We start from the raw sequence: 70,874 nt of genomic DNA, 5'->3' as shown, positions 1-70,874 counted from the left end.
GGAAGATTAAGACCACTTCACAGCAGGGGTGAAATGCTCCCGGTTCGGACCAGACCTCCCGATCTGGTAATGATGGCGGAGGGTGGTTCAGAGAACCGGTAACAAAAATCCTTGCCTCCCCCTCCATGCCCAGCTGAGCCGTGCGATCATCAGAGGTTGTTTTTTTTTTTTAAACTTTTAAAAACATTTTTTCTTCGGCTGAAAAAATGCTTTTAAAAGTAAAAAAAAAAGCCTCTGATGATCGCGAGGCTCAGCTGGGATCATCGGAGGCTTTTAAAAGCACTGTTTCTACAACCTCTCCGGCCGAAGAGGTTGTAGAAAATATGCTTTTAAAAGTTTTTTTTAAAAAAGTTGGCCACGCCCACCCAGTCATATTAACCCCCCACAAGCCACGCCCACAGAACCCGTAGTAACAAATTTTATATTTCACCCCTGCTTCACAGGTTCAATAGGGAGGCCACACTCTAGGGGTTCTAGGAATTGGAACATTTGCCATATTTTTTGGAGTATAAGACGCAGCGAAGTATAAGACGCAGCTTAGTTTTGGGGGAGGAAAATGGGGGGGGGGGAAATTGCCTACCAGATACTCATCTGGCTAGCGTCCTTAGTCTGGTCAGCTTCAGCACATTAGTTTGCTGGTTTTATCCCCTGCTTGGGGATAAAAAACAGCTTCTAAAGCCCAGCTGAGTGGGAGCAGCAATGAGAAAAGCAGGCAAAACACGGAGATCACTTCACTCACTAGCGCCTCCTTATGGCTGAAAAAAAACCTTCTACAAATTTAATAAATAAAAATAAAGCACAGCTGAGGGAGCAAGCAAAGGACGCGGAAGATCACTAGGGTCTCGTTAGGGCCAAAAAAAAGCTTCTAAAACACAGCTGACAGTTGGAGGGAGTAGGCAAAGCACACAGAAGATTGCTGGCATCTCATTATGGATGAAAAAAAGCTTCTAAAACACAGCTGAGAGTTGGAGGAAGCAGCAATGCATGCGGAAGATCACTTCCTAGTACCTCATTAGGGCTGAAAAAAAGCTTCAAAAAAGCTACATTCAGAGTATAAGATGCACCCAAATTTTCAGCCTCTTTTGGGGTGGGGAGTGTGTCTTATACTCCGAAAAACATGGTACATCCCAATAACTCTCTGCCTACTAGGAGTACTAGGCCTGGTGTTGTGTCTTCAGCCCCCAAGCCTAGCCTCCTGGCAGAGAGTGACTGTTGTGTCTCATCCAATCTCACCTCAGCCGGGGTCTTCTTATCTGCTTCCGAACACGGAGGAATGTTCTAGTATGCCTCCCGGCCCCAGCCCTGGCTCCATGCCCAGACAGGCTGAAGAGGAAGAAATACCTCCAGCCCCCAGCTCTGGCTCCATGCCCAGGCAAACGGAGCAACTAGACCCCTCCCCCTCCTCCACAGCATGTGAGCCTGAGGAGGACAATCACCAACAGCTGCCGACTGGAGTGACCCTCGCGTCAGAAGACTTGATAGGCGGAGGCAACAGAAGGAAGGGAGGGGCAGGCCTGGATAAGTGCTGAGTCATGGAGCCACACCCCATGGCCTATATAAAGGATCTGCTTTCTGGCATTCTCTGAGTCAAGCAAAGTCTAAACATATCTTGCTGAAGTCACTTTCTGGTCTCCTGCCTGCCCTGAGGACTTTGCTAGGACTTTGGCAGAGCTGCAGAGGCACACCTGATTCAGATTTCCCTGACCCGGCCGTCAGCGGAGGAGTGGGACACGACAGTGACTCAGAGAGTGAGGGGGAAGAGCCGACAGGGCTTCCCTCTGCAGGACCTTCCTCTCTGGCTCCGCTCCAGGTCCCAGAGGTAGGCCAGGTGGAGGAGATGATGTGGCCTCTTTCTCCCGTACCTTCCCCCTCCCAGGAAATGCCTCAAGACTCAGCTGCTGACAATCAGTCCTGGTTAGATCCTAGGCATCACAGAAAGGAGAGGCAATAGCCTTCCCCTGCCACGCCCACCAAGCCACGCCCACCAAGCCATGTCATGCCTACCAAGCCACACCCACAGAACCGGTAGTAAAAAAATTTGAAACCCACCACTGAGCTGGCAGATGTCATCTCAGAACCACTGTACCACATCTTTCATAAGTCCTGAAGCACCAGGGAACTATCACAGAACTGGAAAAGAGTTGATGTGGTTTCCATCTTTAAAAAAGGGGGGGAAAACAGAGCCACGAAATTACAGACCCATCAGTCTAACATCAATACCCGGGAAGATACTGGAAAAGATAATAAAATAAACAGACCTGCCAACATGGCAGGAAACGAGTAAAGTAATAACTAGAAGTCAGCATAGGTTTGTTGAAAACAGATCATGCCAAACCAATCTTATTTCATTCTTCAACATAGTGACTAAATTAGTAGACCAGCAAAATACTGTGGACATAATATACTTAGACTTCAGCAAGGCATTTGACAAAGTAGACCACAACCTACTTCTTGGTAAGCTAGAAAAAAGTGGGATAGATCTCAAGTAATTGTGTTCTCTTTGCTGATGATGTCAAACTATTTAACACCACAGACAACACTTCTATCATTCAAAACGACCTTGACCATCTAACCGCTTGGTCTAAAAATTGGCAGCTCCAAATTTCAACCAGCAAATGCTCAGTCTTACATATAGGAAAAAAGAACTCTAAAACTAAGTACATACTAGATGGACATTACCTTACAGACGATCCCCATCCCATCAAAGACCTTGGAGTTTTCATGTCAAATGATCTAAATGCCAAAGCCCACTGCAACTACATACCAAAAAAAGCTCTAAGAGTTGTAAACCTAATTTTGCGTAGCTTCTTTTCCAAAAACACCACACTACTAACCAGAGCATATAAAACATTTGCTAGACCAATTCTAGAATACAGCTCGCCAGTTTGGAACCCTCACCACATCTCTGACATCAGTACAATTGAACGTGTCCAGAAATATTTTACAAGAAGAGTTCTCCATTCCTCTGAAAACAATAAAATACCTTATCCCACCAGACTTGAAATCCTAGGCTTAGAAAACTTGGAACTCCGTCGCCTTCGACATGACCTAAGCTTAACTCACAGAATCATCTATTGTAATGTCCTTCCTGTTAAAGACTACTTCAGCTTTAATTGCAATAATACTAGAGCAACTAATAGATTTAAACTTAATCTTAAACTTTAATCTAGATTGCAGAAAATATGACTTCTGTAACAGAATCATCAGTGCTTGGAATACTTTACCTGAATCTGTGGTCTCTTCCCATAATCCTAAAAGCTTTAACCAAAAACTTTCTACTATTGACCTCACCCCATTCCTAAGAGGACTATAAGGGGCGTGCATAAGCGCACAAACGTGCCTACCGTTCCTGTCCTATTGTTTTTCTTTTCTTCTTCCTATATATATGCTTATACCTCCTTATATTTACCCATATATGTGTTTATTTACTATATAATCTTTTGTATGATACCTACATATATTGTTGTGACAAAATAAAATAAATAAATAAATAAATAAATAGCATCACCATCAGATGGATTTGTAACTGGCTGAAAAACCATATTCAACGAGTAGTCCTTAATGGTACTATGTTTACATGGAGGGAAGTAAGCAGTGGGGTACCAAAAGCTTCTGTCTCAGGCCCAGTACTAGTCAATATGTTCACCAACAACTTAGATGATGGTATAGAAGGGGAATTTACCAAATTTTCAGATGCTATTAAGCTGCCAGGAATAGCTAACACCCTAGAAGATAGGCTCAAAATCCAGATGGATCTTGACAGACTTGAACACTGGGCCCTGTCTAACAAAATGAAATTCAATGTAGAGAAAAGTAAAGTCTTACACCTAGGCAAGAAAACCCAAAAGTACAAAGATAGATTGGGTGAAACCAGGCTTAATAGCAGTAATTGTGAGAGGGATCTTGGAATTTTAGTGGACAATCAATTAAATATTGGTTTAATACTGACCAACCGCACTCAACGTGTAGTCCTCAACGGAACTACATCCACATGGAGGGAAGTATGCAGTGGAGTACCCCAAGGCTCTGTTTTAGGCCCAGTACTCTTCAACATCTTCATCAACGACTTGGACGAGGGGATAGATGGGGAACTCATCAAATTTGCAGATGACACCAAGCTGGCAGGAATAGCCAACACTCCAGAAGATAGGCTCAAGATACAGAAAGATCTTGACAGACTTAAACATTGGGCGCTATCTAACAAAATGAAATTCAACAGTGAAAAAAGTAAGGTTCTACATTTAGGCCAAAAAAACCAAAATGCACCAGTACTGTATATGTGGTACCTTGCTCAATAGTAGTACCTGTGAGAGGGATCTTGGAGTCCTAGTGGATAACCATTTAGATATGAGCCAGCAGTGTGCAGCAGCTGTTAAAAAAGCCCAGAACTGTGTTTTCCTTATCACTTCCTCCTCCGATTACCTTACAGACGACCCCCATCCCGTTAAAGACCTTAGAGTTTTCATGTCAAATGATCTAAGTGCCAAAGCCCACTGCAAATACATAGCAAAAAAAGCTCTAAGAGTTGTAAACCTAATTTTGCGTAGCTTCTTTTCCAAAAACACCACACTACTAACCAGAGCATATAAAACATTTGCTAGACCAATTCTAGAATACAGCTCTCCTGTTTGGAACCCTCACCACATCTCTTACATCAATACAATTCCTATGTAAAAAGTTTTATTTTCATTTTCCAACAACCTATTCAATATACAGTCTCTTATTCAACATTAATCATTAACTTTCATTTGTTACTTATTCGGACCTGCCCAGCTACCACTTCCTTCCTTAACAAACCTTCCTCCTCCCTTCTCTACTTTCTTCTACTTTCTTCATCCTTCCTCTCCTTCGCTTTTCTACGTCCTCTCCTCTTTCCCTACTCTTCTCTTCCACCCTTTCTAACCTCTCTCTTTCCCTTTCTTCTTCCTCTCCTTCCCTTTTCTACCTCTCTCTTTCCTACCTGCTTTCTTCCTTCACTCCCTCCTCTCCCTCTCCATTCCCTTCTGAAATGGCAGCTGAGCAGCCCCGCTTTCATTTCAAATTATTTCTATTTCTTAATTACATATCTTCAATCATTCCTTTACATTGATCCTTCATCTCCCCCCCCCCTCCCCCCCCCACCCCCCGAGACTTCCCAGAACAAAGTACAGGGTATAAAATTAACAATCATAAATTAAAATACAACATAAGTCAAGACCTTAACTCCCCTTCCAAAAACAAAAAAAAAACATTCTTCTTCCAGTCCATTATATATCAGTCCATTCCACTCCTAAAATCTTCAGAATCTTCCAATTAAGTTAGTATTTTCAGTTCATCAATAAAATATCTTCATCAATTAAGACCAAATATATATCCAATCTTCATCGATCAAGACCAAAACGATATTCCATCTTCCAGTATTCATCAAAAATTCTTCTATAATATACCTTTCTTCCTTAACAGTGTCCCAAACATAATTCATATTTCCAGCTTAAATTCTTAAATTTTTATCCAATCTCCAAAAGTAAACAATATTCTATCTTCTCATATCTTTAATATCACTTACCTAAATCAAATAACATTGCTAATAACAATTAAATTCTATTTAACCAAATACCAACATTACATCCATAAATTTTTCTATCTGTCCTCCAAAAGTTAAACAATATTCCATCCTCACATATATCAAATAGTGATATACCCAAAATAAGTCAGTTGTAAAAATTAAACCCTATGTATATATATTAAAAAAAGAAAATACCATCAAAATCACCTTAAGCATTCTCCTTCCCCTTGTCTTCTATCTTACACATTTCCTTACACATTTCCTTACACATTTTCCTCCATCTGCTCACCCAATCAGCTTAACATCTAACAATAAAGACTTTCCAATCCTTAATATATTGGTGTAAAAATCTCTTGTTTAAAAACTTATTAAGAAAAGATAAGCCTCCAAAAGTTCCTATTAAAAAAAAAAGAAAAAAGAAGAGAATAAAAAAAAAGATCCATATTTAAAATAAAGAAGTTTGCAAGATTTTAATAGTTAGTTCTGTTTGCTTAAGAGCCATTCATAAACTGTAAAATCTACCAAAAGAGAAAAAGAAAAATTTCAATAAACTTTTCTTCTTAAACATTGTGATAAAGAAAAAGGTAAAAAGAGAAAAAAATCATTAACAGTTCTTGTTCATTTCATTTTAAAAAGTAGCTTGTTATGCTCTTCTTCTTTATAGCTTCGCTTTCCTTTGTATATTGCAAACGCCATTTTAAATCCACTCAAGTTGAAAGTTAGTTCAAAGGAAAGCTATTTAAGAGCTGAAGTTAAGATTTATTACTTGCAAATTCTCTATTAAAAAAAAAATAAAAGTTTCCGTATTTAAAATGAAAAAGTTTGCAAGATTTTAATAGTTAGTTCTGTTTGCTTAAGAGCCATTCATAAACTATAAAATCTACCAAAAGAGAAAAAGAAAAATTTCAATAAACTTTTCTTCTTAAACATTGTGATAAAGAAAAAGGTAAAAGGAGAAAAAAATCATTAACAGTTCTTGTAAAAGTAGCTTGTTATATTCTTCTTCTTTATAGTTTCGTTTTCCTTTGTTTATTGCAAACACCATTTTAAATCCACTCAAGTTGAAAGTTAGTTCAAAGGAAAGCTATTTATGAGCTGAAGTTAAGATTTATTACTTGCAAATTCTTGCTAGTCCTCCTGCTTTGCTCTGTCTGTGTTGAATTCTCTTTAGGAATAAATCTTGACACAGAGATGGTCGCGGCTTCTCGTTCTGTATAAACAGAAGCACCCTGGGCACGGAGCTTCGTCAGGCTAAAGGGGAGCTCTCACCCTTCGATCCCCTGGTTAAATTCCAGGGGATCCCGGGGAGCTCTACCCAAATCCTGACCACTCTTCCCTCCCCCTTCATCCGGGGGAGGGAATCCCAAACCGTTTGACAGCCCATGTACGCTGTCAGGGACGGTTTGACGAAACCCAGGGCAGACGATCCCAAAGGAACGTCCGCGAAGCCTGCGTTGCCAGCGGAAGTCTCTGACATCAATACAATTGAACGTGTCCAGAAATATTTTACAAGAAGAGTTCTCCATTCCTCTGAAAACAATAAAATACCTTATCCCACCAGACTTGAAATCCTAGGCTTAGAAAACTTGGAACTCCGTCGCCTTCGACAAGACCTAAGCTTAACTCACAGAATCATCTATTGTAATGTCCTTCCTGTTAAAGACTACTTCAGTTTTAATTGCAATAATACTAGAGCAACTAATAGATTTAAACTTAATCTTAAACTTTAATCTAGATTGCAGAAAATATGACTTCTGTAACAGAATCATCAGTGCTTGGAATACTTTACCTGAATCTGTGGTCTCTTCCCATAATCCTAAAAGCTTCAACCAAAAACTTTCTACTATTGACCTCACCCCATTCCTAAGAGGACCATAAGGGGCGTGCATAAGCGCACAAACGTGCCTACCGTTCCTGTCCTATTGTTTTTCTTTTCTTCTTCCTATATATATGCTTATACCTCCTTATATTTACTCACATATGTGTTTATATACTATATAATCTTTTGTATGATACCTACATATATTGTTGTGACAAAATAAAATAAATAAAAATAAAAATAAGATATTCTTGAGGCTGTTATTATGTGTATTAGATACCTTATTTCTTGACTATATTTCCGACTGAGTATTCCCAGCAAAAAGGTCTCTGTGTCAAAGTTCCAGAAAAACCTCTTCTGCATGAAAAAAACTCAGAAGCCATTGTCTTTCAAAGTTCTTTACTAGCATGAGGAAACTGGCACACGATGAGTGAAATTCCAAAACTGAAACTTCCGGATTCTTTTCCCAGTTATACAAACCCCAAGAGTCCCACCCTCCCTAACCCCTTTGCCGGTCACATGGTTCAATGTTCTTCCACTTTATTCGAAACCTCTTCTTGCCACTCCTTCTGCAGATGCGAACACAATCCGACCTTGACCGCTTGAAGAATGTTACCATACCCATCAACCAGTGGTGGGTTTCAAATTTTTTTACTACCAGTTCTGTGGGTGTGGCTTTGTTGGTGTGGCATGGCTTGGTGGGTGTGGCTTGGTGGGCATGACAGGGGAAGTATACTGTAAAATCTCCATTCCCACCCCACTCCAGGGGAAAGTTATTGCAAAAATCCCCATTTCCTCCTGATCAGCTGGGAATTGGGAGGCAGAGAATAGATGGTGGCGGGACCAATCAGAATTTTTACTACCAGTTCTCTGAACTACTCACAATTTCGCTACCGGTTCTCCAGAACCGGTCAGAACCCGCTGAAACTCACCTCTAGTAGAGGTCGTTTGAGTATTTTATCAATTTTTCTTCTTCTTAGAAAAAATGTCACAAGTCTTGGAGAAGAAAATTTAGACATTTCTTCCCCAATTTGCAGTAAAAGAATGTTACCACTGCATTACTACAGAGACAGATTTGAATTCTGTTCTATGCTCATTTTACCTTTCTTACAACATCCACTACTTGTTATATCTTACAATCAGTGGTGGGATTCAAGTAATTTAACAACCGGTTCTCTGCCCTAATGATTTCTTCCAACAACCAGTTTGCCAAACTGCTTAGAAAGTTAACAACCGGTTCTCCCTAAGTGGTGCGAACTGGCTGAATCCCACCACTGCCATCAACCCCCCTTTTTCCCCTCAGGGGAGGAATGTGGCAGTGTCTGGAAACCTACGGCCTAGTATGGTTTCCAGGCCTGACACTCTGGTTTCCAGTCTATGTGTTGGTCAGTTATTTCTTTCAGCCATTTTCTGATTTTGGGCCAAAAAGTTTTTATTTATTTAATTTATTTATTTTATTCGATTTTTATACCGCCCTTCTCCCGAAGGACTCAGGGCGGTGTACAGCCAAATAAAAATCCACAATATACACATTAAAACAAGATTAAAACAAAACATATTACAGGGTGGCCGAAATTTAAAACAATTTAACAAACCTTAAAATATAAATAACCCCAATTAAAACTTAATAAAACTTTTAAGCCAGTCCCGCTTGAATAAATAGGTGCGTTTTCAGCTCACGGAGAAAAGTCCGAAGATCAGGCACTTGACGTAAACCAGGGGGAAGTTCGTTCCAGAGCGTAGGAGCTCCGACAGAGAAGGCCTTGCCCCTGGGGGCCGCCAGCCGACATTGTTTGGCGGACGGCACCCTGAGAAGGCCCTCTCTGTGTGAGCGTACGGGTCGGTGGGAGGCATAAGGTAACAGCAGGCGGTCCCGTAAGTACCCGGGCCCTAAGCCATGGAGCGCTTTAAAGGTGGTAACCAAAATCTTAAAGCGCACCCGAAATACCACAGGGAGCCAGTGCAAACTGCGCAGGAGTTACATGGGAGCAACGAGTTGCTCCCACTATTACCACGCGCAGCTGCATTCTGGACTAGCTGCAGCCTCCGGGTGCACTTCAAGGGCAGCCCCATGTAGAGAGCATTGCAATAATCCAAACGGGAAATGACAAGAGCGTGAGTGACCGTGCATAAGGCATCCTGGTCAAGGAAGGATTTTGCAGATGGACATGTCCACCATAGATGGTAATACGTTCCATATACTTTTTTGCACTTCCAGCGTATTGGGAAACTGTTCGGGTGCATCTTAGCAAGCCTTGCTGGTGGGAAGCATCTGAATTTTGATCTCGTGACCACGGGGATGCCACAATGGTCATAAGTGTGAAAAAGGGTCATAGGTTTTTTTCAGTGCTGTTGTAACTTTGAACAGTCACTAAATCAGTGGTGGGAAGTTGAAGACTAGCTCCATTTCCTTTTCGTGTCCCTCCAACTTATTTCTCTAAGGGATATCCTGACTTTTCTTCTTTGAAAAGTTTTAGCCAAGTTTGAAGAGTGAATTATCCCAGATGCAGGAGCCACAGCTGGACAACTTATTCCTGCATGCAGCCAAAGAGAGCATTCAGCTTTCCCACAGGGCTGGCGTTCTTTGCTTCACAATTATCATTATCACAGTCATTTTCTTTCTCTTAAGCAACCCTCCAGGGATCTTCTCAAAGATAGCATACGAGTTGAGCCTAAGCAAGCATCAGGTGATGTTTTCCACTCAAGATTGAAAGGGCTAACTCATAAATGTCCCCTCTAGACTAGAAGCTTTGCCCAAATTCCAGGTCAGGGGAAAGAGGCTGTGAGATTTCTTCATTCTGATCCACTTCAGGTGTAAAGACCTCTTTGGGATCCCTCCGTCTTAAGAGAGCCATCAAGGACACAAAGCGTTCGGGAAACTTGGAATGCTTCTCATTCAGCTCCTATGCAGTTCTGAAGAGCAGAATGTTGTCTTATCCCGCCCTCGAATGCTGCCTTTCTTCCTGCTTCTGTTGCCTCTACAGACAATCTGTGCAATGCTGAAGCCCAAATGTTCCTTGACTCTGGAGGAGGGTACAACAAAGCCGATACATCATTTTAAGCCAGGAGACCATATCCTTGGAGGGACCGTTTCTCAAAATATTCCTGGACGCCCATTTTACAATTTTAATGTGCCTCCCTATGAGGAAGAATTCTTTAGGTGAGTGAGTCCTTTGTGATGGAACACAATGGACACTAGTGTTCTTCCATAGCTATACATTTAAATGTCATGCCATTATACAGCCCCCTATCCTTCAACCATGATTAATGCTTCCCTACTGTTTTAGAATAGAATAGAATAGAATAGAATAGAATAGAATAGAATAGAATAGAATAGAATAGAATAGAATTTTTTATTGGCCAAGTGTGATTGGACTTTGTCCAAGCAATTTGTCTTGGTGCATATGCTCTCAGTGTACATAAAAGAAAAGATACCTTCATCAAGGTACAACATTTACAACACTTAATGATAGTCATAGGGTACAAATTTAACACTTAATGATACAACACTTAATATTAGTCATAGGCTACAAATAAGCAATCAGGAAATGACCAATATCAATATAAAGCAAAATATCAATATAAATCGTAAGGATACAAACAACAAAGTTACAGTCATACAGTCATAAGTGGAAGAAGATGGGTGATGGGAACGATGAGAAGATTAATAGTAGTGCAGATTTAGTCAATAGTTTGACAATGTTGCGGGAATTATTTGTTTAGTAGAGTGATGGCGTTCCGGAAAAAACTGTCCTTGTGTCTAGTTGTTCTGGTACGCAGTGCTCTGTAGCGTTATTTTGAGGGTAGGAGTTGAAACAGTTTATGTCCAGGATGTGAGGGGTCTGTAAATATTTTCAAAGCCTCTTTTTGATTCGTGCAGTATATAGGTCCTCAATGGAAGGTAGGTTGGTAGCAATTATTTTTTCTGCAGTTTTAGAAACTACATTTGAGATCTACTCTGTTGGTATGATTTCTGGAGTTGATTTTTTTTTGGGTGGGGTGGGAAACAATGAGTTCTTACTTTCCCCAATGTTTCAATGCACACAACAGTTTCATTGGCTGGACTTTGTCCAGCTCTGGGCTACAAGAGCCAGAGAGAGAAAGAAAGGGGGAAATGAATTTCAGAATCTGGTAGCTCTTATATTTCGTTTGTTCCTACTGACTAGAACTTGAAGGAAACTAGGAAAAGGAGTCCCACAGAATGTGTGTGCATTATTGAGTCTGTCATCTGCACTTCTAACACTGTCTGGTTTGGCACTGCAACCAATCAAGACAAACACAGACTTCAATGGATAATTATGGTGCCTCTGGTGGCGCAACAGGCTAATGCAGCCTGTTATTAACAGCAACTGCTTGCAATATTGCAGGTTCAAGTCCCACCAGGCCCAAGGTTGACTCAGCCTTCCATCCTTTATAAGGTAGGTAAAATGAGGACCCAGATTGTTGGGGGCAATAAAAGTTGACTTTGTATATAGTATACAAATGGATGAAGACTATTGCTTAACACAATGTAAGCTGCTCTGAGTCTTCGGAGAAGGGCGGGATATAAATTCAAATAAATAAATAAAAAATAGAATAGAATAACAGAGTTGGAAGGGGCCTGGGAGTTCTTCTAGTCCAGGGGTAGTCAACCTTTTTATACCTACCGCCCACTTTTGTATCTCTGTTAGTAATAAAATTTTCTAACCGCCCACCGGTTCGGGGGAGGGGGGAGATGCACGAGCTATTCTGGGACAAGGCTCTTTTGTTTGCAGTTGCACTATAGCGCCATTTAGTTTCACTTACGTAACGTGAACTAAATTTATGCGCGGGTGATACAAATAGTATATTTTCAGAAAGTTCAGGAATTTTATGAAAACCTAATGAAAATGTTTTTAAATAATGCTATGAATTTTTTTTTTAAAAGTCAATTAAATTTAAAAGAAGGAAAGTGCTTCAGTATCGGACAAAACCCCTACCGCCCACCATGAAAGCTGGAGTGCCCACTAGTGGGCGGTAGGGACCAGGTTGACTACCACTGGTGTAGTCCAACCTCTGCTTATGCAGGAAACCCTAAATCACTTCAGACTTCAGGTTATCCAACATTTTCTTAAAAATTTCCAGTGTTGCAGCATTCACAACTTCTGCAGGCAAGTTGTTCCACTTACTGATTGTTCTAACTGTCAGGAAATTTCTCCTTAGTTCCAAGTTGCTTCTCTCCTTGATCAGTTTCCACCCATTGCTTCTTGTTCTACCCTCAGGTGCTTTGGAGAATAGTTTGACTCCCTCTTCTTTGTGGCAACCCCTGAGATATTGGAACACTGCTATCATGTCTCCCCCAGTCCTTCTTTTCATTAAACTAGGCATACCGAGTTCCTGCAACCGTTCTTCATATGTTTTATTTATTTATTTATTTATTTATTCACATTTTTATACCGCCCTATCTCCCAAGGGACTCAGGGCGGTGTACAGCCTGGTAAAAAACATACATATAAATACAGAATAAAACATCAATTAAAAAACTTATTAAATAAGGCCGAATATTTAAAAATAGGAATAAAAATAATAAAACCCCGTTAAAACCAAATTCAAAATTTAAAATTCTAGTCCAGTCCTGCGCAAATAAATAGATTGGAATGCCAAAAGCAGGTCCTTTATATAGGCTGTGGGGTGTGGCTCCATGACTCAGCATTTATCCAGGCCTGCCCCACTCTTCCTTCTGCTGGCATCGCCTCTCAGATCTCTGGAAGCGAGGGTCCACCCATTTTGAATTGTCTTCAGCTGGATCTGCTGTCAGCGTCTGGGAAAGGGAGGGGTCAGAGGGAATAGGCCCAGTTAATTCCACCACCTGGTTGGCTTCCTGCTCTGAAGGCTGAGCCAAAGGAACACACGCTGTATGAGTGAGGTTTATCGGGCTTGTCCTTTCACTCCTTGAATCCTCTCCGGGCATGGGGCCAGGGCCGGGGGCTGGAGTCATGACAGGTCGTTCATCTTCATTATCAGACTCTGAGTCTGATAAAAGGCCTGGTTGGAGACGGGAGGGGCCCGGCTGAGGAGAGGAGGGAGGACGAGCACTAGTGTTGTACTAGTGCTGCCGTGTACATGGAGACGTCTTCGGACAGCGCTGGCTCTTCGGCTTTAAAACGGAGATGAGCACCGCCCCCTAGAGTCGGCAACGACTAGCACGTACGTGCAAGGGAAACCTTTACCTTTACGGTCCATGGGGTCACGAAAAATTGGACACAACTTAAGTGAGTGAACAACAGTATATGAGCTATTGGGAATCAATCCATATTTCTGGCAAAAAGGCACCCAAATGAATGAAACGATAGGTGAGTCAGTGAACATAAAATGAAGAATGATTTGGTGTTATTTATTTTGCAGATGCAGATCAGTGCATCAAATGTCCCAACGATCATCACCCAAACCAAGATCAAGATCAATGTGTCCCTAAGATTACAGCCTTCTTCCATTACAGAGAAACTTTGGGCATTGTCATGGTTTCCGTTGCTTTATTCTTATCCTTAATCACTGGGTTCATCTTAGGAATGTTTATTAAATATTTGGAGACCCCGATAGTCAAAGCCAATAACCGGGACGTTTCTTACATCATCCTCACTTCCCTCCTGCTTTCCTTCTTGTCCACTTTTCTCTTCATTGGACAGCCAAGCAAAGCCACTTGCCTCCTCCGACAAACAGCCTTCAGCGTCATCTTCTCAGTGGCTGTCTCTTCCATCCTGGCCAAAACGATCACGGTGGTGCTGGCTTTCCTGGACACAAAGCCAGGGAAGAGGGTGAACAGATGGCTTGGGAAGAGTTTTGCCAACTCCATTATCCTTTCTTGTTCTGCTGTCCAGATAATCATTTGCTCCATCTGGCTCAGTGTCTCTCCACCTTTTCCTGACTCCGACATGCAGTCCCAACCCAGAGAGATCACCCTGCAATGCAATGAAGGCTCTGTTGCCATGTTTTATGTTGCCCTTGGGTACATGGGCTTCCTGGCCGCCATCTGCTTCACGGTGGCTTTCCTGGCCAGGAATCTGCCTGGGGCCTTCAACGAAGCCAAGTTGATCACCTTCAGCATGCTGGTCTTCTGCAGCATTTGGATATCTTTTGTGCCCGCCTATCAGAGCACCAAGGGGAAGTCCATGGGGGTCGTGCAAGTCTTCTCCATCTTAGCCTCCAGTGCTGGTCTTCTGGTCTGCATTTTCTTCCCCAAATGCTACATTATCATCCTAAGGCCTGATCTGAATACAAAAGATCACCTGACCACAAAGAGGAAAGATGGCACCTGAATCTGAAATATTTATTCCGAAGAAGAAATACTCCTTCAAACTGATATACTAGAAGCTGCTAAAATAAACAATTCTCTTTTGTTTTCATTATAGAGCTCTAGAGAAGAAGGCATCACTTATGCTGAGCTGGCTAACAGCCATTTATTTCATCTCTAACATTTGAATCCATTGTCCTGCCCTTTGGCATAACAATGCAAATTAATACTGGACTTGAAATATTTAAAGACAGTTACGGCATTTGCTTTTAACTGCCTTTGTTGCAAGCTAAATAAACCCAGTGTCAGCCTGCCCCAGATCAGTGTTTGAGAAAATAAAGACCCAACTCCATCATTTTGAAGAAATTGGTAATTTATACCAAACAAGTCTGTATGCAGTACAAGCTAAGCTGGAACTGGAAGTAAATCAAAACCACAGAGTCATATTCTCTCCTGAACCCTCCCCCTACTAGAGGTCATACAGTAATAATCCAATGTCGTCTTCCTCCTCGGCCACGTGTAGTTGCACTTCCAATATTCTCTCTCTGTCAATCTTCTGGATGGAATGTGAAGAAAGCTGCTACCGTTACATTCACGCGCCAAAACAGTTCCAACGTCTGTTTAAAAAGGCTGTCTCCCTCCCCCACACATGCAATGTTCAGTCAGTCGATCTTTTTGTCCATCTTTTACTTAGTCTTAGACTTATAAAGGTAGAGGTAAAGGTTCCCCTCGCACATACGTGCTAGTCGTTCCCGACTCTAGCGGGCGGTGTTCATCTCCGTTTCAAAGCCGAAGAGCCAGCGCTGTCCGAAGACGTCTCCATGGTCATGTGGCTGGCATGGCTCAATGCCAAAGGCACACGGAATGCTGTTATCTTCCCATCAAAGGTGGTCCCTATTTTTTCTACTTGCATTTTTTACATGCTTTCGAACTGCTAGGTTGGCAGAAGCTGGGAGAAGTAGCGGGAGCTCACCCCGTTACACGGCAGCACTAGGGATTTGAACCGCTGAGCTGTCGACCTTTCCATCGACAAGCTCAGCATCTTAGCCCCTGAGCCACTGCATCCCTGCTAGATTTATAGGCTATTTTAAGTACAGATGATTCAAAGTGATACACACTTCAATTCTGTGGAAAAAAAGAAAGGATTAAAACAATGAATAACAATAGCACAACGCAATCCATCTAAATAATAACAAGAATCTAGGATTCTTATTCTAATACAGAAAATTCTTAAAGTGAATAGAAAGATAAAACCAGACACTTTTTTGGGGGAGGGGGAGGGGGGCTTAATGGAAAAAGGCTTGGAGGAAAAAAAATTGGAACTTTGATCTTGACAAAAATGGAAGGACATTTTGATTCCCCCCATGGATGAATGGCTATGTTCTGTCCCCCATCGCCTCCGTCCGAGCAATGGCTTAATTAGCCGGCACTATCAGCTCTGGCAGCAAACTAGCGAGCATCTGCCAAGTGACTCTGTTGATGCTGATGAGTCACCCAGGAACAAACAGTACTTCAGCTCTAGTTAAGCAGTTGATTTTGCCTGCTACGAAGAGGCATAGCAGCCCTCACTGGTTTTATATCCTGTGGGGTGTGGCTCCATGACTCAGCACTTCCTAGGCCTGCCCCACCCCTGCTTCTGTTGTTCCCGCCTCTCCTGCCTACGAAACCTAGGGTCCAGCCAGGCCTGATTGCAATCAGCCGGGTCTGGAGGCATGGCCTTGGGGGGGGGAGAGAAAGAGTCAGGGGACGGAGGCCTCGTTATCTCCTCCACCTGGCCTGCCTCTGGCTCCTGGAGCTGAGCCAGGGAAGCCGGTGCTCCCGAGGTAAGTCCTGATGGCCCTTCCCCCTCACTTTCCAAGTCACTTTCTGGCAGAGGCCCCGGCTCGGGGGGCGCAGACACAACAGGCTACAAAAGTCGATGGAGTTAGCAGAGATGGCTAAATTGACCGTTTTGATCAAAGAAAAGAATATAAGCATCACCCAAGGGTCGTTTTCAGTGCGATGGGCTGGTATATAAATTGATAATTAATTGAATAGATCTTTTTTATCGCAGAACTGGGGAATATTCCTTTTCTGCCCCCCGATGAAAGAGATGTGAACCTGCACTGACCTACATCCCCTACTTACCACTGGAGGACTTCCAAAATCCTGTATGCTGGCTGTAACAAAGAGATGAGAAAAAACGAGATTTGGAGGAAAACAGCTTGTCCCTTTTAGTCAAACAATAGATCACATACGCGAAACGCAAACTCCTGGGCGTCTCCCACATGAACACTTTTTTTAAAACATAAAAGAGTTTCCTCTTGCTATCTGTCATCTCACGTCAACCATCATACGGAACGGAGAAACTCCAAATTGGGCCACTTTTAAGACTTATGACCTTCACCTCTCATATTGCCGGGAGAATTCTGGGAGTTGAAGTCAGTGGTGAAATGTAAAATTTGTTACTACCGGTTCTGTGGGCGTGGCTTAGTGGTGGGGGTAATGTGACTGGGTGGGTGTGGCCAACTTTTTTTTTTTTTACTTTTAAAAACATTTTTTCTACAACCTCTTTGGCTGAAGAGGTTATAAAAAATGCTTTTAAAAGGCTCTGATGATCCCAGCTAAGTTGCCTAATCCTCAGAGGCTTTTGATTTCTTTTAAAAGCATTTTTTTTGCTTTTAAAAGAAAAAAAAGCCTCTGACAATAAGGCAACTGAGCTGGGATTGTCAGAGCCTTTTAAAAGCATTTTTTTGGCCGAAGAAAAAATGCTTTTAAAAGTTAAAAAAAACAAAAACCTCTGATGATCACGTGGCTCAGCTGGGCACAGAGCTGAGGGAGGCAGGGATTTTTGTGGCCATAAGTTTATTTATTTATTTATTTATTTATTATTTAAATTTTTATACCGCCCTTCTCCCGAAGGACTCAGGGCGGTTTACAGGCAGATAAAATAAACAGTACTATTACAAAATAAATACTATTAAAATACCACTAAAAAACTTATTCAATTTGGCCGCAATTAAAATTTAGCAAATAATAAAACCCATTAAAAACCCATTAAAAACCCATTTAAAACCCCTTAAAAACCCACGAATTTAAAAACTAATCCAGTCCTGCGCAGATGAATAAATGTGTTTTAAGCTCGCGACGGAAGGTTCGGAGGTCCGGAAGTTGACGAAGTCCTGGGGAGTTCGTTCCAGAGGTGGGAGCCCCACAGAGAAGGCCCTTCCCCTGGGTGTCGCCAGACGACACTGTCTCGCTGACGGCACCCTGAGGAGTCCCTCTCTGTGAGAGCGCACGGGTCGGTGAGAGGTATCCGGTAGCAGTAGGCGGTCCCGTAAGTAACCCGGCTCTATGCCATGGAGCGCTTTGAAGATGTTCACCAAAACCTTGAAGCGCACCCGGAAGGCCACAGGCAGCCAGTGCAGTCTGCGCAGGATAGGTGTCACACGGGAGCCACGAGGGGCTCCCTCTATCACCCGCGCAGCTGCATTCTGGACTAACTGAAGCCTCCGGATGCCCTTCAAGGGGAGCCCCATGTAGAGAGCATTGCAGTAATCCAGGCGAGACGTCACGAGGGCGTGAGTGACCGTGCACAGGGCATCCCGGTCTAGAAAGGGGCGCAACTGGCGCACCAGGCGAACCTGGTAAAAAGCTCTCCTGGAGACTACCTGTATTTCTCATTGCAGGGAATCAGTAAATCTGCCAGAGTTTCATTCGGGCTAATCGGGATTGTTCCTCCTTCCATCCCAAAAGGCAACCTGTACCAAAATTACATTGCAAGGTTGCTCACCTGAAGCTGTTCTGTATGCGTTTCTGCCACATTTTTCTGCAAAACAAAATCAAGAAGTCAGAAATTGTGTCCCCACTTAGAGATCCCTCAATTTCCCGTGAGCCTTTGGTAGAAGTTCAGCTTCAGACCTTCATTCCTGCAGCATCAGAAACTTCCCAGCGCTGGACTGGGAAGTCGGAAAACCCTCCTGGAAGAAGCGAATTGCCCCCAAATACAGGGCTGTGAGCATGTCATTAGCTAACCTTGGCAAGTTTAAAGAAGCTAAGCAGGATCAATGCTGATTAATTCTCGGACATCCCAAGTTCAGTTTATAGCCCCTGGATTTCTTAGTGGTCTCCCATCCCAGTATTAAACAAGCCAAGCTCTGGCTTGTTTCTTGAAGTCTGCCAAATTCAGCTCAGTGCTGCTACCAGTTAGGCCAGTGGTAGTCAACCTGGTCCCTACTGCCCACTAGTGGGCGTTCCAGCTTTCATGGTGGGCAGTAGGGGTTTTGTCCGATACTGAAGTACTTTCCTTTTTTAATTTAATTGACTTTTTAAAAAAATTTCATAAAAACATTTTTATTAGATTTTCATAAAATTCCCCGTGACAATTTAAATTTCTGAAAATATACTTTTTGTATTGCCCGCGCATAAGTTTACTTCGCGTTACATAAGTGAAACTAAATGGCGCTATAGTGCGACCGCAAACAAAAGAGCCTCGTCCCAGAATAGCTCACGCATCTCCCCCCCACACCACCCAGCTGTAACAGACAAGCAGAGCTGGTAGCTGGCATCCCCCCCAAACCCAATCCACGATGTGCGAGAGGCATGCGCAGATGACGATACACGGTGCATTAATAATAACAACAATGAGTTGGAAGGGACCTTAGAGGCCTTCTAGTCCAACCCCCTGCCCAGGCAGGAAACCCTACACCGTCTCAGACAGATGGTTATCCAACATTTTCTTAAAAATTTCCAGTGTTGGAGCATTCACAACTTCTGCAGGCAAGTCGTTCCACTGATTAATCGTTTTAACCGTCAGGAAATTTCTCCTTAGTTCTAAGTTGCTTCTTTCCTTGATCAGCTTCCACCCATTGCTTCTTGTTCCACATTACTGTGGAACCAGTGAGCGGTTAGAAAATTTTACTACTAACAGAGATACAAAAGTGGGCGGTAGGTATAAAAATGTTGACTACCCCTGAGTTAGGCAGAGGAGTTTCCAGATCCCAGATCTCAAAGTGACCACATTCTGTCAACATCCTCAAAAACAAATCACCCTAAATATTACCGCTTAAGAGGGTGTTTTAGAACCTTGCCAGCTTGAAGGCGCATGGACTTCAACTCCCAGAATTTCCCAGCCAGATGTCCATGCATCTTCAAATGCCAAGGTTTCAGATACAGAGTTGGAAGGGAGCTTGTACTGTACAAGCCACTCACCCAAGCAGGAAACCTTACACCATTTCTGACAAATGGCAGTCCAATCTCTTCTTGAAGGCCTCCAGTGATGAAGCTCCCACAACCTCCAAAGGCAAGCTGTTCCATTGTTTGATTGTTCTCACTCTCAGAAAATTTCTCCTTATTTCTAGGTTGAATCTCTCCTTGATCAGTTTCTATGCATTATTCCTTGTCTGGCCTTTGGGTCCCTTGGAAAATAGCTTGACCCCCTCCTCTCTGTGGCAGCCCCTCAAATATTGGAAGACTGCTATCATGTCTCCCCTGATCCTTCTCTTCGCTAGACTAGCCATGCCCAGTTCCTGTAAGTGTTCTTCATATGTTTTAGTCTCCAGTCCCCTAATCATCCCGGTTTCTCTTCTCTGCACTTTTTCTAGAATCTCAACATCTTTTTATAGTGTGTTGACCAACCCTGCATGCAGTATTCTAGGTGTGGTCTTACTAAGGCTTTATAGAGTGGTATTAACTTAAGGAAGGGACGTGGTGGCTCAGGGGCTAGGACGTTGAGCTTGTCGATCGAAAGGTCGGCAGCTCAGCGGTTCGAATCCCTAGTGCTGCCGTGTAACGGGGTGAGCTCCCGTTACTTCTCCCAGCTTCTGCCAACCTAGCAGATTCGAAAGCACATAAAAATGCAAGTAGAAAAAATAGGGACCACCTTTGGTGGGAAGGTAACAGCGTTCCATGCGCCTTTGGCGTTGAGTCATGCCGGCCACATGACCACGGAGACGTCTTCGGACAGCGCTGGCTCTTCGGCTTTGTAACGGAGATGAACACCGCCCCCTAGAGTCGGCAACGACTAGCATGTATGTGCGAGGGGAACCTTTACCTTATTAACTTCAGGTATCATATGGACCAGTTCTCCAAGACTTTCAGGAGGTTTGGAAGCTGTGTTCGGGAAACTTGTGGGAAACACCAGACACCACCATGCTGGCAGCATGTTGGATGGGAGATTCTAGAGTTAAAGTTCATCAATCTTCAAACTGCCACGGTTGAGAAACACCATCTTAGGATATTACATAGGATATTGGGTAGACCAGGTCTCCAAAGGCAAACCAACATCAACCTTATGGCTTAGAGCAGTGTTTCTCAACTTGCTCAGTTTGAAGATGTGTAGACTTCAACTCCCAGAATTCCCTGGCTGGGGAATTCTGGGAGTTGAAGTCCATATATCTTCAAATTGACCACGTTGAGAAACACTACCTTAGGGTATTATGTAGCCCACGTCTCCAGGATCTTCAGGACATTTGGAGGCCATGTTTAGACGGTGTCTGATCAGGAGGCTTGTGAGAAATACCAGGTTTGGGGGAGTGGAGGTTGGTACCCTGTGCCCACTCAAGATACTTACTGACGTAGACAGTCGCTCCAACAGCAATGAAGACTGTGACCACCACAACTCCAACGACTGCAGCCACGAGCCCCATGTTGGGCACAAAGACTGTGTTAGAAAAAGGATAAAATGACTAGACATGTCCTTGAGATTTTTCTTCCCTCTAATTTCTCAATCTTAGCAAGAGGGCAGCGAAGACTGAGTTAACTAAGCCATGGTGCTCTAAAACAGTGGTCCCAAACTTTCTCGCTTTGTGGACCGGTGTGTGTGGGGGGGAGAGAGGGGGTGGTTCTACGTGAGTGGCAGGTGAACATATGCATGCAGCTCCATTTATACAAGTGGCGCATATGCGCCTGCCACTTGTCCAAATGGAGTTGTGCATGCATCTGTGCTCACCAGCTACTTCTGTGCTCAGTGTTGTGACTCGTTCTCCCTCCTCTCCTCAGCTAGGCCCCTCCCATCTCCAACTGGGCCTTTTATCAGACTCCGAGTCTGATAATGAAGATAAACGGCCTGTCATGCCTCCAGCCCCCGGGGCCTGGCCCCATGCCCGGAGAGGATTCAAGGAGTGAAAAGAGTAGCCCAATAAATCTCACTCATACAGCGTGTGTTCCTTTGGCTCAGAGCAGGAAGCCAGCCAGGTGCTGGAATTGCTCGGGCCTACTCCCTCTGACCCCTCCCTTTCCCAGACGCAGACAGCAGATCCAGCTGAAGACAATTCAAAATGGGTGGACCCTCGCTTCCGGAGATCTGAGAGGCAACGCCAGCAGAAGGAAGGGAGGGGCAGGCCTGGATAAATGCTGAGTCATGGAGTCACACCCCACAGCCTATATAAAGGACCTGCTTTTGGCATTCCAACATTGAGTCAAGCAAAGTCTTATCTAGTTTGCTGATATCGGACTCTATCGCTGAAGTCACAACTTGGACTCCTGCCTGCCCTGATAAACCTCGAAGGAACTTGGCAAGCTGCAAAGGCTTCGTTGCCAAGTTTGTTACGGACTTCCTTGACTCGTTCGTTGGAGTGGGAGTGGGACACGACACTCAGTTTTGAACAGGCCACAGTGCGGCACTGGACTGCGGCCCAGGGATTGGGGACCTGTGAGGTTGGGGTCTCCAACCGTGGCAACTTTAAGACTTGTGGACTTCAACTCCCAGAGTTCCTCAGACAGCAAAGCTGGTTGAGGAATTCTGGGAGTTGAAGTCCACAAGACTTAAAGTTGCCAAGGTTGGAGACCCCTGATCCAAAACATTCCTAATAGCAGGGACACAACCTCTGAGCCAGGGTGATAATCGATTTGTTGAAGGAGGAGCGAAATAGCCATTTTTCTGAGATGCTTTAATTTGGATGCCTGCACTGAGCAAAGATGGACTGGATGACCTCAAGGGAGACTTCCAACTCTAGGATTTTGACACACAATAAAAATATATATATATACCTGATTTTTCACACCATAACCCCTCCGACCCTAAATATCCACATACATTCTTTCTTCCGGCATCCCATTGGAACCAAACTTTTTTTTTTTATTCGCATTTATACCCCGCCCTTCTCCGAAGACTCAGGGTGGCTTACACTATGTTAGCAATAGTCTTCATCCTATTTGTATATTTATATACAAAATCAACTATTGCCCCCAACAATCTGGGTCCTCATTTTACCTACCTTATAAAGGATGGAAGGCTGAGTCAACCTTGGGCCTGGTGGGACTAGAACCTGCAGTAATTGCAGGCAGCTGTGTTAATAACAGACTGCATTAGTCTGTTGAGCCACAAGAGGCCCTTTACACTTTAAACTTTACACTTTACACTTTAAACTTTACACAAATCATCCTTTAAAATTTTTCCTCTTTCAGAAGGCCTTAATTTACCCACCAGCTCAGATTTCCACAAAGGTCTGAGTTGCCAAACACACTGGACTAGTTCAAGGGTTCATCTGAACTTAGGTTAGGTCTCTTTAGGGTCTGGCCTGCTGGGTGAATCCAACCTTTGACCAAATTTATCATCGACAAATTTATCATCAACCAATTTATCATTGGGTGAACGCAGTAAATGAGGGAACTCCATCACCACATTCATTAGGTTGTATGACCAATGTGAAGGTCACACCTATGTGAAACCTATGTGAAGGTTTCAGGGACACCTTTGCTCATGTTCAACTGGTTCCCCCCACCCATTTTCTCTCACCAGGCTCCTTCCAGGCCACGATCAGAGGCTCTGGCAGCCCGGCATGGTCCACATAGCACCGATAGCGGTCTCTCTCCTTCGGGTCAACCTCGATGCTCAGCCAGGCATGGTAGGTCCCATCTGAGTTTGGAAGGACACCACCCCGGAAGGTGTCCTGCTCCCAGACTTCCCCATCCTTCCTCCAGGTGGCATCCATCTCTTTGGGATAAAAGCCGTAGACTCGGCAGATGAGGGTCTCCATACTGTTGTACTGGATCCTGCGAGTTACCTTCACCAATGGGGGCTCTGTAGAGAACACAACACTGGCAAATTTTAACACTGTACATAACAGATTAACAGTGTTGGAAAGGACCTTGTATGCCATCTCTTCCAACCCGCTGCTCAAGCAGGAGACCCCACACCATTTCTGACAAATGGCAGTTCAGTCCTTTCTTGAAAGCTTCCAGTGATGAAGCTCCCACAACTTTCAAAGGCAAGCTGTTCCATGGGTTGATGGATTGAATCAGCCGTGGTGGCTCAGTGGTTTAGAGTGCAGTACTGCAAGCTACTTCTGATGACTGCTGGCGGCCTGCAATTTGGCAGTTCGAATCTCACCAGGTTCAAGGTTGATTCAGCTTTCCAGCCTTCCGAGGTTGGTAAAATGAGGACCCAGATGGTTGGGGGCAAATAGGCTGACTCTGTAAACTGCTTAGAGAGGGCTGTAAAGCACTGTAAAGCAGTGGTTCTCAACCTTTATAGTGCTGCGAGCCCTTTAATACAATTCCCCACGATGTGGCGACCCCAACCGTAAAATTATTTTCGTTTTGAATTTATCGTGCCTGAAGCCATATGGGCTAGCGATCTGAACTTCTTGCGATTGCCTTGAGGATGGAGGCATTAAAGCGGAAACTCCTCCCCTATTAAGTTTATGGCGCCTGAAGCCAGATTAGGCTAGCGATTGGGAGTGATTGCAGCTGGCTTGAGAGGGAGACATCAGAGCAAAGATTTCCCTCTTTTTTAATTCATCGCGCCTGAAGCCGAATTCGGCTAGCGATTTGAAAAGCCTGCAGCTGGCTTGTGGAGTCAACCATTGGAGCATGACTCTTCGACTCACAAGTATACTTCCCATATTTCTGATGGTCTTAGGCGACCCCTGGCAAATCGTCATTCGACCCCCAACGGGGTCCCGACCCACAGGTTGAGAACCGCTGCTGTAAAGCGTTATATAGGTCTAAGTGCTGTTGCTATTCTTCTCACTATTAGAAAATTTCTCTTTGTTTCTAGGTTGAATCTCTCCTTGATCAGTTTCCATCCATTATTCCTTGTCTGGCCTTTGGGTACCTTGGAAAATAGCTTGGCCCCCTCCTCTCTGTGGCAACCCCTCAAATATTGGAACACTGATATCATGTCTCCCCTGATCCTTCTCTTCACTAAACTAGCCATGCCCAGTTCCTGCAACCGTTCTTCATATGTTTTAGCCTTCAGGCCCCTAATCATCTTTGTTGCTCTTCTCTGCACTTTTTCTAGAGTCTCAACATCTTTTTTACATGGTGGCGACCAAGGCTGGATGCAGTATTCTAGGTGTGGTCTTACTAAGGCTTTATAGAGCGGTATTAGTACCTCACTTGATCGTATCCCTCCATTAATGCAACTTGTGAAGGATGTGTGTTTGTGTTTTATGTTTATAATTATAATGTACACTGAAATGGCATTTAATTTCGTTGTATGAGGTGCAATGACAATAAACTAAACTAAACTAAACTAAATTTTGGATTGCATTGGCTTTTTTGGCTCCCACCGCACACTGTTGACTCATATTTAACTCTCTCCTTCCTTCCTAGGGATAGAATCAAGAACATGTGAAGTGTTATACCACTTTATAATGCCTTGTTAAGGCCACACTTAGAATACTGCATTCAGTTTTGGTCACCACGATGTAAAAAAGATGTTGAGACTCTGGAAAGAGTGCAGAGAAGAGCAACAAAGATGATTAGGGGACTGGAGGCTAAAACATATGAAGAACGGTTGCAGGAACTGGGTATGTCTATTTGGTGAAAAGAAGGACTAGGGGAGACATGATAGCAGTCTTCCAATATCTCAGGGGTTGCCACAAAGAAGAGGGAGTCAAGCCATTCTCCAAAGCACCTGAAGGCAGGACAAGAAGCAATGGGTGGAAACTAATCAAGGAAAGAAGCAACTTAGAACTAAGGAGAAATTTCCTGACAGAACAATTAATCAGTGGAACGACTTGCCTGCAGAAGTTGCGAATGCTCCAACACTGGAAATTTTTAAGAAAATGTTGGATAACCATCTGTCTGAGATGGTGTAGGGTTTCCTGCCTGGGCAGGGGGTTGGACTAGAAGACCTCCAAGGTCCCTTCCAACTCTGTTGTTGTTGTTGTTTTTGTTGTTGTTATTCCTCACCTTTCCTCAGCAGTGATTCCTTTCCATACACCATGCACTTCTGAAGCAGCTGGATACATTCCTGCTCCAAAAAGTTATTCCTGCTCTGGGCGATAAAAGGCTCCGCTTCCCACCTCCTCTTGGTCACTTGAGCGCGGATATCAACCGCGGTCCAGGTGAGAGTCTTTTGATTCAAGCTGATGAAGTCTTCTCCATCGTAGCCATACTGGTAAACTCCGGTCTTGTGGCCATCTTTGCTCAGATCACAGCCGATCACGCGCTGCCAGCTGTGAAACCCTGCCGAGAAAATGGGTACAGGGCAGACGTATATAACACTCCCAGGAAAATCCATTCCATGTCCCTATTCTTGTCCTCCTTTTTGGTTTCTTCTCCCACTTGAGTAGTGGAAAATGTACCGATTCAGCAGGAGGCAGGAGATAGTTTGGTAAACATCCAGCTGCATGCCACAACCTATCGGACAGAATCGCCAAGCTAGGAACCCCCTTGTTGTGACCCAGGTTCCTGGATCTGGACTCCTGGACTCGGATGATTCAGAAAGACTGAGTTAGATTTTAGTTTGTGGGTTTTAACTTGGGTTTTAATTTTTTATATTTTTAATTATTAGGCTTTTGAATAAGTTTTTTAATTGTTTTTAGATTGTATTTATTGCTTTTAAATGCCTGTAAACCGCCCTGAGTCCTTTGGGAGATAGGGCGGTATATAAATATAAACAATAAATAAATAAATAAATAAAGTGAGGGAGAAGACCTGGCAAGCCCTGCTTCTCTTGGGCCCTCTCCCTCCCTGGCACCCACTCAAAGGGAGGAGGAGGGGCCGGCAAGGCCTGATTCTCTCGAGCCTTCTTCTGATTTGGCAACGCCCCAAGAACAGTTTTGGAGTGATGCAAAACTGCGCAGACGTGATCGGCGCGCGCAGCAGAAGCAGCGTTGGGATAAACCCAAGGAATGATGGTCATGCAGTGACATCTGCAGAGACTATAAATAGGAGGCGGGACTTCCTGGTTTTTTGTCTTGGACAAAGCAATGAATTTGCGCGGGCAAACTGTATCAATGGAGGGAAGAATATATTCGTGAGTAATTCTGGCCTTATCTATAATTTCCTCATTATCTCCAGAAACTTGGCAGGCCCGTGGGTAGACGTGGCCAGGACATTTATCTATGTAAATAAAGTAGAAGAGGAGGCCTTTGACTGACTCTTTGTTGGGAGTATTGGGGGAAGGAAACAGAACACCCCTTCTCTCTTTTTTTGATTTAAAACAGAGTCCCCCCAGTCTTTCTGGATTGGCAGCTGGGAGTGGGAGGAAGGGGCAAGAGGCAGGGGTGGAATCCAGCAGGTTCTAGAGAACTGGCAGCGGAAATTTTGAGTAGTTCGGAGAACCGGCAAATACCACCTCTGGCTGGTCCCAGAGTGGGGTGAGAATGGAGATTTTGCAGTATCCTTCCCCTGGAGTGGGGAGGGAATGGAGATTTTGCAGTATCCTTCAGCTGGAGTGGGGAGGGAATGGAGATTTTGCAGTATCCTTCCCCTACCATGCCCACCAAGCCACACCACACCCACCAAGCTACTCTTACAGAACCGGTAGTAAAAAAAAATTGACTTTTACCACCGGCAAGAGGGCATACTTTTGTGGGAGGGTCTGGCACACGCATGCGCTTGCATGAACACGATGCTCCCACAAGTGGGCCCGCGAGCGGCCGCAATACTCACAGTGACGCTTGCGCGAATGGGCTGCGAGTGCCTGCATGAGTAGGGCCATGTGTGCCCGTGATGCAAAAAAAAAAGAAAAAAAACACCGCCAAACCCTTTTTCTTTGCAAGCATTTTCTAACTGGTTTGGATTCTTCCTAAAGAGGTATTGTTGTGACCCAGGCCCAAGTAGGTAGTTGGAAACTCAGTCCGTGAAAAAACAACAACTTTTTTCGAACAGCTGAGAATTACTTCATTCCCAGCATCGTTCAACTCAAATTAAAACAAATTCCTCCCAACACAAATTCCTCAGTCCTATCGCAAACCTTGGTCCAATTAGGCAAACTGCCAAAGGCCTTTCTTGGCAAACGTTCAAAAGCCACAAAAATAAATGCAAGACATAGACAAAGCAGAAGACGCAGCTACCAATGTTGTTTTCCATCAAAACCCAAACACCATTGCTGGTCTGTTTTAAAGCCTTATGGGAAGAGCCAATCATCTCTTGGCCCTACTCCTGAGTTGTCCTTTTTGCTTGAGCTGCTCTTGCCTTCTGGCAGCTCTTCTCATGTGTGCATCAAGAACAGGCTCCTCCTGTTCCTCTGCCTCACTACTATCAGGCTCTGGAAGCTCTGGAGTCCGCACCTCACTCCCCGATGGCCCTGGCCTCACCTCACCCTCATCGCTGTCCAACTCCGTTGCCAGTTCCGCAGGCTGCTGGCGGACCACAACAGGTATGGTCCTCTCTGGAGGCCAAAATCCATGGTTTCCAGCCCTCCCCGCCCAATGTCTTACCTCTGCTGGAGTTGTGGTAGCTGTGCAAGATGGCGAGGTCAGTTTTGAACCGCCGCTCCGTGGTGCTCACTCTCCGTGATGTCAGATCCCAGAAATGGGGGGAGTCTTCCTCCTCCTCCTCCTCCATTTTATGAAGCCAGGACACTTGGGGTAACATTCGTCTTGCGCGGGGATCAAAACGTGCAGCGAGCTGGTCGTCCACATATGCCACCACAATGTAGTAGGGCAGATCCTGGCTGGAGCCCATAACCAATGTGTAGAAAATGCGCAAAGAATGGGAGCCTGAAAAGAGCAAGGGGGGGAGGGAGAGAAAGGAAATTTGGGATGGGGGTGTCACACTTAACCTCTCACCCTTTTTTATTTGGAACCAGCCCCCTTTTTCGAGAAAGCCTCAATACAGCTAGTCCTTAACTGACAACTACCCTGTTTCCCCCAAAATAAGACATCCCCTGATAATAAGCCCAATCGGGCTTTTGAGCACATGGCAATGAGGCCAAGCACTTATTTCAGGGTTCAAAAAAATATAAGGCAGGGTCTTATTTTCAGGGAAACACGGTATTCGGTACGAGAGCCGCGGTGGTGCAGTAGTTAGAATGCAGTACTGCTGGCTACTTCTGCTGACTGCCGGCTGCCTGCAATTCGGCAGTTCGAATCTCACCAGGCTCAAGGTTAACTCAGCCTTCCATCCTTCCAAGGTCGGTAAAATGAGGACCCAGATTGTTGGGGGCAACAGGCTGACTCTGTAAACCACTTAGAGAGAGCTGTAAAGCACTGTGAAGCGGTATATAAGTCTAAGTGATAGATAGATAGATAGATAGATAGATAGATAGATAGATAGATAGATAGTAGATAGAGCTAGATAGAGATAGATATATAGATAGAGATATATAGATAGATGATAGAAAGATAAATAGATAGATGATAGATAGATAGATAGATAGATAGATAGATAGATAGATAGTAGATAGAGATAGATATATAGCTAGAGATAGATAGATAGGTGATAGAAAGATAAATAGATAGATGATAGATAGATAGATAGATAGATAGATAGATAGATAGATAGATAGATAGTAGATAGAGCTAGATAGAGCTAGATATATAGATAGAGATATATAGATAGATGATAGAAAGATAAATAGATAGATGATAGATAGATAGATAGATAGATAGATAGATAGATAGATAGATAGATAGTAGATAGAGATAGATATATAGCTAGAGATAGATAGATAGGTGATAGAAAGATAAATAGATAGATGATAGATAGATAGATAGATAGATAGATAGATAGATAGATAGATAGATAGTAGATAGAGATAGATATATAGCTAGAGATAGATAGATAGGTGATAGAAAGATAAATAGATAGATGATAGATAGATAGATAAATAGATAGATAGATAGATCAGGGGTGTCAAACTCAAGACCCGGGGGTTGGATCTGGCCCATGGGGCTAGCTCAGTGGTGGGTTTCAAATTTTTTTACCAGCGGTTCAGTGATTGTGCCTTGGTGGGCATGGCAGGGGAAGGATGCTGTAAACTCTCCATTCCCTCCCCACTCCAGGGGAAGGATATTGTAAAATCTCCATTCCCTCCCCAATCCAGGGGAAGGTTCCTGCAAAATCCCCATTCTCTCCCGATCAGCTGGGACTCGAGAGGCAGAGAATAGATGGGGGCGGGGCCAGTCAGAATTTTTACCACCGGTTCTCCGAACTACTCAAAATTTCCGCTACCGGTTCTCCAGAACTGGTCAGAACCTGCTGAAACCCATCTCTGGTCTGGCCTGGAAACAGCAAAGGACCGGCCCGCAGTGCCTCTGCCAGCAAAAATGGAGCTTGGGGTGGGGGGGCACACATGCCCCCCCCCCAAGCTCCATTTTTTCTGGCAGAGGCCTGCAAGAAGCTGTTGCATCCGAAAATAGGGCACAGGAGGGCAGCGCATGGCCCCCACCCCAGTTCCATTTTTGCTGGCCAAATGCTATCAAAACCAACCAGAAACAAAACAAAAGGAGAACTGTATCTCCTTTTGCATTTGAGCATGCAAGAAGGGACAGGAAAGGAGAAAGGGAAAGAGGAAAGACAAAGAAAGAAAAAGGCAAGATGGGAAGAGATCAAGGAAGGAAAAAGAAGAAAAGAGGGGCAGGAAGAAGAAAGGAGAATGAAGAGGGAAGGAAAAAGGAAGTAAGTAAGTTAGGAAGTTAGGAAGTTAGGAAGGAAGGAAGGAAGGAAGGAAGGAAGGAAGGAAGGAAGAAAGGATAGCATAGCCAGCAATTTTAAGATTTGTGGACTTCAACTCGCAGAATTCTCCAACCAGCATGGCCTGCTAAGGAATTCAGGGAGTTGAAGTCCACAAGTCTTAAAGTTGACAAGTTTGGAGACTCCCTGCTTTAAAATCTTGGCTACCTACGGAGGTATATCAAGAAAGACATTCTGCAGGGATAAACTATCCAAAAGGAGGATAAACTACATGCCCTCTAGTACCCCTTCAGTTCTACCCCAGGAGGTATAAAACCATGCCAAAAGCCTACAAAAGAGTTTAACAACACATACTTATTTCAGACAGACAGGAAGGGATGGAACCTAGCCACCCAACCGGGTGAAGCCTCTGGAACTTGCTGCCACAAGAAAACCAGGCTGCCCGCCTCAGGATTCCTTAGGCCCGCCCCCTCTGACCACTCACCTGCGCATCCTCCACGCAGCAACAGGACGACCGCTGTGGACAGAAGCCCCAGTTGGGCTACCGGGACCCCCATCCGGATTCAGACGCCGAAGTGCAGCCCGCATCAGCTGGTGATGAAGGATCGCAACAAGGCTGCGGCTAAGGAGAATAGAATAGAATAGAATAGAATTTTTATTGGCCAAATGTGATTGGACACACAAGGAATTTGTCTTGGTGCATATGCTCTCAGTGCACATAAAAGAAAAGATACCTTCATCAAGGTACAACACTTAAAACACTTAATGATAGTCATAGGCTACAAATAAGCAAACAGGAAACAATATCAGTATAAATCGTAACGATACAAGCAAACAAAGTTATAGTCATAAGTGGAAGGAGATTGGTGATGGAAATAATGAGAAGATTAATAGTAGTGCAGATTTAGTCAATAGTTTGATAGTGTTGAGGGAATTATTTGTTTAGCAGACTGATGGCGTTTGGGGAAGAAACTGTTCTTGTGTCTAGTTGTTCTGGTGTGCAGTGCTCTGTAGTGTCGTTTTGAGGGTAGGAGTTGAAACAGTTTATGTCCAGGATGTGAGGGGTCTGTCAATATTTTCACGGCCCTCTTTTTGACTCGTGCAGTATACAGGTCCTCAGTGGAAGGCAGGTTGGTAGTATAGCACTATACAGCCTATGGCAGATAGGCAGTGCCCTATCAAATCCCGCTCCTGTCAATAGCGGTGTCGCCCAAGGCAGCGTTCTAGGACCAACACTCTTCATATTATACATTAACGACCTCTGTGACCATATTATAAGTAATTGTGTTCTCTTCGCCGATGATATTAAACTATTTAACACTACCAACAATGCAGCTACCCTTCAAAAAGACCTTGACTTTGTGTCGGAATGATCAAAAATTTGGCAACTCCAAATCTCAACCAGCAAATGCTCTGTCTTACACATTGTAAAAAAAGAATCAGAACACTAAATACAAGCTTGATGGACATTACTTTACAGATGACCCCCACCCTGTTAAAGACCTTGGAGTTTTCCTATCAAATGATCTAAGTGCAAAGCCCACTGCAACTACATCGCCAAAAAGGCTTTAAGAGTTGTAAACTTAATCTTGTGTAGCTTCTTCTCCAGAAAGATTACACTACTAACCAGAGCATACAAAACATTTGCTAGATCAATTCTCGAATACAGCTCGCCTGTCTGGAACCCACACCTCATTTCTGACATCAGTACAATTGAGCGTGTCCAGAAATATTTTACAAGAAGAGTTCTCCACTCCTCTGATCACAACAAAATACCTTATGCCACCAGACTTGAAATCCTGAGTTTAGAAAATTTAGAACTCGGCCGCCTTCAACATGACCTGAGTATAACTCATAAAATCATCTGCTACAATGTCCTTCCTGTCGAAGACTACTTCAGCTTCAATCGCAACAATACACGAGCACACAATAGATTTAAACTTAATGTGAACCGCTCCAATCTTGATTGTAGAAAATACGACTTCAGTAACAGAGTTGTTAATGCCTGGAATGCACTACCTGACTCTGTGGTCTCTTCCCAAAATCCCCAAAGCTTTAACCAAAGACTATCTACTATTGACCTCACCCCCATTCCTAAGAGGTCTGTAAGGGGCGTGCATAAGAGCACCAGCGTCCCTACCATTCCTGCCCTAATGTTCCCCTTGACTGTATCCAATTTGTATGCTTATTTCATGCTTATACTTAAATATACTGTTGTGTTTGACAAAATAAATAAATAAATAAAAAAAATTTTTTTTCTGCAGTTCTAATGATCCTCTTAAGTTTGTGTCTGCCTCGTTGGGTTGCAGAACCAAACCAGACAGTTATAGAGGTGTAGGTGCAGAGGAGAAAGTTTATAAAACGCACCAGAGGAGGTTCAGCCCTGGAAAGTAAAAGTGGGGGGACAAAGGGTCAGCTTTATTTATTTATTTATTAATCGTATTTATATCCCGCCCTTCTCCCGAAGGACTCAGGGCGGTTAACAGCCGATTTAAAAAACACATTATATACAGATTAAAAGCAAAATAAAACTAATATAACTTATGGCCAAATTTCCTAAAAACTAAACAATAGCAATCTAAAACCCCATTAAAACAGCATTTTTAGGCTAGTCCTGCTCGATGGAATAAAAGAGTCTTCAACTCACGGCGGAAGGTCCGGAATTCGGGGAGTTGGTGAAGCCCCGGAGGCAGCCCATTCCAGAGGGCAGGAGCCCCCACAGAGAAGGCTTTACAGAGAGTAAAGAGAACCCTCACCATATCTCTGACATCAATACAATTGAACGTGTCCAGAAATATTTTACAAGGAGTTCTCCATTCCTCTGAAAACAACAAAATACCTTATCCCACCAGACTTGAAATCCTAGGCTTAGAAAACTTGGAACTCCATCGCCTTCAACAAGGCCTAAGTTTAACTCACAGAATCATCTATTGTAATGCCCTTCCTGTCAAAGACTACTTCAGCTTCAGTTGCAATAATACAAGAGCAACCAACAGATTTAAACTCAATGTTAACCGCTTTAATCTAGATTGCAGAAAATATGACTTCTGTAACAGAATCATCAGCTTTACCTGACTCTGTGGTCTCTTCCCATAATTCTAAAAGCTTTAACCAAAAACTTTCTACTATTGACCTCACCCCATTCCTAAGAGGACCATAAGGAGCGTGCATAAGCGCACAAACGTGCCTACCATTCCTGTCCTATTGTTTTTCTTTTCTTCTTCCTATACATATATATATATATATATATATATATATATATATATATATATATATATATATATATATATATATATATATATATATATATATATATATATATAGTGTATGATAGTTACATATATTGTTGTGACAAAATAAATAAATAAATAAATAAAATAAATAAATAAGGCTCTCTCCCTGGGAACCGCCTTCCTTTGGAGAGAAGGAAGGGAGACCCATAGAGAGGCAGAAAAAGGAAGCGAAAGGAGGCTTCCTCGGGGCAAAAATCTGCCAAGCCCTGAGCGCGGAGAGGAGGACTCAGCCCCTTAGATAAGGGGCGAGGCATCGTGGGAACTTCCCTTGTTTGTTGCGGAGCGGGTCAGCTCAATCCCCCGGTTGCCCCGAGAGGAAGACCCTCCTGCCCCCTTCACGGGTGGGTGATCTGATTCCAACCTAGTTCCTCGCGGGGGACTACAATCCCCATTTCCCTCTAGTTCGGGGATGATGGGGATTGTCTCTTAGCACCCGCGAAAGGCAGTCGATCGCCTGGATCAGGGGTCTCCAAACTTGGCAACTTTAAGATTTGTGGACTTCAACTCCCAGAATTCCCCAGCCAGCCACGCTGGGTGGGGAATTCTGGGAATTGAAGTCCACAAGTCTTAAAGTTGCCAAGTTTGGAGATCCCTGACCTGGCTAAATAAAAGTGGATTGGAGTCGGGCGTTCTTTAAATCTTTTTTTTTTTAAATCTTCCCTTTCTCACCTTGCCAGCCCTTCCCGCGTCTTGTCTTCACTTCTGCTGGTTTCTGACGCTGGTAGCCCACCAGCTAAACTCGGCGCCAAAGACGGACACGAATCCAGGCACGACACAAAACGAAACCAAACTGGCTCCGTGGCTCGAACCGCTGCCGGTCCTCAACTTTAAGTGCCAGCCCCTCCCACAGACGTCCTTTGGTATGTCTTGAAATCGGAAGGAAAGAAAGAGAGAGAGAGGAGGGAGGAAGGAAGGGGGAGGAAGAGAGAGAGAGAGAGAGAGAAGGAAGGAAGGAAAGACAGAGAGAGAGAGGCGTGCATAAGAGCACAATAGTGCCTACCGTTCCTGTCCTATTGTTCCCTTCATTATATCCAATTCATATAGTTGATGCATATTTTTATATATATATATATATATATATATATTCTTCAAGATATGCTGTTTTATCTATGACATTTGTTTGTGTATACTGTTGTGACAAAAAGAAATTAAAAAAAAGAAAGACAGAGAGAGAGAGAGAGAGAGAGAGAGAGAGAGAAAGAAAGAAAGAAAGAAAGAAAGAAAGAAAGAAAGAAAGAAAGAAAGAAAGAAAGAAAGAAAGACGGTAGCCCACCAGCTAAACTCCGCGCCAAAGGCGGAAATGAATCCAGGCAAAACACAAAACAAAACCAACCTTGGCGCTTTGTGGTTTGAACCGTTGCCGATCCTCAGCGTTAAGTGCCAGCCTTTCCAAATATGCTCAGGGACCCTTCGGTCAGTCTTAACAATCGGAGGGGGAGAGAAGCAGGGAAGGAAGGGGTGTGGGGTGTGGGGTGTGTGTCCGTGTCCGTGTCCGTGTCCGTGTCAATCCCGGGCTGGTTTTCCCCTTTCCCAAACTTCTCCTTGCGCAGTTCCACCCTTCCTGCTTCACTGAGCCTTTGCCGACTAACCAATTCCCGTTTGTTTTGCTGAGCAAGGAGTGAAAGTGAAAGTAGAGTGTTCAGACCTCCGCCCTTCCCCCACGTCCTCCCCTCCCCACCCCCATTCTTGGCCTGAGTCTCCCTCCAGTCCAGCTCCCCTCCACCCTAACAGAAAAATCTCTTGGTGAAGAGTGTGTAGCAGTGGTGAAATCCAATTTTTTTTTACTACCTGTTCTGTGGGGGTGTCTTGGTGGGCGTGGTATGGCTTGGTGGGTGTGGCAGGGGAAGGATACTGCAAAATCCCCATTCCCACCCCACTCCTGGGGGAAGAATATTGCAAAATCCCCATTCCCACCCCACTCCTGGGAGAAGAATATTGCAAAATCCCCATTCCCACCCCACTCCTGGGGGAAGAATATTGCAAAATCCCCATTCCCACCCCACTCCTGGGGAAGAATATTGCAAAATCCCCATTCCCACCTCACTCCTGGGGGAAGAATATTGCAAAATCCCCATTCCCACCTCACTCCTGGGGGAAGAATATTGCAAAATCCCCATTCCCTCCTCACTCCTGGGGGAAGAATATTGCAAAATCTCCGTTCCCACCCACTGGGATCAGCCAGAGATGGTATTTGCCAGTTCTCTGAATTACTCAACATTTCCGCTGCCGGTTCTCCGAACTACTCAACATTTCCGCTACTGGTTCTCCACAACCTGTCAGAACCTATTGGATTTCACCCCGGTATGTAGTATCTTCCAGAAGCGGCTCTCCTCCACGCTCAAGTGTGAAACTCCAAGCAGGTCCTATCATGCTGGCCCTCCAGCTGTGGTGGATTACCCCCGGTGCAGACTGGTTCTATAGAACTGGTAGTAAATCCAGTGGGAGGCTCCGCTCACCGACCCCGACATCATCAGGAAGCTTCTGGGTAGAACGGCTCACACGGGCATGCAGCCCCATTGCGAACCGGTAGTAAAGGTAAGGAAAACCCACCCCCTGCCCTCCAGGCAGTGGATATGTGGGGCCAAACTGGGCTTTAGGCCCACAAGCTGTTGCGTGCAGGGGTGGGCTTCAAAAATTTTAGCAAGAGTTTCTCTGCCTGGTTGCTGGGTGGGCGTGGCCATGGTGGGCATGGCCTAGTTGGTCTCCTGCACTATGGCAGCGGGGCTGTTTTTTGCCCTTCCCGGGCTTTCCTCGAACCTCCGGGAGGGCGAAAACGGCCTCCCCAGGCTCCGAAGGCCCTCTGGAGGTTAGAAACAGGCCCATTTCTGGCCTTCCCGAACTTCCAGTAGGCCCGTTTTTCGCCCTCCCGGAGCCTCCATGTGCGCCCTGCACTTACCTGCATCCAAAATGGGCCACATGGGGACTCCTGGGAGGGATGGGATGGGCAAGGCAAGCCAGGAGTGGGATTTAGGGGTTCTCCGAACTGCACAGAATCTTAGCTAGAATAGAATAGAATAGAATAGAATAGAATAGAATAGAATAGAATAGAATAGAATAGAATAGAATAGAATAGAATAGAATAGAATAGAATAGAATAGAATAGAATTTTATTGGCCAAGTGTGATTGGACACACAAGGAATTTGTCTTGGTGCATGTGCTCTCAGTGTACATAAAAGAAAAGATACGTTCATCAAGGTACAACATTTACAACACAATTGATGGTCAGTATATCAATATAAATCATAAGGATTACCAGCAACAAATTTACAGTCATACAGTCATAAGTGGAAAGAGATTGGTGATGGGAACGATGAGAAGATTAATAGTAGTGTAGATTCAGTAAATAGTTTGAGTGTTGATGGAATTATTTGTTTAGCAGAGTGATGGCGTTCGGGGAAAAACTGTTCTTGTGTCTAGTTGTTCTGGTGTGCAGTGCTCTATAGCGTCGTTTTGAGGGTAGGAGTTGAAACAGTTTATGTCCAGGATGCGAGGGATCTGCAAATAATTTCACGGCCCTCTTCTTGATTCGTGCAGTATACAGGTCCTCAATGGAAGGCAGGTTGGTAGCAATTATTTTTTCTGCAGTTCTAATGATCCTCTGAAGTCTGTGTTTTTCTTGTTGGGTTGCAGAACCAAACTAGACAGACAGAGAGACAAACAGACAGATTCTCCCAAACCCCTGTGAGCCCCCAGCAGCCCAGCTCTGGCTGCGTGGAACCCCAAGGAGAGCGGCCCAAGGACCCCCTCCCCAGAAGTGGCTCTGCCCAACTGCTTCCAGGCTCAGCCAAGAGATGCCGGGGACTTCTCTGGCCCATTTCCACGGTCAGCTTCCTGACTGGAATCCTCCCAAGTACAGGTAGCCTCGACTTACGACCACACTTGAGCACCCCAAATTTAGGTCACTAAGTGAAACATTTGCTAAGTGAGTATTGGTCCCGTTTTACAACTTTTCTCACCGCCTTTGTTAAGTGAATCACTGCTGTTGTTAAATTACCAACACAGTTGTTAAGTAAACCTGGCTCCCCCTTGGACTTTGCTTATCAGATGGTCATACAAGAGGGGTTCACATAACCCCAGGACACTGCAACTGTCATAAATAGGAGTCAGTTGCCCAGCATCTGAATTTTGGTCACGTGACCACGGGAATGCTACAACGGTCGTAAGTATAAAAAAATGGCCAAAAGTCTCCTTTTTCAGTGGCCGTTGGAGCTTTGAATGAAGTAGATCTTCTGCTTGAGAGTCGCTTTTCACAGTGAGGCAGGAACTGGAGCTGCAGATCCCGCTCCCTTCCCCGAATTCTGTCCTTTTTTTTTTTTTTGTTTACATTTATACCCCGCCCTTCTCCGAAGACTCAGGGCGGCTTACAGTGTATAAGGCAATAGTCTCATTCTATTTGTATATTTTTACAAAGTCAACTTATTGCCCCACCAACAATCTGGGTCCTCATTTTACCTACCTTATAAAGGATGGAAGGCTGAGTCAACCTTGGGCCGGGCTCGAACCTGCAGTAATTGCAGGCTTTGTGTTCTTAATAACAGGCTTTGTGTTCTTAATAACAGGCATTACCAGCCTGCGCTATTCACCGGCCCCTTTGTCCTCTTCCCTTTCCAGGCGCGTCCTGGCTCTTCTTGCCTTTCTGAACAGGATCAGTGGTAGGTTCTAACCGGTTTTATCGCCGGTTTGCATCACGCACATGCTTTGCACGTAATTGCCGCAGGCATGCTCACTTCGCTTGCACGCACGCCAAAGATGCATTTCACGCAAGCATCCTTTGCATTTCACGCAAGCATACCATCCAAAGTAAATTGGTGCTGTTAAACGCAGGAAATCAGGAGTCCAGGCAGTTCTAATGAATAGGCAGGTTTATTTGATGCTAAATCTCTATACAGGTAGTCCTGGATGTACAACCACAATCGAGCCCAACATATCTGTTGCTAAGTGAGAGGTTTGTTAAGTGAGTTTTGCCCCATTTTACGACCTTTCTTGCCATGGTTGTTAAATGAAATCACTGCAGTTGATAAGTTGGGAACCCGGTTGTTAAGTGAATCTGGCTTTTGTCCGTGGACCCCATTTTTTTCACATTAGGCAGAAATCTTGGGAATAGAATAGAATAGAATTTTATTGGCCAAGTGTGATTGGACACACAAGGAATTTGTCTTGGTGCATATGCTCTCAGTGTACGTAAAAGAAAAGATACCTTCATCAAGGTACAACACTTACAACACAATTGATGATCAATATATCAATATAAATCATAAGGATTGCCAGCAACAAAGTTACAGTCATACAGTCATAAGTGGAAAGAGATTGGTGATGGGAACGATGAGAAGATTAATAGTAGTGCAGATTCAGTAAATAGTCTGACAGTGTTGAGGGAATTATTTGTTTAGCAGAGTGATGGCCTTCGGGAAAAAACTGTTCTTGTGTCTAGTTGTTTTGGTGTGCAGTGCTCTATAGTTTTGAGGGTAGGAGTTGAAACAGTTTATGTCCTGGATGTGAGGGATCTGCAAATATTTTCACGGCCCTCTTGATTCGTGCAGTATACAGGTCCTCAATGGAAGGCAAGTTGGTAGCAATTATTTTTTCTGCAGTTCTAATTATCCTCTGAAGTCTGTGTTTTTCTTGTTGGGTTGCAGAACCGAACCAGACAGTTATAGCATATGTATATATGTATATATGTAAAGCATATGTATATATGTATGTGTATGTATATGTTGTGTTTGTGCCTGTGTATGCATACCCACATACTGTATTTTTCGGAGTATAAGACGTACCTTTCCCCCCCCCCAAAAAAAGAGGGTGAAAATCTGGGTGCGTCTTATACTCCAAATGTAGCCCTGCCCAGCCTCTCAAATGGAGGTTTCGGAGGCTGAAAAAAGCATCTGAAACGGAGCTCCAGAAAAAAACCCTCTGAAACGAAGCTTCAGAAAAAAAGCCTCTGAAATGGAGGTTTCAGAGGCTGAAAAAAGCATCTGAAATGGAGCCTCAAAAAAAAAGCCCCAAATGGAGCTTAACAGAGCTTCAGAAAAAAAGCCCCAAAGAGAGCTTCAGAAAAGAAGCCCCCAAACAGAGCTTCAGAGGCTTTTTTTTCTGAAGTTCTGTTTTGCAGGCTTTCAGAGGCAGAAAAAAAAAAAGCAAAGAAAAAGTAAGGCACAGAGCTCACAACCAAGGAGCCTGTTGCTGAAATTCACCTCTGGGAACAGCTGATTGGAGGTATTCCAGGAGGCCGATCCACCAGCCAATCAACTTTTTTCTTATTTTCCTCCCCCAAAAACTAAGGTGCGTCTTATACTCTGGTGCATCTTATACTCCGAAAAACACGGTATACCCTATTTCCCCCAAAATAAGACCCATCTGGAAAATAAGGCCTAGCATGATTTTTTGGGATGCTCGTATTATAAGCTCTACCCCCAAAATAAGCCCCACTTAAGATTGTCAGCTAGACAGACACATTTAGTACCATATTTCCCTGAAAATAAGACCTAACTGGAAAATAAGTCCTACTGCATCTTTTGGAGCAAAAAATAATATAATTGAAAGTCTTATTTTCAGGGAAACACAGTATATATGTATGGTGTGTGGTGTGTGTGTACACATATACACACACCTACACACACACACACATTCTGGCAACTGCAAAATCCTTTCTCATGTTTGTTCCTATGGCTAAAAGAAAATGACTGGCCTCAGCTAGGACTGGAATTCACAATCTTCCAGTTTCTAGCCTGTTGCCTTCACCATTATGCCTCATTGGCCCCCTTTATTTTATTTATTTATTTATTTTGTCACAACATTATATATAAACACATATAATGAAAGAAAATAATAGGACAGGAACGGTAGGCACTTTTGTGCACTTATGCTCCTCTTAGGACTGGGGTATAGTCCTTTTAGGAATGGGGTGAGGTCAATGGTAGACAGTTTTTGGTTAAAGCTTTTGGGAGTTTGAGAAGAGACCACGGAGTCAGGTATGAGTTCCAAGCATTAACAACTCTGTTACAAAAGTCATATTTTCTGCAATCAAGATTGAAGCGGTTAACATTAAGTTTGAATCTATTGTTTGCTCTTGTATTATTGCGATTGAAGCTGAAGTAGTCTTTTAGGACATTGCAATAGATGATTCTATTAGATAGTTATAGATAGTTATATAGATATATAATATATATTATAGATAGTTATATAGATAGTTATAGTTATATTCTAATAGATAGTTGTAGATAAGATTTGTGAAATTCATATCAAATCTTTTCTTTAAGCATATGAGGCATCCAATACAAGGCTCCATGTCTATGGAGATTCTCAGTCATCCAGATCATGGTTGTCCCAAAGGAAGGGGTTAAATGCTCCCGCTTCGGACCGGATCACCCGATCCATTAGCGATGGCGGCGGGTGGTTCAGAGAACCGGTAGCAAAAATCCTTGCCCACCCCCATGCCCAGCTGAGCCACACGATCATCGGAGGTTTTTTTTTTTACTTTTAAAAACATGTTTTCTTCGGCCGAAAAAATGCTTTTAAAAGTAAAAAAAAATAATCTCTGACGATCGCCTGGCTCAGCTGGGAGCATCAGAGCCTTTTAAAAGCATTTTTTTCAACCTCTTCAGCCAAAGAGGTTGTAGAAAAAATGCTTTTAAAAGTAAAAAATAAAGTTGGCCATGCCTACCCAGTCACATTACCACCCACACCAAGCCACGCCCACAGAACCGGTAGTAACAATTTTTACATTTCACCCCTGCCCAAAGGTGCTTTTTTTACAAGCGGCAACTGGACTTTCTGGTTTTTCTTTGAAGACGTTTCGCTTCTCATCCAGTCAGAGCTGAAGAAGCTGCTTGGATGAGAAGCCAAAATGTCTTCAAAGAAAAACCAAGAAAGTCCAGTTGCCTCTTGAAAAAAAGCACATTTGGGATGAGGCTCCGTGATCCAATTTTTCTCCAGCTCTGGAAGTTGGTTGGGCTGAGTGAGAAGGTCTTCTGGAGAACTTCTATGACTAAGGAAGGACTTGTTTGGCGATCTTCCTACTTCCAGGCTGAGAGTTTAACCACAATGGGTCTCTTCGCCCCCTCCTTTGTCCTTCTCCAACTCAGCCTGTCATGCAATCCCAGTGTGTTTGGCTAGTTTATATTTCTTTGAATGCCTTAGGACAGGGCTCTGCAAACTTGGCTCTCTTAAGACTTGTGGACTTCAATTCCCAGAGTTCCTCAGCCAACTTTGCTGGCTGAGGAACTCTGGGAATTGAAGTCCACAAGTCTTAAAAGAGCCAAGTTTGCAGAGCCCTGCCTTAGGAAACAGGCTAACAAGGTAAGTATGTAAACAACTTGAGCTCTTCCTGATCAGTAAGACACCAACAAGTTCAAGCTACACACCAGATCATTCAGGAGCTACGTAGTGATTCACAGCAAGTCTTCGGTGGAGATCCCCTTTTGTTGTGGCTCCAGCCCTCCCCCCAGGCCTGGCCCCCTGCCAGAAAGTGACTCAGAGAGTGAGGGGGAAGGGCCATCAGGGCTCCCCTCTGCAGGGCCGGCCTCTCTGGCTCAGCTCCAGGAGCCAGAGGCAGGCCAGGTGGAGGAGGTGACCAGGCCTCTGTCTTCTGTATCTTCCCCCCACCCAGGCAACGCTTCCAGACCCAGCTGTGGACAATCAGTCCTGGTTAGATCCCCGGTTTCGTAGACAAGAGAAGCGGGAACAACAGAAGAAGGGGTGGAGCAGGCCTAGAAAGTGCTGAGTCATGGAGCCACACCCCACAGGGTATAAAAGCAGGAGGGCCTGCTATACTACTTCGTGACGGACAAACCAAACTGACTGGAGAACACTTGAGCTGAACTATTTGACTGAGCATTTGGCTTGGATTGCTGTTTGTTCCTGACTTCCTGGTTACTCCGGTAACGAGCTTCTGACATGCCGGCATCAAGGAAGATAAAGAAAACCTTGGCAGACACTTGCTGGTTTGCTGCCAGAGCTGATAGCTGCCGTGGACTAAATTGCCGGCTAATTGAGTCAGTTCACGTGCCTCCTGGACTGAGGTGGGGGGACAGAATACCTTTGCTCTGTTTTGACCTGCCAAGTCACTCACGAGATAGGAATGTGAGAGAGAAAAGGATGTGAACTTCAATGATCAAACAGTAGTTGTAGCAAACGGACTAGTAAACTGCTAGGGTCGTTTGGTCAATCTTTCACCTAAGAGTATTGACTGCTTTAATTGCAGATACTTCTAAAATGTATACACTTCAGCTCTGTAGGGGGGAAAAAAGGCAAAGATTAAAACAATAAATAAGGGGATGGGGAGAATACAAAAGCATGATCATTCTCTGCCATGCAGAGTTGCTTTCAGTGAAATGGGTGACTATAGACGTTTGATTAATGAATGAATGAATGGAGGGAGGGAGGGAGGAAAGGAAGGAAGGAAGGAAGGAAGGAAGGAAGGAAGGAAGGAAGGAAGGAAGGAAGGAAGGAATAGCAATAACATTCAGACTTATATACCACTTCACAGTGCTTTACAGGTCTCTCTAAGCAGTTTATAGATTCATCCTATTGCCCCCAACAATCTGGCTCCTCATTTTACTGACCTCAAAAGGATGGAAGGCTGAGTCAACTTTGAGTCCAGTGAGAATCGAATTGCCAAACTGCAGGTTAGCCAGCAGTCAGCAGGAATAGCCTGCAGTATTGCATTCTAATTACTGTGCCACCACGGCTCAAGGAAGGAAGGATGGATGGATGGAAGGGAGGAGAGGAGAGGAGAGGAGAGGAGAGGAGAGGAGAGGAGAGGAGAGGAGAGGAGAGGAAAGGAAAGGAAAGGAAAGGAAAGGAAAGGAAAGGAAAGGAAAGGAAAGGAAAGGAAAGGAAAGGGACATTTTGTTGCAGAGCTGGAAATTTTATTTTTCCTCTCTGATGAAAGATATATGATCTCACAGCCCTGCATGACCTACTTACCATTTGAGGAATTTTAAAATCCTGGCTGGTGGCTGTAACAGAGAGAGATGAAAAAGTCAAGATTTAGAGCACAGTGGAGTGTCCTCTTTAGCCAGACAATATATCAAAAGGGTCACACTCACACAAGAAATGCAAAAAGCCCCTGGCATCTCACACACACGCGCTTAAATTAAAATATTATTATTATTATTATTATTATTATTATTGTTATTATTATTATTATTTTCCCCAAAACAACAACATAATTTTCTTTTGTCGTCAGTCACCACAAATCGATCATCAGCTAGAATTGGGTTTTTCAAAATTTGTACTGCAAGAATTTAGCGAATATTTTTTTTAAAAAAAAACTGTGCTCAAATACAGCTGGATGTGGACTGTATTCTATGCAGCAGGAAGGTAAAACTGATGGCCAGTATCATTGCCTATCATACGGGGGATCACATGAGGTACTAATAAAGCCTTAGTAAGACCACATCTAGAATACTGCATCCAGTTTTGGTCACCATACTACAAAATTTTTTGCTGAGACTCTAGAAAGAGTGCAGAGAAGAGCAACCAGGATGATTTTTTTTTTTTTTACGATGAATGGTTGCAGGAACTGGGAATGTCTAGTCTACTGATGAGAAGGACCAAGAGAGACATGATAGCAGTCTTCCAATATTCGAGGGGCTGCCACAGAGAGGAGGGGGTCACACTATTTTCCAAAGCACCTGAAGGCCAGATAAGGAACAATGGATGGAAACTGATCAAGGAGAGAAGTAACCTAGAAATAAGGAGAAAATTTCTGAGGGGAAGAACAATCAACCCATAGAACGGTTTGCCTACAGAAGTTGTGGGAGCTTCATCACTGGAAGCTTTCAGGAAGAGGCTGGACTGCCATCTCTCAGAAATGGTGTAGGGTCTCCTGCTCGGGTGAGCGGTGGGGGGCGATGGGGGTTGGACGATACGGCCTAGAATCGTGATGGTGAACCTATGGCACGTGTGCCAGAAGTGGCATGCAGAGCCCTCACAGTGGGCATGCGCGACATTGCCAGCTGCTCTTCTGGTTTCTAGCGCACATGTGTGCACCAGCCAGCTGGTCTTCATGGGTCCTGTAGCACTGGAAAACAGCTTGAAAACAGCCCCAAACCAGGCCGTTTTCACAGCCGTTTTCACAGCCGTTTTCCGGGCTGTTTTTAGGCTGTTTTCTTGGCAGTTTTCGGGTTGTTTTTCAGGCTGTTTTCAGCCCAAAAATGGCCTGAAAAAATGCCTGAAAACTGCCCCCCAATGCCCAAAACACAGGAATGTGCACACCGGCTAGCTGGTCTTCAGATTTCTGGTGGTTCGGCCCATGCACATGCACACACATGCATCTGTGTTCCAATTTGGGCACTCAGTGCCAAAAAGGTTTGCCACCACTGACCTAGAAGGTCCCTTCCAACTCTATTATTCTGTTCTGTTCCTGTCGTGTCCCACTCCTCCTCTGACGGCCGGGTCTGGAAAGTCTGTATCAAGCGTGGCCACGAAGCCTCTGCAGCTTTGCCAAAGTCCTGTCAGAGTTCTCAGGGCAGGCAGGAATCCAAGGTGTGACTTCAGCAACCAGATTAGACTTTGCCTGACTCAAAGAATGCCAGAAAGCAGATCCTTTATATAGGCCATGGGGTGTGGCTCCATGACTCAGCACTTATCCAGGCCTGCCCCTCCCTTCCTGTTGCTGACGTCGCCTCTCCATTCTCCGGAAGCATGGATCTGTCCACCCTTTGTCTGCCTGCCCAGCTGCTGGCAATTCTAGCTCGTGACTGGCTTCATGCTCATCGTGCTCACATGCTGTGGGGGGAGGGTTATTTGCTCAGTCTGTCCGGGCATGGTGCCAAGAATGGGGCTGGAGGCATGCCAGGCCATTCGTCTTCATTATCAGTCTCTGGCTGAGATAGCAGGAGATGGGAGGGGCCCAGCTGCGGAGAGGGGGGCGGGCGAGGCACAACAGTTCTGTTCTGTTCCGTTCCGTTCTCTTCTGTTCTATATTCTATTCTATTCTATTCTATTCTATTCTATTCTATTCTCTATATTCTATTCTATTCTATTTTCTATTCTATTCTCTATTCTATTCTATACTATTCTATTTCCTATTCCTATTCCTATTCCTATTCCTATTCTATTCTAGTCTCTATTCTATTCTATTTTTATTCTATTCTATTCTATTCCTAATTCATATTCTATTCTATTTTCTATTCTATTCTATTCTCTATTCTATTCTATTTTCTATATTCTCTTCTCTTCCTAATTCATATTCTATTCTATTCTATTCTATTCTATTCTATTCTCTATATTCTATTCTATTCTATTTTCTATTCTATTCTCTATTCTATTCTATACTATTCTATTTCCTATTCTATTCTATTCTATTCTATTTTCTATTCTAGTCTCTATTCTATTCTATTTTTATTCTATTCTATTCCTAATTCATATTCTATTCTATTTTCTATTCTATTCTCTATTCTATTCTATTTTCTATATTCTCTTCTCTTCCTAATTCATATTCTATTCTATTCTATTCTATTCTATTCTATTCTATTCTATTCTATTCTATTCTATTCTATTCTATTCTATTCTATTCTTCTATTCGGACACAGTGGCTCAGAGGCTAAGATGCTGAGCTTGTTGATTGAAAGGTCGGCAGTTCAGCAGTTCGAATCCCTAGTGCTGGGGTGAGCTCCCGTTACTTGTCCCAGCTTATGCCAACCTAGCAGTTCGAAAGCACGTAAAAAATGCAAGTAGAAAAAAAGGGGCCACCTTTGGTGGGAAGGTAACAGAGTTCCGTGCGCCTTTGGCATTGAGTCATGCCGGCCACATGACCACGGAGACTTCTTTGGACAGCGCTGGCTCTTCGGCTTTGAAACGGAGATGAGCACCACCCCCTGGAGTCGGGAACGACTAGCACGTATGTGCGAGGGGAACCTTTACCTTTATTCTATTCTATTCTATTCTATTCTATTCTATTCTATTCTATTCTATTCTATTCTATTCTATTCCTATTCCTATTCCTATTCCTATTCCTATTTCTATTAACGTGCACCATGGCTCTCATTTTGATCATGCTGGCCCCTTCTCCCATTGAGTCAATCCTGCCCCAGCGCCCCTTCTTTCCCCTTTGCCTGAACAAGCTCTCATGGAAGGTTTCAGGGGAATTATTATGCACAGTTGACAATTAGTTTCATTTAGTGTCACTGTTCTATCTTTAGAGCTTTGCCTCTTCAACAGGCCTCGGGAGAAACAAGTCAACCGCATTGTGGTTGAGCAGTGGGGCCTGACTTTAGCGCAGCCTGTTATACGTTTCAATTTTTTAAAAGTGTGTTTTATTTAACCACGGTTTTGACATTCTAATTCTAATGAAATGCTAATCAATAAATATGCCTAGAGGCAGTCCTTGAATTCAGTTCATTTCGTGACTGCTCAAAGTTGCAACCGCACTGAACAATGGGACTTTTTTCACCCTTACAACCGTTGCAGCATCCTTATAGCCGCGTGATCCAAATTCAGACGCTTGGCGACTGACTCATAGCTATGATGCTTGCACTGTCCCCGAATAATGTGATCCTCTTTTGTGACCTTCTGATCAGCAAAGTTCATGGGGAGGCCAGATTTCAATGAACGATCATGTTGCTGTTCTGTCCCCCCTCACCTCCGTCTGAGCGATGGCTTAATTAGCCGGCACTATCAGCTCTGGCAGCAAACTAGCGAGCATCTGCCAAGTGTCTCTGTTATCTCCCTTGATGCCGATGAGTCACCCAGGAACAAACAATACTTCAGCTCTAGTTAATCAGTTGATTTGCCTGCTACGAAGAGGCACAGCAGCTCTTGCTGCCTTTATATCCTGTGGGGTGTGGCTCCATGACTCAGCACTTCCGAGGCCTGCCCCACCCCTGCTTCTGTTGTTTCCGCCTCTCCTGCCTACGAAACCTAGGGTCCAGCCAGGCCTGATTGCCATCAGCTGGGTCTGGAGGTGTGGCCTGGGGGGGGAAAGAGTCAGGGGACGGACGCCTCGTTATCTCCTCCACCTGGCCTGCCTCTGGCTCCTGGAACTGAGCCAGGGAAGCTGGTGCTCCCGAGGTAAGTCCTGACGGCCCTTCCCCCTCACTTTCCAAGTCACTTTCTGGCAGGGGGCCCAGCTCGGGGGGCACAGACACAACAGTTGCTCATTCAACAACTGCAGTGATCCGCTTAACCGCTGTGTCAAGAAAGGTTGTAAAACAGGACTCTGCTCACTTAAGCAAGGTCTCACTTAGCAACAGAAATGTTAGGCTCAGTTGCGGCCATTCAGTCGAGGACTACCTGAATACAGTACATACAAACTCATACTCGGCAGGAACCCATATTTCTCGTGGCAGGGAAACTACGAATCTGTCACAGCTTCATTTGGGCTAATCTGGCTAATCGTGCCGCCCTCTTCCGCCCCAAAGACGGTACAAAAATTACAATTTGGGGGTCTGCTCACCTGATGCTGTTCTGTATGCGTTTCTGCCACGATTTTCTGCAAGACAGAATCAAGAAGTCAGAGAGGACGTTCCTACTTAGAGATCCCTCAGTTTCCCCTCAGCCTTTGGCAGTGGTGGGATTCAATTTTTTTTACTACCGATTCTGTGGGCGTGGCTTGGTGGGCTTTGGCTTGGCTTGGTGGGTGTGGCTTGGTGGGCATGGCAGGGGAAAGATACTGTAAAATCTCCATTCCCAACCCATTCCAAGGGAAGTAAAATCTCCATTCCCACCCCGCTCCAGGGGAAGGATACTGTAAAATCTCCATTCCCACCCCACTCCAAGGGAAGGATACTGCAAAATCTCCATTCCCACCACACTACAGGGAAAGGATACTGTAAATTCTTCATTCCCACCCCACTCCAAGGGAAGAATACTGTAAAATCTCCATTCCCACCCCACTCCAAGGGAAGGATACTGCAAAATCTCCATTTTCACCCCACTCCAGGGGATGGATACTGTAAAATCTCCATTCCCACCCCACCCCACTAACCTGCTTGCCATGTTACTGTCTGTTTGCAGAACAATAAAAGAAGACCCAGCCAATCAGCTGGGACTAGATCAGCTGGGACTTGGGAGGCAGAGAATAGATGGCGGTGGGGCCAGTCAGAGGTAGTATTTGCTGGTTCTCCAAACTACTCAAAATTTCTGCTACCGGTTCTCCAGAACTGGTCAGAACCGGCTGAATACCACCTCTGACCTTTGGTAGAACTTCAGAGCTTCCATGCTTCTTCAAAAGGAGCAGCAGAAAGTTGTAGACTCTACTGTAAAGTTGGGAACCCCTCCCAGAAGAACGAGCAGCCTCCAAACCTTGGCAAGTTCAAAGGAGATAACCAGGATGAATGGTGATTACCATGTTTTCCCAAAAATAAGACCCAGCCCGAAAACTTGATATTTTTTTGAGTGCTCCTAATATAAGCCCTACCCTGAAAATAAGCCCAGGGGATGGGTGTGGCCTGCCGTCTCCTTGGCACAGCACAAATAACAGTAAATCTGAGCATGGAGGCAGTGAGTGGGGGGGAGACAAGCGATCTGAACGTGCTGCACAGCTGCCTGGCTCATGGGAGGCTAAGAGTCACAATGGTGCAGTAGTTAAGTACTGGAGGCTACTTCTGCTGATCACCGGCTACCAGCAGTTTGGCAGATCGAATCTCACCAGGTTCAAAGTTGATGCAGCCTTCCATCCTGTTGCAACCCAGGCCCAAGAAGGTAGTAGAAAACTCAGTCCGTGAAACAGACAAACCAACTTTATTCGAAGAGCTGAGAATTACTTCATTCTCAGTGTCGTTTAACTCAAAACAAATTCCTCCCAACACAAATTCCTCAGTCCTATCGCAAACCTTGGTCCAATTAGGCAAACTGCCAAAGGCCTTTCTTGGCAAATGTTCAGAAGTCACAAAAATAAATGCAAGACGTAGACGAAGTAGAAGACGAAACTACCAACACTGTTTTCCGGCAAAGCCCAAATGCTGGTCTGTTTTAAGCCTTATGGGAGGGGCCAATCATCTCTTGGCCCTACTCCGAGTCGTCCTTTTTGCTTGAGCTGCTCTTGCCTTCTGGCAGCTCTTCTCATGAGTGCATTAGGAACAGGCTCCTCCTGTTCCTCTGCCTCACTATTATCAGTCTCTGGAGGCTCTGGAGTCCGTACCTCACACCCCGATGGCCCTGGCCCCACCTCAGCCTCATCGCTGTCCGACTCCGTTGCCAGCTCTGCAGGCTGCTGGCGGACCACAACACATTTTTCCGAGGTGGGTAAAATGAGGACCCAGATTGTTGGGGGCGATATGCTGACTCTGTAAACTGCTTAGAGAGGGCTATAAAGCACTGTGAAGCGGTATATAAATCTAAGTGCTATTGCTATTGTGTGGCACAACCGGCAGCAGGCAGAGGCACGGTAGAGGGAGGAGGCAGGCGATCCCGATACCCTGCACAGCTGCCTGCCCGGTGTGGCTGCGGCAAGCCGATAGACAGTGAGATGGAGTGGGCAGCGTGTTGGGATTACCTGCCTTTCCTCCCACATGCCTCTGCCTCCACCACACACTTTTTGTCAGAGGGAGACGAAGTTTCATCTGCTTGCAAATGCAACACTCCATTTCAAAGCGTCCCATTTGCAAGCAGATAAAGCTTTGAGTCGCTCTCATTTCTCTGTCTGGGCGAAAAGTATTTGGGTGCCTACGGATCGGTTGGGAATGGAGTGTTTTGTCTGGCCGCATTGCTCAGCCTCCTGCTCCAGTGCCATGCTGGTGCCGGAAGAAGTGAGCTGGCGGCCACGTGAGTTCCTGCTGCAAATTGGAGCCATGGGACTCTGAAGTAAGCCAGTGTGCACATTGGGCAGCTCCAACCACCCATCTCACGGCAGTGACACTCAAAAAAAAATTAAGACACCCCCCAAAATAAGCCCCAATGCTTATTTTGGGGCCCAAAGAAAATAAGGCTGGATCTTATTTTTGGGGAAACACGGTAGTTCTTGAATTTGCCAGTTTTCACTCTAGAGCCCTTGGATTTCTTGGTGGTCTCCCATCACTAAACAAGCCCAGCTCTGACTTGTTTCTTGAAGTTTGCCAAGTTCAACTCAGTGCTGCTACCAGTTACGCAGAGGAGTTTCCAGATCCCAAACCAAAGTGGCCACATTCAGTCAACATCCTCAAAAGCAAATCAGCCTACATATTACCGCTTAAGGCTGTGTTTTGGAACCTTGGCAGCTTGAAAGCGCATGGACTTCAACTCCCAGAATTCCCCAGCCAGACGTCCAGGCATCTTCACATGCCAAGGTTAAGAAACACCAGCTTAGGGCGTCATATGGACCTCTTTCTCCAGGGCTTTCAGAACTGGAGGTTGTGTTCAAGGAAGCTTGTGGGAAAAACCCAGGTTTGGCAGCATTGAGGTTGGCAGCATGATGGCTGGGGGATTCTAGAGTTAAAGTTCTTAAATCTTCAAACTGCCAAGGTTAAGAAATACAATTTTAGGATATTGCATAGGACAAGGGTCTGCAAACTTGGCTCTTTTAAGACTTGTGGACTTCAACTCCCAGAGTTCCTCAGCCAGCAAATCTGGCTGAGGAACTTTGGGAGTTGAAGTCCACAAGTCTTAAAAGAGCCAAGTTTGCAGATCCCTGGCATAGGATATTGTGTAGATCGGGTCTCCAGGATCTTCAGGAAATTTAGAGACCATGTTCACTGTGACCCTGATGAAGGACACTTATGGGAAACACCAGATTTGGAGGTGTGGAGATTGGCAGCACCTCCCACGTGTTTTGCGAATGACACACCCTGTGACACACCCTGTGCCCACCCAATAATTACTTACTGAAGTAGACAGTCACTCCAGCAGCAATGAGGACCACGGCCACCACAACCCCTACGATTCCAGCGATGAGTCCAAAGTTGAATACGAACGCTGTGTTGGAGAAAAGGCAAAATGACTAAGGGAGTTCCGGGTTTCTCTAGTGCAGGGGTAGTCAACCTTTTTATACCTACTGCCCACTTTTGTATCTCTGCTAGTAGTAAAATTTTGTAACCGCCCACCAGTTCCACAGTAACGCGCCGTGTATCGTCCTCTGCGCATGCCTCTCACGCATTGCGGATTGGATTTGGGGGGGCGCCGGCTACCAGCTCTGCTGGTCTATTACAGCTGGGTGGTGTGGGGGGAGATGCGCGAGCTATTCTGGGACGAGGCTCTTTTGTTTGCGGTCGCACTATAGCGCCATTCAGTTTCACTTACGTAACGTGAACTAAACTTATGCGCGGGCGATACAAATAGTATATTTTCAGAAATTTAAATTGTCATGGGGAATTTTATGAAAACCTAATGAAAATGTTTTTAAATAATGCTATGAAAATTTTTTAAAAAGTCAATTACATTAAAAAAGGGAAAGTGCTTCAGTATCGGAAAAAAATCCTTACCACCCACCATAAAAGCTGGGACGCCCACTAGTGGGCGGTAGGGACCAGGTTGGCTACCTGGTTATTATTCAGAGGATAATTAGAACTGCAGAAAAAATAATTGCTACCAACCTGCCTTCTATTGGGGACCTGTATACTGCACGAATCAAGAAGAGGGCCATGAAAATATTTACAGATCCCTCACATGCAGGACATAAACTCCTGTTTCAACTCCTACCCTCAAAACGACGCTATAGAGCACTGCACACCAGAACAACTAGACACAAGAACAGTTTTTCCCCGAAGGCCATCACTCTACTAAACAAATAATTCCCTCAACACTGTCAAACTATTTACTAAATCTGCGCTACTACTAATCTTCTCATCGTTCCCATCACCAATCTCTTTCCACTTATGACTGTATGACTGTAACTTTGTTGCTGACAATCCTTATGATTTATATTGATATATTGACCATCAATTGTGTTGTAAATGTTGTACCTTGATGAATGTATCTTTTCTTTTATGTACTCTGAGAGCATAGGCACCAAGACAAATTCCTTGTGTGTCCAATCACACTTGGCCAATAAAAAATTCTATTCTATTCTATTCTATTCTATTCTATTCTATTCTATTCTATTCTATTCTATTCTATTCTATTCTATTCTATTCTATTCTATTCACTGCTCTAGTGGTTTTCCCTTCCATTTAATTGCCTGGCCTTGGCAAAAGGGCAGCCAAGACTGAGTTAACCTAGTCACATTAAGAAAAGATTCTTAGTAATAGGAACAGAACCTCCGTTCCACAGAGATGATGGATTTATCCGAGGAAGAGCTGAGCAGCTGTCTTTCTGGGATTGTTTAAGTTGGATGCCTGCACAGAGCAAAGGGGTGGATTGGATTACCTCAATCAGTCAATCAGAATAGACCTGGAAGGGACCTTGGAGGTCTTCTAGTCCAACCTCCTGCTCAGGCAGGAAACCCTTTTTTAAAAAAAATTGAATTTATATCCCGCCCTTCTCCAAAGACTCAGGGCGGCTTACACAGTGTTAAGCAATAGTCTTCATTCTATTTGTATATTTATATACAAAGTCAACTTCTTGCCCCCAACAATCTGGGTCCTCATTTTACCTACCTTATAAAGGATGGAAGGCTGAGTCAACCTTGGGCCTGGTGGGACTTGAACTTGCAGTAATTGCAAGCAGCTGTGTTAATAACAGACACTTAGTCCGTTGAGCCACCAGAGACCCTTTACCATTTCAGATAAAAGGTTGCCCAATCTCTACTTAAAAACATCCATTGCTGGAGCATTCACAACTTCTGGAGGCCAGTCGTTCCACTGATTCATTGACCTCCATCGTGACATTCATTTGTTTGAACCAGGGGTGAAATGTAAAATTTGTTACTATCGGTTCTGTGGGCATGGCTTGGTGGATGGGGGGGTAATGTGACTTTTTTTGTTTAACTTTTAAAAGCGTTTTTTCTATGGCTGAAGAAGTTGTAAAAAAAAATGCTTTTAAAAGGCTCCTCTGACGATCCCAGCTGAGTTGCCTGATCGTCAGAGGTTTTTGTTTTCTTTTAAAAGCATTTTTTTTTTGCCTTTGAAAGAAAAAAAAGCTTCTGATGATCAGGCAGCTCAGCTGGGATCGCCAGAGCCTTTTAAAAGCATTTTTTTGGCAACCTCTTCAGCAGAATCATCAGAGGGTTTTTTAAAAAAAACTTTTAAAAGCATTTTTTTTGCAACCTCTTCAGCAGAATCATCAGAGGGTTTTTTAAAAAAAACTTTTAAAAGCATTTTTTTCCAACCGAAGAAAAAATGGTTTTAAAAGTAAAAAAAACAAACAATCTCTGATGATCGTGCAGCTCAGCTGAGCATGGGGGGGGGGGGACAGTGATTTTTGCTTCTGATTCTCTGAACCACCTGCCACCATCGCTACCGGATCAGGCGATCCGGTCTGAACCGGGAGCATTTCACCCCTGGTCCACAGCTATGTGAGGTTTTAGGGACAACTTTGCTCATAACTGGTGATACCCCCATCCTTTTTCTCTTACCAGGCTCCACCCAGGCCAAGATCAGAGGCTCCAGCAGCCCGGCGTGATCCACATAGCATCGATAGTGGTTCCTCTCCTTCGGGTCAACCTCGATGCTCAGCCAGGCATGGTAGGTCCCATCTGAGTTTGGAAGGACACCACCCCGGAAGGTGTCCTGTTCCCACACTTCTCCATCCTTCCTCCAGGTGGCATCCATCTCTTTGGGATAAAAGCCGTAGACTTGGCAGATGAGGATCTCCATACCGTTGTACTGGATCCTGCGAGATACTTTTGCCAATGGGGGCTCTGTAGAGAACACAACACTGGCGTTGTTCTGACCAAGCTCCCCAAACACGACCAACCCTCTGAAGTTAACTCAAAAATTCCTTTATTAGGCACGCCTGCAGCCCTGGCAAAAAGTTCCTCTCTCAACGCAGGCTAACAAGTCCGTCTGGCCAGAAGATGAATAGTTGTCTGCCACACCTATTCATCTCTTCCCACTGCCTTTTATCTCCAGAGCTAGGGTGGGGCTTCGCTAGCAGCGGTGGCTCTTCTGTCCCAAGGATCGGCCCACAGATTTCCACTGCTCTCCTCTCCTCTGCCTTCTGCGTATCAGGCACTGGACCCAGCTGTTCTGCCTCTTCCTCATCAGCCACCTCCAGACCTGGGGGCTGTTGACTCTCCATCTGAGGACTGACGGACAGCCCAGACCCCCCCCCCTCAGACAGCTCATTCCCTTTTCCCCCTTGGAGCTCTCAGATTGTCTTGATGCTGATCCTGAGTCCCAGACCACCTCCTCATCAGATTTGGCTGCTGGAGGAAGCATGTTTTAAGACTGCATTTGTGTAGCGTGGAGACCTTGCACCACAGATCCAACATTCTCTTGCAACATCACCAACCCTTGGCTCCCTCCTTCTTTCTCCTCACCTTTCCTCAACAAAGAATCCTTTCCATACAACACAGACTTCTGAAGCAGCTGGATACATTCCTTCTCCAAAAAGTTATTCGTGTTCTGGGTGATGAAAGGCTCAGCTTCCCACCTCCTCTTGGTCACCTGAGCACGGATGTCGACTGCCGTCCAGGTGAGGGTCTGCTGGTCCAAGCTGATGAAGTTCTCCCCATCGTAGCCATACTGGAAGTACCCCTGCTTGTGGCCATCTCTGCTCAGCTGGCAGCCGATCATGCGCTGCCAGGTGTGAATCCCTGCATACAAAAAGTCAGGTAGTACCTTGACTTACCACCATTTGTTTGTTGTTGTTGTTAATTGCAAAGTCATGTCCGACCCATCGCGACCCCATGGACAACGTTCCTCCAGGCCTTCCTATCCTCTACCATCCTCTGGAGTCCATTTAAGCTCACGCAGACTGCTTCAGTGACTCCATCCAGCCACCTCATTCTCTGTTGTCCCGTTCTTCTTTTGCCCTCAATCTTTCCCAGCATGAGGCTCTTCTCCAGTGAGTCCTTCCTTCTCATTAGGTGACCAAAGCATTTCAGTTTCATCTTCAGGATCTGACCTTCTAAAGAGCAGTCAGGGTTGATCTCCTCTAGGACTGACCGGTTGAATCGCCTTGCAGTCCAAGGGACTTGCAGGAGTCTTCTCCAGCACCAGAGTTGAAAGGCCTCAATTCTTTGGCGCTCAGCCTTTCTTATGGTCCAACCTTCATAGCAAAAAAGGCTCTAAGAGTTGTAAACCTAATCTTGCGTAGCTTCTTTTCCAAAAACACTACACTACTAACCAGAGCATATAAAACATTTGCTAGGCCAATTCTAGAATACAGCTGGCCTGTCTGGAACCCTCACCACATTTCTGACATCAATACAATTGAACGTGTCCAGAAATATTTTACAAGAAGAGTTCTCCATTCCTCTGAAAACAATAAAATACCCTATCCCACCAGACTTGAAATCCTAGGCTTAGAAAACTTGGAACTCTGTCGCCTTCGACAAGACCTAAGTTTAACTCATAGAATCATCTATTGTAATGTCCTTCCTATTAAAGACTACTTCAGCTTCAATTGCAATAACACAAGAGCAACCAATAGATTTAAACTTAATGTTAACCACTTTAATCTGGATTGCAGAAAATATGACTTCTGTAACAGAGTTAACAGTGCTTGGAACACTTTACCTGACTCTGTGGTCTCTTCCCATAATCCCAAAAGCTTTAACCAAAAACTTTCTACTATTGACCTCACCCCATTCCTAAGAGGAACATAAGGGGCGTGCATAAGAGCACAAACGTGCCTACCGTTCCTGTCCTATTGGTTTTCTTTTTTTTCTTCATTATATATATATATATATATATATATATATATATATATATATATATATATATATATATATATATATATATATATATATATATATGCTTATACCTCTTTATATTTTTTCATATATATGTTTATATACTATATAATCTTTTTATGTGATGTTTATGTATATTGTTGTGATAAAATAAATAAATAAATAAATAAAATAAAGTATTCCAGTGGATTTTCCATCATCAAGCAAAATTATAAGCAAATTATTTTAATCCTGCTGAAAATCCTCTCTCAGATTTGCCCTTTTTTCAGCTCATCCTTAATCTTTTCCCAAGAAAATACTTACACCATAGAGACAGTAAAGTCTTTGACTTATAGCGGTTCATTTAGTGACCGTTTGAGGTTACAGAAAACAATTGTGTCAAGAAAGGTTGTAAAACGGGACTCTGCTCGCTTAACAAATGTCTCACTTAGGGACAGAAATGTTAGGCTCAATTGCGGCCATAAGTCAAGGACTACCCCTGCACAGAGATCCATCTTTATTCTCACCAAATCCTCATTTCCTAAAACAAGCTTCATAAATATTGTTTTTTTCAAGAGGCAAGATGTCTTTGAAGACGTTTCGCTTCTCGTCCCAGAAGCTTCTTCAACTCTGAAGAGCTGAAGAAGCTTCTTGGATGAGAAGCGAAATGTTTTTTTTTTAAAAAAACAAAAAACCCAGAAAGTCCAGTTGCCTCTTGAAAAAAAATCACCTTTGGGACAACCATGACCGAGAATCTCCATAGACTTAATAAATATTGGTATTTTTTTTTTAATTTTTAAGGCCCTAATTCCTTTGCTAGTAATCCCTACCTGTCCAGGTTTCTCCTGGGGAGGAACAGCAACCTAGGGAGGCCAAAATCCATGGTTGCCAGCCCTTCACCAACCCCACCTTACCTCTGCTGAAGTTGTGGTAGCTGTGCAAGATGGCGAGGTCGCTTTTGAACCTCCGCTCCGTGGTGCTGACCCTCTGAGATATGAAATCCCAGAAATGCAAGTCTTCCTTTCTCACGTTAAGGAGCCAGGGCACTTGGGGTAACATTCTTCTCGTGGGGGGGTCAAAGCGTGAAGCCAGCTGGTCATCCACATAGCCCACCACGATATACTGGGGCACATCCTGTTTGGAATCCAGGACCAAAGTGTAGAAAATGCGCAACGAATGGGAGGAGGAGCCTGAAAAAAAAAAGGGAGGAAGGGGGAGACAGGAAATTTGGGAGAGGGGTGTCCAAAGGCACACTTTTAAGCCCCCCCCATTTTGATTTGGAATCAGCCCCCTTCCTAGCCTAAATACTCTAAAACAAAACTCTCAATATAACTATGACTATAACTTGTTGCTGGCAATCCTTATGATTTATATTGATATATTGACCATCAATTGTGTTGTAAATGTTGTACCTTGATGAACGTATCTTTTCTTTTATGTACACTGAGAGCATATGCACCAAGACAAATTCCTTGTGTGTCCAATCACACTTGGCCAATAAAAATTCTATTCTATTCTATTCTATTCCAACAATTTCTGGACAATTGAGCGTGTCCAGAAATATTTTACAAGAAGAGTTCTCCACTCTTCTGAATTCAACAAAATACCTTATGCCACCAGACTTGAAATCCTGGGTTTAGAAAATTTAGAACTATGCCGCCCTCGACATGACCTGAATTTAACTCATAGAATCATCTATTACAATGTCCTTCCTGTCGAAGACTACTTCAGCTTCAGTTGCAACAATACATGAGCACACAATAGATTTAAGCTTAATGTTAACTGCTCCAATCTTGATTGCAGAAAATATGATTTCAGTAACAGAGTTTTTAATGCCTGGAATACACTACCTGACTCTGTGGTCTCTTCCCAAAATCCCAAAAGCTTTAACCAAAAACTGTCTACTATTAACTTCACCCCATTCCTAAGAGGTCTGTAAGGGACGTGCATAAGAGCACAAGCATGCCTACCGTTCCTGTCCTATTGTTTCCTTTGATTGTATCCAATTCGTATGGTTATTTCATGCTTATACTTATATATATAGTTGTGTTTGACAAATAAATAAATAAAAATAAAATAAAAAATAAAATAAACTTGGCAATTTTAAGACTTGTGGACTTCAACTCTCAGAATTTTCCAACCAGCATGGCCGGCTAAGGAAATCTGGGAGTTGAAGTCCACAATTCTTAAAGTTGCCAAGTTTGGCGACTCCCTGCTCTTAAAATCTTGGGTAGTAAAATCATAGCAGTGGTGTGTTTTGGCAGGTTCTGACCAGTTCTGGAGAACAGGTAACGGAAATTTTGAGTAGTTCAGAGAACCGGTAGTAAAACCCGCCCCCATCTATTCTCTGCCTCCCAAGTCCCAGCTGATCGGGAGGGAATGGGGATTTTGCAGTACCCTTCCCCTGGAGTGGGGTGGGAATGGAGATTTTACAGTATCCTTCCCCTGGAGTGGGATGGGAATGGAGATTTTACAGTATCCGTCCCCTGGAGTGGACAGGTAACGGAAATTTTGAGTAGTTCAGAGAACCGGTAGTAAAACCCGCCCCCATCTATTCTCTGCCTCCCAAGTCCCAGCTGATCGGGAGGGAATGGGGATTTTGCAGTACCCTTCCCCTGGAGTGGGGTGGGAATGGAGATTTTACAGTATCCTTCCCCTGGAGTGGGATGGGAATGGAGATTTTACAGTATCCTTCCTCTGCCATGCCCACCAAGCCACGCCCACAGAACCGGTAGTAAAAAAAATTGAAATCCACCACTGCTACGGAAGTGTATCAGGAAAGATAACTTGCAGCCATGGTCCAAAAAGAGAATGGACTAGATGCCCTCTAGTAACTCCCTTCTCCCGCAGGAGATATAAAAACACGGGAAAAGCCCACGGAAGACTTAACAACGGTGCGTTTATTTCAGATTGGTAGGATGGGCTCTAACCTAACTCCCCAACCAGACGAAGCCTCTGGAACTCGCTGCCACGGGAAAACCGGGCTACCCCGCCTTGGTTTCAGTCCCCGCCTCTCCAGCCACTCACCTGCGCATCCTACCCGCAGCAATAGGACGATCGCCGCGGACAGAAACCCCAAACGCACAACCGGGAACCCCATCCGGATCCAGTCCCGATCAGCTGGGTTGTCAAGGATCGGAACGAGCCCGTGACCGAGGAGGAAGTTTGTAAAAGGCGGGTGAATGCTGGAAAGTGAAATTGGGAGAGGGTCGGCGCCCTTTGGGGAGAAGGAAAGGAGGTCCCTAGAGAGCCAGGAAAGGGAAGGAGCCGGGGTGAAAGGAAGCTCCGTGGGAGAAGTCTGGACGACCCCGAGCGCGGAGACGGGGATCCGACCACTCAGCTGGAGGGCGAGGCATCGTGGGAATTTCCCCTCGTTTGTTGCGGAGCGGGTCAGCTCAGCTCGGCGTCCCTGGTTCCCCAAGAGGAAGACCCACCTGCCCCCTTCACGGGTGGATGATCCCACTCCAACCTAGCTCCCTGCGGGGGACTACACTCCCCCTTCCCCCTTCCCGTGGCCTGGGGACGATGGGAGTTGTCTCTTAGCGCCTGCGAAAGGCGCCCGATTGCCTGGATAAATAAAAGTGGGTTGGAGCCGGGCGTTCATTAAGTCGATTAAAAATAAAAGCCTTCCCTTTCTCACCTGCCAGGCCTTCCCGCTTCTTTTCTTCACCTTCTGCTGGCTTCTGACGCTGGGAGCCCACCAGCTAAACTCGGCGCCAAAGGCGGAAACGTTTCCACGAAAGGCACAAAACGAAACCGAACTGCGCTTTGTGGCTTGAACCGTTGCTGAGCCTCAGCGTTAAGTGCCAGCCCCTCCCACAGGGTCAGGAGTCCTCCTGTATGTCTTGAAATCGGAGGGAAAGAGAGAGAGAGAGAGAGAGAGAGAGAGAGAGAGAGGTATGTGTATATATATATATATATAGAGAGAGAGAGAGAGAGAGAGAGAGGTACAGAGAGAGGGAGGGAGGGAGGGAGGAAGGTAGGTAGGTAGAAAGGAAGGAAGGAAGGAAGGATAGCAAAAGAAAGAAAGAAGGAAAGAAAGGAAGGAAGGAAGAGAGAGAGAGAGAGAGAGAGAAAGAAAATCTGGTTTAACGAGTTTTGCTATTTAATAAGTAACCAATTCTCTTTTGTATTTCTGAGCAAGGACTGAAAGCGAAAGTAGAGGGTGTTTCATAAGGAACCAATTCCCGTTTGTATTTCTGGGCAGAAAGTGAAAGTGAAAGCAGAGTAATTCACAGCTCGGCTCTCCCCACCTCCTCCCCCCATTCCTGCTAAAGGCTGTGCCTCCCTCCAGTCCCTTCCCTCCCAATCAGAAACACCTGGCCAGGAATGTGATGGAGGATGGCTTCTTCCAAATGTGTAGCCCCTTCCAGGAGTGGCAATGTTTCAACACTCGGATGTGAAGTTCCAAGCAGCTCCTGTCCTTCTGCTCCTCCAGATAGTGGGCTTGTGGGGTCAAACTGGGATTCGGGCCCACAAGCAGCCCTCACCAGATGTGGCCTGGTCCAGCTGCTTCCAAGCTCAGCCAAGGGTTACTGTGGACTTCTATGGCCACTTTCCAGGTGAGCCTCATGAATGGAAGTCCTCCAAAGCAGGGATCTCCAACCTTGGTCCCTTTAAGACTTGTGGACTTCAACTCCCAGAGTCCCTCAGCCAGCAAAGCTGGCTGAGGAACTCTGGGAGTTGAAGTCCACAAGTCTTAAAGGGACCAAGGTTGGAGACCCCCTGCTCCAAAGTAAAGCAGACAGTGGGTCTTCCTGTTGGAGAATTGCTTTTCACAATAGCAGTGGGGGAGGAGCTGGAGCTGCAGATCCCTTCCCCACAATTCTGCCCTTCATCCTCTTCCATTTCTGGGCTCCTCCTGGGACTCCCTGTCCTATTCTGACCTAGAGATATCAGAATCTAGGCTCAATTCCCTCAGGAAGGAAAGCGGATTACACATGCCCCAGGTACAAATACAAATTAAGCTAAACCTAGCTCAGAAACAGTAACTGTGAGAGGGACCTTGGAGTCCTACTGGACGATCACTTAATAGCAATAGCACTTAGACTTATATATACCGCTTCACACTGCTTTACAGCCCTGTCTTAAGTGGTTTACAGAGTCAGCCTCTCGACCCCAACAATCTGGGTCCTCATTTTACCCACCTCGGAAGGATGGAAGGCTGAGTCAACCTTGAGCCGGTGAGAGTTGAACTGCGGACCTCCAGCTAACAGTCAGCTGAAGTAGCCTGCAATACTGCACTCTAACCACCTCGGCTTTCACTTAAACAGGAGTCTGCAGGGTACAGCAGCAGTCAAAAAAGTTAATAAAGCCTTGGTTGTATAAGCAGAGGCATAGAATAAAAATCACGTGAAGGATTAATACAACTTTATAAAGCCTTGGTAAGACCGCAGCTGGAATTCTGCATCCAATTTTGGTCACCACATTACAAAAAGGATGTTGAGACTTTGGAAAAAGTACAGAGAAGAGCAAGGGACTGGAGACTAAAACATATGAAGAACGGTTGGAGGATTTGGGTTTGGCTAGTCTAGAGAAAAGAAGGACCAGGGGTGACATGATAGCAGTCTTCCAGTATTTGAGGGGCTGCCACAAAGAAGAGGTGGGGGGTCAACTTATTTTCCAAACTCCAAAGTATCGAAGACAAGGCAAGACAAGAAACAATGGATGGAAACTTATCAAGGAGAGAAGCAAGCTAGAACTAAGGAGAAACTTCCTATCAGTGACGACAAACAACCAGTGGAACAGAAGTTGCCTTCAGACATTGTGGATGCTCCATCACTGGAGGTTTTGAAGAAGAGATTGGTTGGAGAAAGCAAACTGCTGTCTTGTCTCATGGGGAGGTGGGGGAAGTGTTTGCCTTCTTTGGGGTTTGTTTCCCACCTGCATAATGTTAGCATAATGGCTATGGGAGCACTCTGGGGCCTCGACTCTCCAAATTCCAAGAAGTTGTAAATGCTGCAGTTCTCAGAAGCTTTGAAGATGAACATTTGTGCTGTTTCTTCATCTGTCCCCCCTCCCCCCCTTTTTTTGTTTGTTTGTGGTTCGGGTATTTCTCTTGGTGGTCGCAGGCTCTGAGGTTGGTGCAGCAACAGCAGATGCGAAATTGTGCTGATGTGTAAATCGGGGGGGAAAGAAATATGATGCCCCATATATAAGGCAGGAAGCAATGGACACTAGGATGTCCCCCCCCCCATTCCACACAATCCTCAAAAAAAAAAATCCACCAAGAATTGGTCTAGATTTTATTGTTCCTGCCATGAAGGCTTTTCCATTACTTTGGGGCTCTTTCAGAATAGAATAGAATAGAATAGAATAGAATAGAATAGAATAGAATAGAATAGAATAGAATAGAATAGAATAGAATAGAATAGAATAGAATAGAATAGAATTTTTTATTGGCCAAGTGTGATTGGACACACAAGGAATTTGTCTTGGTGCATAGGCTCTCAGTGTACATAAAAGAAAAGATGCGTTCATCAAAGTACAATATTTACAACATAATTGATGGTCAATATATCAATATAAATCATAAGGATTGCCAGCAACAAAGTTACAGTCATACGGTCATAAGTGGAAAGAGATTGGTGATGGGAACTATGAGACGATTAATAGTAGTGCAGATTCAGTAAATAGTTTGACAGTGTTGAGGGAATTATTTGTTTAGCAGAGTGATGGCCTTCGGGAAAAAACTGTTCTTGTGTCTAGTTGTTCTGGTGTGCAGTGCTCTATAGCGTCGTTTTGAGGGTAGGAGTTGAAACAGTTTATGTCCAGGATGCGAGGGGTCTGTAAATATTTTCACGGCCCTCTTCTTGATTCGTGCAGTATACAGATCCTCAATGGAAGGCAGGTTGGTAGCAATTATTTTTTCAGCTTCCAAGCACAAGGATTGCTGGGGAAGGGAGGGGACAGAGACCCTTTGAAGAAGGTGACAAAATATCTTCATAAACAATCTGGATGAGGGAATCAAATTTGCAGATGATACCAAACTGGCAAGAATACCCAACACTCCAGAAGAGGGGTCATCAACCCCTCTCAGGAGCCGCATGTGGCTCTTTCATCCCTCTCCTGTGGCTCCCTGTCGCTGGTCGGCTCCACAATTGATAGGGCTTTCGGTTAGGGCAGGTAGAGGAAAAAGGATGCCACGCTAGGAGGAGACTCTATGGTGATGGTGGGGGAAACGGGACTTCCGGTCAGCAGAGGAAAAAGGACGCCACACTAGGAGGAGTCTCTATGCTGGGGGAACTGGACTTCTGGTCGGCTCCAGAATTGAATGGGGGACTTCCGGTTAAGAACTTGGTGGCTCTTTGAGTGTTTAAGGTTGCCGACCCCGCCCCAGATGACAGGCTCAGAATTCAGATGGCCTGGACAGACATGAATACTGGGCCCTATCTAAGAAAATGAAATACAATGTAAAGAAAAGGTTTTACACTTGGGCAAGAAAACCAAATGCACAGGTACAGATTAGGTTAGGGGTGTCAAACTCAAGGCTCAAGGGCCGGATCCAGCCCATACGGTGTTTAGATCTGGCCCGCGGCGCCGCCCTAGAAACAGTGATGGACTGGCCCGCAGCCTCTCCCAGTGAAAACGGAGCTCAGGAGGATGCGGCTGGTCCTCCCAAGCTCCGTTTTCACTGACATTGGGTTGCAGGAGGCCATCGCAGCCAAAAACGGAGCTTGGGAGCCCATTTTCATTGGCAGAGCGCTTGGGCCACCACAGATGCCCCCAACACGAGTGATGTCGAGCTGACCGTGTTCTTCCTGGCCACGCCCACCCCAACCTCCCCAACCCCGAGGTCCAACACAATCCTGATGTTGCCTTCAATTAAATTGTAAAAAAGATGTTGAGACTCTAGAAAGAGTGCAGAGAAGAGCAACAAAGATGATTAGGGGACTGGAGGATAAAACATATGAAGAACGGTTGCAGGAACTGGGTATGTCTAGTTTAACAAAAAGAAGGACTAGGGGAGACATGATAGCTGTGTTCCAATATCTCAGGGGCTGCCACAAAGAAGAGGGAGTCGGGCTGTTCTCCAAAGCAGCTGAGGGTAGAACAAGAAGCAATGGGTGGAAACTGATCAAAGAAAGAAGCAACTTAGAACTAAGGAGAAATTTCCTGACAGTTAGAACAATTAATAAGTGGAACGACTTGCCTTCAGAAGTTGTGAATGCTCCAACACTGGAAATTTTAAAGAAAATGTTGGATAACCATCTGACTGAGATGGTGTAGGGTTTCCTGCCTGGGCAGGGGGCTGGACTAGAAGGCCTCCAAGGTCCCTTCCAACTCTGTTGTTATGTTATGTTATGTTATGTTATGTTATGTTATGTTATGTTATGTTATGTTATGTTATGTTATGTTATGTTATGTTATGTTATGTTATGTTATGTTATGTTATGTTATGTTATGTTATGTTATGTTAAAATTGAGTTTGACACCCCTGGATTAGGTGAAACTTGGCTCAGTAGCAATAACTATGAGAGGGATCTTGGAGTCCTAGTGGACAATCACTTAAATATGAGTCAGCAGTGTGCAGCAGTCACCAAAAAAGCCAACACAATCCTAGACTGCATTAACAGAGGGATAGGATCGCTTGCTAATGCCTTGGTAAGGTCACACTTGGAACATTGCATCCAGTTTTGCTTACCACAATATAAAAAAGATGCTGAGACTCTAGAAAGAGTGCAGAGAAGAGCAACAGAGATGATCTTCTGCGCATGCCCAAGATGGCGCAGTGAAACATCTTCGTAGGAACGGGGGAGCGGCCTTTTTCGGGGGCCTGGGACCGGGAGATGGCTATTTTTACCTTCCGGTCCCAGCCCCGGCCGGGGGAACATCAGGAGCGGCGAACGCGGCGAACGGGGTAAGGCTGGACGAGCTAGTGGCCTGGGGACGATCGGGCCGGCTGGCGTTCTCCAGGCTCCTGCTGGGGCGGCTGCTGCGGCGGCTGCGGCTGGGCCTCCGAACTTCCGGGTTTTCGGCGGCGGCGGCGGCGGCAGCGGCTTCCTCAGGGGACTGGGAGCTTTTTGTCATCGCTCTCTGTTATCGGAGAGCCTTTGAGCTTCGGCGCTGGAGCCTTTTGACCACCAGCACTTCTTGCCACCTGTGCTGGTGAGGCCTGAGATGAGTGGCAGGTATCAGCGTTCTCTTTGGGCCCTTGTGCTGGGGCGCTGGCCGCGGCGGTCGCGGTATAGCTTTCGGGTTGCGGCGGCGGCGGCAGCAGCGACCTCCTCATGGGACAGAGTTTTTCCATCAACGCTGGAGAGGCAGAGGGTCGGACTTATGAGAGGCAGAGGGCCCGAAGAGTCATCTGGAGGGCCCAATCCCTTGAAAGGGAGTTGGAGCTGGAGGTGAGGTCGGCCCTCATTCAGACCCTCAGCAGTTTGGACTAGGATGGCCCATGGTGGCGGCGTCGGCGTCAGCTGGGAATCCTGGCTGTCGGCGACGCGATGGCCTTATCATCTGATGGGCTTGTCCTGGATTGTGTCCCTCACTAAGACTAAGACTAAGATCAAGATTAAGACTGTGATTAAGACCATATATCGTCTTCTAAACATCATTGGTTGGCTAGACTGGCTCAGAGGAGAGTGACTGATTCGATTGGGTGTCATCTGGACCTAGGACGAGTGGTGGCCGCTGGGTTTGGAGATGGAGGAGCGGCCCCATGGGGCCTTAGATGTCCTGCGGTCCGTCCTGCCAGCCTGAGAGCCCGTTCTGCGGTGGTTGACATCTTGACCGGCTTCGATGGGCTGCTTACCGCACTTTTGATATGCGAAGATTTTCAACTGCGGACCTTCTTGCCTCGAGATTCCCTCTCGCAGGTTTGGCCCTCCACACTACCGAGGGCCCACCTTGAGGACGGGTTTTGGACCCCCGAGAGTTGGCATGCTAAATCCAGGAGACTTAGGGGATTTTTAACTAATTGTTTTAATAGATTTTTTAAGGGGAGTTTTAATGGGGATTTTAAGGGTGAGGGATTTTTAAGGGTGGGAGGGTAGGGCGGTGTTGGGGAAACCCGGTGGGAGTTTTAATGGAAATTTTAAGGGGAGGAAACCGACGGGTTTGGGTTGGGGTGGGTGGGAGGGTTAGGGTGGGTGATGGGGTAGCCCGTCGGGAGGAAACCAGTTCCAGTGCATGCTCGTGGCGACTATCAAATCGGTTCGGAGGTTATGGGGGAGTGTGTTCCTTTGTGTGAGGTGAGTCCATCTGCACGGTAAGTGGGAGGGGCAGATATGGCGGAAGGGGATCGCATCGGTTTAGGGGTCACGCGTTCGATGTATACAGGCGATTGCGTGCCCGATCCCCTGACTTCTCCGTTCCCGGATGGTCAAGACCCTCAGAGCCTGGGCCTCGCCTGATGTTATGCAACACACGGTCCGTGGCCAATAAGGCCCCTAATACATGATCTGATTCAGGGGTGCCGCGGATATTATAGGCGTTACGGAGACCTGGCTGGACACTGAAGGGTGTGCCCTGGTTGAGATGTGCCCACCGGTTTCCGTGCATTCCATCAGCCGAGGGCCCAGGGTAGGGGGGGGTGGCGGTTGTTATTAAAGAGAGTCTAGAGCCGAGGGAGACCACTGTACCTCAGATTGCCGGGTGTGAATCCCTCTTTGTGAGGTGGGGTCATAGATGTCAGATGGGCTTGCTGGTCGCGTACCTGGCTCCTTGCTGCGTGACAGCCGCCCTGCCCGAGCTCCTGGAGGTGCTTGCCGGGGTGGCAGTGGAGACCCCCAGACTTTTAGTCATGGGGGACTTTAACTTGCCATCTGCTGGCTCGTCATCGACAGTAGCTCGGGAGTTCATGGCCTCCATGACGGCCCTGGACCTGACTCAAGTAGTGGATGGCCCTACTCACATCGGGGGAGGCACACTGGACCTGATTTTTATCTCTGGTCAGTGGTTGAAGGATCTGGACTTGGGAGATATAGTCACAGAGCCTTTGTCATGGTCAGATCACTCTCTCCTTCGCCTGGACTTTCGGACCGCTACCCAACACCGCAGGGAGACGGAACCATTATGTTGGTACCGTCCCAGGCGCCTGATGGACCCAGAGAGGTTCCGGACGGAGCTTGGGCCATTCCCTGAGGGTCTGGCTCACGGCACGGCAGAGGAACTAGCCGCAGCCTGGGAACGGGCTGCGGCTGGGGCTTTAGACCGTGTCGTGCCTCTGCGGCCTCTGACCCGGCGCAGATCCCAACCGGCTCCTTGGTTCTCCGAGGAGCTGAGGGGGATGAAACGCCGGAGAAGACGCCTAGAGAGTTCTTGGAGGTCCAGCCGTTCAGAGGCTGATCGGACACTAGTTAGATCCTATACTAGGACCTACCTAGTGGCACTGAGGGAAGCGAGGCGTTGCTACGCCTCCCTCATTGCGCCGGCAGATAACCGCCCAGCTGCCCTGTTTGGTGGCCCGCCTCCTTCACCAGGGGAGCGGGATGACCCGTGCAGGGACGTGCTGAGGAGTTTAACGTTATCTATACGATAAAATCGTTCAGCTTCGGGACGGTCTGGACCAAAATTGTGGCGATTCGGACGGGGCGTCTGAGGGCGGTCTTGGTGATATTGTTTGGGATGAGTTTGACCCTGTGGCTCCCGAGGACATGGACAGGTTGCCGGGTAGATTGAATGCCACCACGTGTTTACTGGACCCGTGCCCCTCCTGGCTGGTGCTGGCCACTCAGGAGGTGACACGAGGCTGGCTCCAGGGGATTACGAGCGCTTCTTTGGTGGAGGGAGTCTTTCTGGCCGCCTTGAAAGAGGCGGTGGTGAGGCCCCTCCTCAAGAAGCCTTCCCTGGACCCGGCTGTTTTAGGTAATTATCGTCCGGTCTCCAACCCGCTCATGCGAAGGTTGTAGAGAGTATGGTGGCATATCAGTTTCCCCTGCACCTGGAGGAAACTGTCTATCTAGACCCGTTCCAGTCCGGCTTCCGGCCCGGTTACAGCACTGAGACGGCTTTGGTCGCGTTGGTGGATGATCTCTGGAGGGCCAGGGATAGGGGTTGTTCCTCTGCCCTGGTCCTATTAGACCTCTCAGCGGCTTTCGATACCATCGACCATGGTATCCTGCTGCGCCGGCTGGAGGGATTGGGAGTGAGAGGCACCGTTTATCGGTGGTTCTCCTCCTATCCGACCGGTCGCAGACGGTGTTGGCGGGGGGGGCAGAGGTCGACCCCGCGGTGCCTCACTTGTGGGGTGCCGCAGGGGTCGATTCTCTCGCCCCTTCTGTTCAACATCTACATGAAGCCGCTGGGTGAGATCATCAGTGGCTTCGGTGTGAGGTACCAGCTGTACGCTGATGACACCCCGCTGTACTTCTCCACACCGGGCCACCCCAATGAAGCTATCGAAGTGCTGTCCCGGTGTCTGGAAGCCGTACGGGTCTGGATGGGGAGAAACAGGCTCAGGCTCAATCCCTCCAAGACGGAGTGGCTGTGGATGCCGGCATCCCGGTACAGTCAGCTGAGTCCACGGCTGACTGTTGGGAGCGAGTCACTGGCCCCGATGGAGAGGGTGCGCAACTTGGGCGTTCTCCTGGATGAATGGCTGTCTTTTGAAGACCACCTGACGGCCGTCTCCAGGAGAGCTTTCCACCAGGTTCGCCTGGTGCGCCAGCTGCGCCCCTTTCTAGACCGGGATGCCTTATGCACAGTCACTCACGCCCTTGTGACGTCTCGTCTGGATTACTGCAATGCTCTCTACATGGGGCTCCCCTTGAGGGGCATCCGGAGGCTTCAGTTAGTCCAGAATGCAGCTGCGCGGGTGATAGAGGGAGCCCCTCGTGGCTCCCACATGACACCTATCCTGCGCAGGCTGCACTGGCTACCTGTGGCCTTCCGGGTGCGCTTCAAGGTGTTGGTGAACGTCTTCAAAGCGCTCCATGGCATAGGGCCGGGATATCTACGGGACCGCCTGCTGCTACCGAATACCTCTCACCGACCCGTGCGCTCTCACAGAGAGGGACTTCTCAGGGTGCCGTCGGCGCGACAGTGTCGTCTGGCGACGCCCAGGGGAAGGGCCTTCTCTGTGGGGGCTCCCGCCCTCTGGAACGAACTCCCCCCAGGACTCCGTCAACTTCCGGACCTCCGAACCTTTCGTCGCGAGCTTAAAACTCACCTATTCATCCGCGCTGGACTGGGTTAGTTTTTAAACTTATGGGTTTTTAATGGGTTTTTATTCTAAATTTTAATCGTGGCCAATTTAATAAGTTTTTTAATTATATTTTAATCGTATTTATATTGTATTATGTTGTATTTTTTATCAGGCTGTGAACCGCCCTGAGTCCTTCGGGAGAAGGGCGGTATAAAAATTTAAATAATAAATAAAAATAAATAATAAAGATTAGGGAACTGGAGGCTAAAACATATGAAGAATGGTTGCAGGAACTCGGTATGTCTAGTTTAATAAAAAGAAGGATTAGCGGAGACATAATAGCAGTGTTCCAATATCTCAGGGGCTGCCACAAAGAAGAGGGAGTCAAACTATTTTCCAAAGCACCTGAGGGTAGAACAACAAGCAATGGGTGGAAACTAATCAAGGAGAGAAGCAATTGAGAACTAAGGAGAAATTCCCTGACAGTTAGAACAATTAATCAGTGGAACAACTTGCCTCCAGAAGTTGTGAATGCTCCAACACTGGAAGTTTTTAAGAAGATGTTGGATAACCATTTGTCTGAAGTGGTGTAGGGTTTCCTGCCTGGGCAGGGGGTTGGACTAGAAGACCTCCAAGGTCCCTTCCAACTCTGTTATTATTATTATAAATTAAAACAGACTTATATTTATTTCAAACAATTCCGATAAAGCTAGAAAAAAATATTTTGAAGAACGAAATTAAATAATATTAACATATATTTGGCAATGGAAAAAAGCAAGAATAAGCTTGAAAATGTTGCAAGACTTGAAAAATAGAAGTGGTTTTGGGTTGCCAGATTGGGAGTTGTATTATCAGGCCTCGGTACTTACTTGGGTGAAAGAATGGATTGGTTTGAGGCACAAAATACTACTGACTTTGGTGGGGCATGATCTTCAACTGAGTTTGCATGCTTCTTTATGGTACGGGAAAAAACAAAATACATGGTTATTTCCAAAGTCATTATATTAGGTAAAGTCTGGACGCGGTGGCTCAGGGGCTAGGTCTTTGAGCTTCTTGATCAGAAGGTCGGCAGCTCAGCAGTTCGAATCCCTAGTGCTGCCATGTGAGCTCCCATGACTTGTCCCAGCTTCTGCCAACCTAGCAGTTTCGAAAGCACGTAAAAAATGCAAGTAGAAAAATAGGGACCACCTTTGGTGGGAAAGTAACAGCGTTCCGTGTGCCTTTGGCGTTGAGTCATGCCGGCCACATGACCACGGAGACGTCTTCGGACAGCGCTGGCTCTTTGGCTTTGAAACGGAGATAAGCACACACACACACAAAATACATGGTTATTTCCAAAGTCATTATATTAGAAAGTCATTATTGTGTGAAATTGTGTGTGCCTTTAAAAAGAGACTGGACAACCATTTGTCTGAAATGGTATAGGGCCAGCGATGGTGAACCTTTTCAGTGCGGAGA

The 70,874-nt window shown here is 45.4% G+C and overlaps 2 protein-coding genes across 8 annotated transcripts; both read right to left on the bottom strand.

The window, feature by feature from the left end:
* Positions 1–10,758: 10,758 nt before the first annotated feature.
* Positions 10,759–35,284, bottom strand: LOC131192550 (major histocompatibility complex class I-related gene protein-like). Of its 3 annotated transcripts, none has more exons than XM_058171775.1 (9): positions 35,032–35,284; positions 30,890–31,027; positions 28,209–28,490; positions 25,732–26,007; positions 23,330–23,614; positions 21,164–21,253; positions 18,386–18,421; positions 16,741–16,772; positions 10,759–13,143 (listed from the first exon to the last, which is right to left on the bottom strand). In XM_058171775.1, the coding sequence occupies exons 2-9, from the start codon at positions 30,960–30,962 to the stop codon at positions 13,036–13,038; spliced, it is 1,182 nt and encodes a 393-aa protein (XP_058027758.1). In that variant the 5' UTR covers positions 30,963–31,027; positions 35,032–35,284; the 3' UTR covers positions 10,759–13,035. The 3 variants fall into 3 exon arrangements, with proteins under 3 accessions (XP_058027758.1, XP_058027760.1, XP_058027759.1); XM_058171777.1 differs by lacking the exon at positions 10,759–13,143 and adding an exon at positions 14,969–15,738; XM_058171776.1 differs by lacking the exon at positions 10,759–13,143 and having other exon boundaries at positions 15,793–16,772.
* A 1,437-nt stretch (positions 35,285–36,721) lies between these two features.
* Positions 36,722–60,171, bottom strand: LOC131190874 (major histocompatibility complex class I-related gene protein-like). 5 transcript variants are annotated; one of them, XR_009153350.1, is made up of 10 exons: positions 59,970–60,170; positions 59,357–59,514; positions 57,244–57,519; positions 54,974–55,249; positions 54,068–54,352; positions 51,442–51,531; positions 48,098–48,133; positions 45,026–45,221; positions 43,624–43,655; positions 39,484–42,926 (listed from the first exon to the last, which is right to left on the bottom strand). XR_009153350.1 is itself a non-coding variant. In XM_058168358.1 (9 exons), exons 2-9 carry the CDS (start codon positions 59,427–59,429, stop codon positions 42,921–42,923), a joined length of 1,074 nt encoding a protein of 357 aa, XP_058024341.1. In that variant the 5' UTR covers positions 59,430–59,514; positions 59,970–60,165; the 3' UTR covers positions 39,484–42,920. The 5 variants fall into 5 exon arrangements, 3 of the variants coding, with proteins under 3 accessions (XP_058024340.1, XP_058024341.1, XP_058024342.1); XR_009153351.1 differs by lacking the exon at positions 59,357–59,514 and having other exon boundaries at positions 59,970–60,171; XM_058168358.1 differs by lacking the exon at positions 45,026–45,221 and having other exon boundaries at positions 59,970–60,165.
* Positions 60,172–70,874: the final 10,703 nt, after the last annotated feature.

This window comes from Ahaetulla prasina, chromosome 2 (assembly GCF_028640845.1).
Source record: "Ahaetulla prasina isolate Xishuangbanna chromosome 2, ASM2864084v1, whole genome shotgun sequence".
Taxonomy (NCBI): Eukaryota; Metazoa; Chordata; class Lepidosauria; order Squamata; family Colubridae; genus Ahaetulla; species Ahaetulla prasina.
This window is presented reverse-complemented; position numbering and strand designations above follow the sequence as displayed.

Bases quoted from the DNA above. Each gene is read 5' to 3' on its own strand.
- LOC131192550 (XM_058171775.1), bottom strand. From the start codon at position 30,962: ATGGGGGTCCCGGTAGCCCAACTGGGGCTTCTGTCCACAGCGGTCGTC. The intron at 18,422-21,163 runs GTAAGTATCTTG...TTTGTTTTGCAG, and splicing joins TGGAGCGACTGTCTACGTCA to AAAAATGTGGCAGAAACGCA. The intron at 16,773-18,385 runs GTGAGCAACCTT...TCTTTGTTACAG, and splicing joins CGCATACAGAACAGCTTCAG to CCAGCATACAGGATTTTGGA.
- LOC131190874 (XM_058168357.1), bottom strand. From the start codon at position 59,429: ATGGGGTTCCCGGTTGTGCGTTTGGGGTTTCTGTCCGCGGCGATCGTC. The intron at 54,353-54,973 runs GTGAGGAGAAAG...TGTTCTCTACAG, and splicing joins GGATTCTTTGTTGAGGAAAG to AGCCCCCATTGGCAAAAGTA. The intron at 37,337-48,097 runs GTGAGCAGACCC...CTGTCTGTCTAG, and splicing joins CGCATACAGAACAGCATCAG to TTTGGTTCTGCAACCCAACA.